This window comes from Hyperoodon ampullatus, assembly GCF_949752795.1.
Source record: "Hyperoodon ampullatus genome assembly, chromosome: X".
In the NCBI taxonomy this organism is placed as follows: Eukaryota; Metazoa; Chordata; class Mammalia; order Artiodactyla; family Ziphiidae; genus Hyperoodon; species Hyperoodon ampullatus.
The window spans coordinates 34,904,655-34,976,743 of NC_136913.1; the positions used below are offsets into that span (position 1 = coordinate 34,904,655).

General features: G+C 41.3%; 1 protein-coding gene across 1 annotated transcript; it reads left to right on the forward strand.

Moving 5' to 3' along the window:
• Window positions 1-9,596: 9,596 nt before the first annotated feature.
• Window positions 9,597-41,631, forward strand: CYBB (cytochrome b-245 beta chain; the record flags this gene model as incomplete). The annotated part of the gene is made up of 13 exons (XM_079726950.1): window positions 9,597-9,641; window positions 11,586-11,681; window positions 13,085-13,195; window positions 22,255-22,339; window positions 23,013-23,158; window positions 25,176-25,366; window positions 28,918-29,047; window positions 31,188-31,280; window positions 33,659-33,912; window positions 34,721-34,883; window positions 36,779-36,925; window positions 39,197-39,321; window positions 41,505-41,631. 13 exons carry the CDS (start codon window positions 9,597-9,599, stop codon window positions 41,629-41,631), a joined length of 1,713 nt encoding a protein of 570 aa, XP_079583076.1.
• Window positions 41,632-72,089: the final 30,458 nt, after the last annotated feature.

A 72,089-nucleotide genomic window follows, 5' to 3' on the forward strand; every position in this document is an offset into this window, starting at 1 on the left:
CTCTTTTGAGCATGCATCCTGCTCTGGACATGTGTGTGGCCTTCTAGTTTCCCCAGTCTACAAGGCAGCTTGTCAAAAGCCTTATTGCCCAAAGAATCTCATACCTAGCTTTTCCTGCCAGGCTGTCAGTGTTTCTCTCATTTGCCCCAATTGTTATGTTTTGCCCCAAGTGGTACTGGCTTTCCTTTCAATGCTTTTGAGGGAGGATCTTTGCATGGCCCCTTCTCCACCCTGAGAGAGCTCTGACTTAGGGGAAACAAAATCAAGCACCCTGTGCCTGTCCTTCAGGGAACCCCCAGACCGATCGAAACAGACAAACGCAGTTCCTTGGGATTAAGGTCTGCTCTAGTCTCTCTGTAGCCAGGTGCCCACAATGGGAATTCAGGCTGCCCTCTTCAAAGTCAACTGCCACCCTGCAGAGAGGGATGGGACCAAGGTAAGTTAAAGTGCCACAAAGTTCTCCTACCGTGTTCTCATGGCCTTTCTCTTAGTTAAGCATTCACTTGTTGCTGTAAACATTTCATTTTCGTCCAGCGTTCTGATGAGGCTTCTGACAGTCTTTCCCCCGGTTTTTCAATGATTCTGGGCATGGACAACCTCCTGGATTTCCTTACTCTGCCTGTATTTATCTGCTGAGGCCGCCGCAACAATATACCACAGACTGGGTGACTTCAGTAACTGAAATTTTTTTTTCACAATTCTGGAGGCTAGAAGTCTAAGATCAAGGTGTCATCAGGGTTGGTTTCTGGTGAAGCCTCTCTTCCTGCTTTCTCACTGTATCCTCACATGGTCTCTTCTCTGTGCACACAGAGAAAAAGAGACAGCCCTCTGGTGTCTCTTCCTCTTCTTATAAGGACACCAGTCCGATCAGATTAGGGTCCCACCCTTGTGACCTCATGTAACCTTAATTACCTCCTAAAGGCCCTGTGTCCAAATACAGTCACATTGAGGGTTAGGGATTCAACAGATGAATTTTATTTTATTTTATTTTATTATTATTTTTTTATACACTACCAAACGTAAAATAGATAGCTAGTGGGAAGCAGCCCCATAGCACAGGGAGATCAGCTCGGTGCTTTGTGACCGCCTAGAAGGGTGGGTTAGGGAGGGTGGGAGGGAGACGCAAGAGGGAGGAGATGTGGGGATATAGGTATATGTATAGCTGATTCACTTTGTTATAAAGCAGAAACTAACACACCTTTGTAAAGCAATTATACTCCAATAAATCTGTTAAAAAAAAACACAGATGAATTTTAGAGTGACACAATTCAGTCTATAACGTCACCACTTTCACTGACATCATCCCCGACTTTATTTTTATTATTATTTTTTCAATAAAAGAAAAAGCTTTCCCGTAATGCTTTATCTTCCGTCCTCCTGGAAGATTTTTTTAAAAGGCTACTTGCAAGGAAGTTTGGGAACTTTGGGAGGCCTAGTATTTGTTTTTTTCATCCTCTATATTGGGAGGCAGTAGATGAGAAGGGAGTTAAGAAAATCTTTAGAGTAATGAAAAACAGTGCCTGCTATGCTGGTATTTAACAGGCTAAACCATCCCGGGGAAATGTGAAGTGGATAGAGCTAGAGAGTACCTCACTTTGACTCTGGGCTTGAATTGCTCATGGTGCCTCTTTGATTTCAGCTATTTCATTAATGACAGCAATTTTATACAGTTAACTAAGACCCAAGCATTGTTCATCATTACACCATATTGCTAGATATTTTATGAGAGTTTTAGCATCTATAGTCACATATTGTTATATTTCCACGGACACTATCAGTTTTTATGGGCATGTTTTATTTTTAAGCCCAGTCAGTACTTTTAAAACTGAATCACACTGACAGGACTGATATTCATCCAATTATATGTGTATAGATATAGACGTTTAAATTTCCAAGGCAACTGAATAAATTTTAAGTGTCATCCATAGTCATCAAATCTTTTTTTAAAATCATAGTTTCATTTCCACCAAAATGTTTGCCTTTGTTCAAAATCATTAATCCATTGAGTCCAGGGAAGTTTAATAAGGGAAATGGATGTGGTTTCTGAATTATAGAACAGTCTGGGCTGCATCTGACTATCTTCACTTCTTTGAACTGACAGCAATATTCACATTTTTAGCCTGTAGTTTCAAGTTCAGTGTGTGCAGGTGTCTTCTCACATCAGTGGGAAAATAAAACCTTATGATTCATTTGAACTCTTGTTGGTTGAGTTTCTTAGACTTTTTAAATTCCTGAGATCTCAGTCTCAAGAAAGTAGTTCAGTAAATCTCACAAGTGACCACAAATTAATAATCTCACTGCATTAAAATAAAATAAATATTCATTATCTATCTTATTATTGTCCCTAAACTAGCAAAGTTTGAAAGTACACCCAGAAGAAAATTCTCGTTCTTGATCCACCTCATCTGCAATGGACGACTTTGCCTAACAAAATCATTATTCTCCTAATGCTTGTTGCAGTAGAAGGTAGGCACACCAACTCTTCCTTTGGACTAGAGTAAACCATTGAAATATATTTTTTAACCATTTACTGTATGCAACCCATATGTGGCAATTGAACTCTGCTTTCCTATATATGATGAAGTTCCCCAGAGTTCTGCAGTCTGCTTCCCTTTAATATCCAAATCACTACAATTCAAACGCCAGAGAACACCTAGAAGTCCAATGTCTCTTCCCAGATATTTCCAGGGATTCTCAGACTGCTGGTATCCTCCTGATGTCTCCTGCTGTTCCTCTGGGTCACCTCTGATCAGCTCATCATTTTTCTCTCCTTGCTGCCTCAGGCCCTTCTAGTCTATTTCACCCTCCGGCCAGTTTCCGCCTTATCCCTCAAGATGACCATTAATTCAAGGCTGATGCTGTGTTGTGCTGGTCAGTCAGCTTTAGTGAAGACATAGGAACTACAATATAGGAAAGGGAAAACCAACAGTCATTAGTGTGTGGCCCTGTTCTCTCAGATCATCACCATGAACAGGAAAGTCCCTGATTGCCCATGTCCTCTCTTGGGCCAGACATTCTGTCCTATACTGGGGCCTGTTCCTCATCTCCGTGAGAACCACATCTATCCGCCATGATGCTCTCTTTCACAGTCTCCAGTGCAAGCCTCACATCAGGTAACACTGTAAGTTTCTCCACCCAAGGACATCATTCTTTCGTTTTATTGTGCTGAGTAGCTTAGCTTTTCTCTGACTCCACCTCTAACCCCTAGACCAGGCAGTGCCTTTGAATCGCCAAAAAGCCCATCAAAGTGCCTTCCCCAACAAAAGAGCAGCATCCCCCCAAAACTAATGCTCCCCAGCTGCCAGAGCAATCTGTACACTGAAGACAGCTTCTAATATGTCAGATTTTTTAACTGCTTTATTTTAAAATAATTTCAAGCATGCAGAAGAGTTATCAGGATAGGACTAAGAAATCCAGTGTGCTCTTGACCCAGATTTATCAACTATTACCATTTGTCAGATTCCCATGATCATTCTCTCTCCATATTATTTTTTTTGAACCATTTGAAAATAAATTGCCTACACTTACTCTTAAATATTTCTGTGTGTATTTCCTAAGAGCAAGGTCATCACCAGCAAGGTAACAAACTGACATCATGTGCCTCCTGATGTGATGCCCTGAGAAGGACACACACCACTTCTAGCATATTCCTGTCCAAAAGGCATAACTGAGTCTAGTCATGAATACAATACACACCTCAAATGAGGGACATTCTATAAAATAACCAGTCTATATTCTTCAAGCATGCCACAATCAGGAAAAAAAAAAAAAAGATAAGGGCTGAGGAACTGGTCCAGATTAAAGGAGACCAGAGATACATGAGAACTGGATTCCATGCATGATCTTAGACTGGATTCTAGAGCACAAAAACAACAAAAAAAAAAAATCACAAAAAGAGCATTATTAAGATAGTTGGTAAACTCTGACTATGAACTGTAGATTAGACAATAATATTGTATTTGTGTTATAGCTCCTAATTTTGATAATTGTACTGTGGCTATGTATGTGACTACACATGTTTACATGAAACATCTTCAATTTCTCCTTAGCAAGCAGTCAGACACTATTGGTTTTCTTAGGCTAGATATCATTTGCTGAAACAATCAAGGGAGCTAGACCTCAGGGTCGTGTGAAAGGAATATGCCTTTTCTCTTGGAGAGAATCCTATTACAAAGCCGGCATTCCTACAAGAACCGACACTTGACTCTTTCACGTGGCCAACACTTAAGTGACTGGTTAATATCTTCACCAGGATGAGCCCTTGCTAACTGCCCAAAGTGGGGCTATGAGAGCTCAGATACATCCTGGGGCAAGGAAAAGTGATAGTGGAGACACAGAGACAGAGCTTTCATGCTTCAGGTCAAGGTGAAATATGCAGAAAGTGGTTGTAGGGACCTAACACTTGTGGCTCAACAAACTTCAGGCTTCTTGGGCCGAGGTGGTTCTGCACACCAATGGTTACTGCAGGAAGCTGTCAGCAACACATAGGCTGTCAGAAGGAGGCTGAAAATCAAGGGCTATTCTGATCAGTCCTGTGGGGAAGAGCTACAACATGTGTTGCCAACTGACAGCAGGATAGCAGAGTTCAATCCAGGGGTCTTGGGACAGCAGCTGATGCTCATAAAATGATTTTATTATTGACATTGAAGCCCTAGCTTTACAAAATGATTCTGGTGGCTCGAATAAGCAGTGATACATCAGACTGCCCAGATTCAAATCTCAGCTCTGGTGTCAGGCAGCCATGTGATTCTGGGCAAGCTACTTTCTCTCCTCGCAGCTCTTCTCTCTGGTCTGTAAAGTGTATGAGTTTTCTATGGCTGCTGTAACAAATTACCACAAATGACTGGCTTAAAACAGCACAAACTTACTTTTTTACAGTTCTGGAGGTCAGAGGTCTGGAATCACTTTCACCAGGCTAAAATCAAGGTGTCAGGAGATCTACATTCCTTCTGGAGACTCCAGAAGAGAATCCACTTCCTTGCCTCTTACAGATTCTAGAGCTGCATTTCTCGCACTCCTTGGCTCATGGCTTTTCCTCCTTCATCTTCAAAGTCAGCAGCGTAGCATCTTCTTTCCTGTCTGAATTCTGCTTCATCCCTCACATCCTCTCTCAATGCTTCTGAACCTCCTGCCTCCTTCTAATAAGGACCCCTGTGATTACACTGGCCCACCCGGAATCATTCATGATAATCTCCCCATCTCAAAATCTTTAACTTAATCATGTCTGCAAAGTCCTTCTAACCATGTAAAGTAACATATTCATAGGTTCTGGGAATCAGTACCTAGACATCTCTGGGTGGGGGGGGACCAATATTCATCCTACTTCAAATGGATATGATAATTTTGCAAACCTTATAGTGTGGTCATGAAAAGTAAATGAGATAAAGCACATAAGGCACTGGGCATGTGTAAAATGCTTTACAAATGTTGGCTGTTGTTAAGACCAAGATAAGTCTGTAAAAATAGATTTTTTTCAAGAGAAAAAGAGAAAATAATTTACACAGGAAGCATACTGGAAAGTTTTAAATTCAAATCAATGACTAGTAGGAGAAAATATGTAAGCTTTCCTCATTTTCTTCCTTATTCTCATGAATAAATGTATGCAAATCACATTTAACCTAAAGAGCTAAATTTTAAATCCTCACCACCAGACATTTTCACTTTCTAATAAATACAGTACCAGGTAAAACCATGTTCTTAATGCCTTTAATCACCTACATCAGAAAATTGCCCCTTCCTCCCTGACCGTCTTTTCTTTTACTTTGTTATTTTCTCCTTCAAACAGGAAATAGAACGTCTGGCTCCCATTCCAGCCGCCTTATTCAACTTCCGCTAACCTCTGAGACCATGGCTATGGAATTAAAGTGGGTTTCATTACACCATGCTTTAGTAGGAACCCTTCTAGATATAAGTGGTAGAAAGCCAACTCAAAGTTTTTTTACAGCAGGAAATGGTAGTGGTGCCCACAGGATTGTGGAGGCCTTCTTGTGACCACATGATAGTTCAACTTCTCCTTCTGCCCGCTCCTGCTTTCTTATCTTTCCTTCCTTTCCACGGGTGTGTACCTCCAAGGACACTCACAGATCAAACTCCTGAACACTAATCTCCACCTCAGAGTGTACTTCCAGAGAACCCAATCTGTAAGAATAACTGAGATGTCCAAGTGTCTCAGGTAGATCAGACCCAAGAATGCAAACCTTGTCATCGTATTTATCTCCAAACCTCTCAATCCTTCCTCAGCTACTCATCTGATTTTGTGTTGGCGTAATTCTTATGCAGCTTCTTAGCGCAAGGTAATAGAGATGGTCTATAGCAACAGCAGGCATGCATCATTCACAAAGAAAGAAAAGCTTCACCCACTCTCCTCCATAGTCCCTAACAACTCCCTCCTCATGCAAATAACTCTCATTGGCCTCGTTTGGGTCAAATGCCCACCCCTGGGACAATCACTGTATCTAGGGAGATGAAGTCCTCTCATTTGTCATCCTTAAGCAAGGAAACTGGGGCCACATAACTCATGGATGCACAGAGAGTGGAATCATGGCAGTTCTGAAAAGAATAGCATGCACAGTAGAGATAAAAGGAGCACACATCCATTTTTCATCATCACCAGGAACAAAATTCATCAGGAATCTTGGTGTGGCAACACACCTCCCTTTCTTCAGCATTCCATACATCCTTCTTGGAAGAAATTAAGAATCTACTTCTTTACTTTGACAAATCAAGAAGGAATTATAGTCAGGATGCAAAATCAGGGGATTTCCTAGAGACTTGGGACTGCTTCTCTCTTTTTTCCCTCTGCAAGAGGCGTCTAGGATTTCAATCACGAGCCTGATGGTGTTGGTCATTACTGCCTGCTAGAAGGGGTGAATACTTCCTTACATTCACCACAGTCTAACTTGACGTTAACAGTTTAGGAGGCAGTGGAAGCCGAAGTGACTGGGAGAAGATAGACTGTTAGCTAACGCACAGAGGTTCAATTTTCTTCATTCTTGGTGTCCAGTCCATACCAGTCAACCGGTACCTGTTGCTCCTTTATCAAACCCTCCGCTTGTTTTTTCAAGAGCAGAGGACATTGAAATTCACTGGAACAGTGTTCTCAAAAGGGAAGTTACTTTGCATAAAAGAAAGATTTTACTCTTCATTGCAACTGAGCTCTCTTCCTCTAGCTGTGAAACTGATTGAAGTTTTTAAGACTCGTAAGACAGCTCTACTCACAGCCCTGTGATTACTTTTATAAAGGAGAAAAAAAAAGCCATAGGAGGGAATGGTTGATCACCCACAAAAATATTCTTTCTTTTTTGAATTTTCTTCTCAAACTGTGGAGGGAGGGGAAAGAAGTTGGGAAATATTCGAGGAACATTATTTCCTAGTATATGAGTATCCAGGGCCCCTTCCCCATTGCTTCCCCCCCGCAGAGCACGGACCTCAGGAGGTAGATGAAAAAATGTGGGAGAGACTTGAAGATTAAGATAGAGTAAGGGAAGATCAACCAGTAGGCTGGGAAAGAGAAAAGACAGGAGGGGTAGGGAGGGGAAGACTTTGGTAAGTTTCAAAGAGCCTGATGGAGCCGCAGTCATCACTGTGAAAGAATGTGAGAGTAACAGAAAGAGGGAGAGCAGATTTTAAGGTGTTTTATTCCTCATTAGGCATATATGCCTCACTTCTTTAATTCCACCAGAAAATGAGTACAGGTCTGAATTCCTTTCTGTATCAGGCAAAGTCCAGTCAGGAAATCAGAAACCACCCTATTTCAGCAGAGGGATTTCACCCCAGGGATTTGTTACATGGATGATGGGAAAGTGGAGAATCCCAATGTGGGCGCAGAGGCAACATAAAGATTAACAACTACAGGAAGTGGTGACCGCCCTCCGGGTTGGACGAAACCTGGCAGGAGGTGGTGTAAGTCAAGCCCAGAAGCCAGGGCCATGTGGCAGGAGCTGGAACTACAGTGGTGACGGCCAGCAGCTCAGGCCACAGGGGGGAAGGCTGGCCGGTGGGAGCCGGAGCTTCCGGTGGAAAGGCAGCCACTTCCAAGATGCCACGTGAAGCAGAAAGCGGGGGGTGTCCCTCATCCTCCATCCTCTGTCCCTCATCTGAAACAGAACAGAGCAAGTAAAGGCTGAAGAATAAATCCCAGAGCAGAGAGGCAAATAACTGGCATATAACTTGATTGTCTAACCGTGTGTCTTTGAATTCATCTCTGTGTGTGACTGAACCAGGGAGCCGACTGTCCTTTATGTGGGTTGCCTATGATTCAAGAGCCATGCAGAAAGTCACAGTTGAGTACCTTTCCTTAAATATTAAAAAGTGAAAAACAATATTACTTTACTCAGTCATAATTCTGCAGGTTGTCTCAAGTGCTTCATAGACAATAACCCAAAGAGTTCAGGCCTCTCCTTCTCTTTTCTCTTCTCTTGTTCCCTTTCACTCCTCCAGTTTCTTCTTTTACCTCTCTATTCACTCTAGCTGTTGTACAACCACCCTGATGCAATTAGGGGTTACCATCCTACCCTTCTGTCTCCTTCATGTCCTAAAGACTGGATGGGAGTCAGAGAAAAAAAAATGCTAAATCTGCCTATGGCATCTACCACATCTGACATACCTTTGTTCTGACCCTGTTTACCTACCTTGCCTAGAAAAATGTCATGTCCACCTGGGAATACTACAGTCATTCAAACATTTTGGTCTATGTGTTATGTTTTCTTTTCCCATGGTTGTATTAGGAGTGATTTGGGATGTGGTTGCCACTGTCAGGCTTTTTTTTCTGGTATCGTGGTTAAAAGTATAGCCAAATTGCTTGGGTTTTAAATCCCAACTGCATGGTTTCCTAACTGCATGACCTTGGCCAAGCAACTTAACTGCTCTGGGTCTCAGTTTCCTCATCTGTAAATTTAATCATAATAATAGAAACTACTTTATAGTGTTGAATTGTTAGTATCAAATTAATTTATTTATATACTGAATTTATATATGTGTGTGTATGGGTGTCTTTGTGTGTAGACACACACATAGATATGTATCAACTCATATATACATATGTGTGTGTATATATGTACATACACAGGTATTTACATGCACACATACATATCTTAGAAAATTGGCACAAAGTAAGCATTCTATAAATATCAGCTATCACAACTGTTATAATTTTTCTCAACAAGACTGTAAATGATGCTCCAGTCTATCAAAAGATATCACATCTATTTAATGTTTTTTACCTAGCCCAAAGTCATGGCTAGTTGGGTGACTTTTTAAAAATTTCCACTTGATAACCAATCAGTCCAAAAATTAATTCACAGTGTAAAACACCATGAATTGTACTGTTATTTGCCTCTCAGTTGTAGAAATTAGTTTCATTTCCCACTATGTTTAGTTGTGATTGGATCATTGTAGACATTTTTTCTGTCATTTTTTTGTGGTTAAAGATTTAAATTTGTTATGGAGACAAGCTTTACAGTTGACCAATGATTAGCTAATTTCTGATAATAGAAAAGGAAACAGGTTGCCCCAAGGCTGCTGTTTTCATTTCCTCATGGGAGGAAGAAGCATAGCAGAGAAGAAAGGCACACTCGAGGCACTGAACTTCTGCCACCATGGGGAACTTGTTTGTGAATGAGGGCCTCTCCATCTTCGTCATTGTAAGTACCAATGAGAATGAAATTACAAATTCTCTGACTTGTTTGGGTTCTCTTGGAAATGAAAATAGAGCAAAGCTTTTTTGTTTGTTTTGTATGAGAAATTGTGTTGAAACTGATTTATTATGTGAACATGCATCCATCTGTAAGCAGAGTGAGTCCTTCTTCCAAACTTATTAATGGAAAGAATGTATCTGGGGGCTCACTTCACCTAGTTTATTTATGGAGTTTTTAGGAGTAATAAATTAGCCAGCATTTCACAGTGGGAGTAGGAGACATTTCATGCTAATGATCCTTGTTTACTCAGAGGCAAATTTCTCTATTTTTTATGTATTTATACCACCTAAAAATGGGCAATTGAAATTCTATACAGTTTTCCAAATAACATGCAAGACTGGCTCATGTATGGGAAATTGGCCTTTATTTCAGTAATTACACCAAAAATAATTGAAGTTCTCAATTTTTTTTAAAAAAAGTATCTTCTTTCCTCTGAGATAAACTTTAGTTATTTGTGAGGTTTTTAAAAATTTAAGGGAAGGGAATTGAAAAAAACTATCTAGACACGTATGTATAGCATATATATGATATATATTATATTTAGCTGTATATAAATCAACATAATCTGTCTTGAGAAACAATTTTTGTAAGTAAAGATATGGCTAATTTTCGAACAGACATGATGATTTCTTTAGTTTTTAACATAACATAGATCAAGTATTTTTTTAAGATGGTGGTCTCAGCAAAGCAATCACAGACAATTGGGAAGATAGAAATGTGATTTATAAGTAGCTCTTCCAAATAGCCAATTAAAGTATTACCCAGATGTTAAAAAGAACACTTATGTATGAATTTTTTGAAATAATTCATCATGAAGTAAACATGACTCTTTGAGCTGTAGAGGTAGAGAGAAATGAGTGACACAGATAAAATAAAAATCACAAATATTTTGTCATTAAAAAAAAATTAAGCCACATCAACACTCTAATGCAATACAGAATTGTTCTGAGGACTCCAAGCTGTTAAGTTGATTTCTTATCCCCATTTGAAGAACAGTTTACTCCTTTAAAAAATAAGTTCAAATATATACACTTTTAGCTCTTACCTCAGTTTTTCCTGGGAAGTGACCTCTATCTAAATTATACACTCATATACTTGAAAGTGAACCCACAGCTTGGAAGGCAAAAGTAAAAATGACAAGGTTAGGAAATGGAGAAGTGGTTTTAGTACCTTCTTCTTTATAAAGAGAGACTATTCTCAAGCATCGAAGGACATCAAATAGCCTCAAAGCACAGTTAAGAACAGATTGCTACTGTGGAGCTGAAGGTGGAGGACTGGGTAGAGTCATCATTTGATGCAGTCAGTGCTTAGGATGAAATGAGCTGTCACAATCTAGAAGGATCTCCCTTTAAAAAAAAAAAAATCCCATGCCTCTCATTCCCTCATTGATGCTGAATATTCCCTCTTTCAAAAGTGAAGCAAAACTTATCAAGTAGAATTAAAGCCTTGTCATTTTAGCTGATGAGACCTCCACTAGCTGGGGCGGGATGCTGTGTGGCAGAGAGAGATAATCACACCTGTGAGAATCAAATGCAAAGTCCTGCTGGTGCGGGGGACAGCATAGGAACAGATTCCTTTCCCTTCTCTTTGTAAGAAGAGTCACCTGCTGTCATCTATCAATCTAAAAGGAGGAGAAAGAAAGGAGGGGAGATAGACAGATAATAACTCGGCATACGGCCCAAGTAGCATAACAATCACGGGGACAACACAGGGAGGAAAGTTTAGTTACAGAGAAGCGTAGTGATACTCTTGCAGGAAGGAGCTGGCTTTGTAACCACCTTAATCAAAGGCTGTACTTGGGGAAGTCCTGACCCTGGTCTGACTCTAAACTGCTGTGAAATCTACCTGTTGAAACATGAAAACTTCACGCAACCACTTCTGTTTGTGCAGCTGGTATGGCTGGGGATGAACGTCTTCCTCTTTGTCTGGTACTACCGGGTTTATGACATTCCAGATAAGTTCTTCTACACTCGAAAACTTCTTGGGGTAAGTATAAGTTCCATCTCCCGCAGTATTGACTGGCTCCCATGTCTAATCAGAGATTCTTGTTCCTATTCCTTTTAACATTTTAAAGAAATATTCTGACCAACCCAAAGAGCACCATCGGCCTCACTGTCTCCACTGCAACCCCCTGAGCAAGAGTCTTTAGGCCTCCCAGTGTGGGACAGACAGAAGTGTGGCAGAGGGTCCCAGCAGCATCCTTCCCCTCCCAAGAACTACTGTGCTACTGTTTAGCTTGAAGGAGAAATCTAATACTGACTCCGGAATGGATGGCCAGGTTGGAAAGATCGATCCAGGGGTGACACAGGTGGCACAAGTGGAACTTCCTATATTCTCTACATCATCCGATTCCTACTAACTTTTGTGCGTGAAAAGCCCTGCTCCTAATGACATGTTATGAAATAATCTTCAGGAAATAAACCTCTCCCTACATATGGAGCCTTTGAGGAACTTGCCCAAAGATCACGTTCTTTGACTCGACTGGCAGAGCAAAGGCCCCTGACTTTTCTTGGGTCCAATAACATTCTCAGTTTCCTTGAACTGCCAGGGCTCTTCTTCATCATAAATGAAAATAAGAAAATAAGTACAATTACGGCTGCCCCCAGAGGATATCATTTGTTACATCATACTGAAACCATTACTTAATAATACTAATTATAATATGTATTATACATCATATGCATAAATAATTATAACATATAATTACACTACATTATTATAATTGTTGTTAACTTATTCAGGTTAATACTGAAAAGGATGCTTTCCCTTTGCATTTTTGTCCTCCAAAATATGCAACTTCTTTAGGCATGACAAAGAACAATTATAATGCCAAAGCATTACACCATACGAACTTAGTTACTGTTGAGGTTAGTCTATGTGCTAAGAAAATCTTTACAAAGACCTAATTTCTATACTGAACTCTAGTTAATGATATGCATGCTTAAATATTTAGGAGGAAGTGAACCGATATCTGCAACTTACTTGGAAATGCATCAAAAATAAGATGCGTTGATGGATGGATAGAGGGATGGGTAGATGGATGGAGAGGTGAAGAGACATGTGCTAAAGCAACCATTGTAAAATGTAAAAGGTAGAATCTTGGAGATGAATCAACAGGTATTCATTGTGAAATTATTTCAAATTCTCTTTATGTTGGAAAATATTCATAATATTTATTTTAATCTGGCCCTTGCTCCCCACCCCAACATTTTATTCATTTATGATCAAGAAGAGCCCTGGCTCTCAAGGACCTTCCTTCCCAGATAACTTGATATCTCTTGAGTGTGGGCCTCATGCTGGGAAGCCTGGGGGAGTGGGTGTAGGCAAGCGGGACGGGCGGTGTCCTGGGCGCACAGGAGTCACCCTGCTTCTTATCCTGCCTTTTCCAGTCAGCGCTGGCACTGGCCAGGGCCCCTGCAGCCTGCCTGAATTTCAACTGCATGCTGATTCTGCTGCCCGTCTGTCGAAATCTGCTGTCTTTCCTCAGGGGTTCCAGTGCGGTAAGAACCAACATTTACAAAGTTTGAGTTCCTCAGAATTTCGAAGGCCATCAAGCTCAATGCCCCCCCCCCTTTTTAACATCTTTATTGGAGTATAATTGCTTTACAATGATGTGTTAGTTTCTGCTTTATAACAAAGTGAATCAGCTATATGTATACATATATCCCCATATCCCCTCCCTCTTGCGTCTCCCTCCCACCCTCCCTATCCCACCCCTCTATGTGGTCACAGAGCACCAAGCTGATCTCACTGTGCTATGCGGCTACTTCCCACTAGTTATCTATTTTACGTTTGGTAGTGTATATATGTCCATGCCACTCTCTCACTTTGTCACAGCTTACCCTTTCCCCTCCCCGTGTCCTCAAGTCCGTTCTCTACGTCTGCGTCTTTATTCCTGGCCTGCCCATAGGTTCTTCAGAACCATTTTTTTTTTTAGATTCCATATATATGCGTTAGCATATGGTATTTGTTTTTCTCTTTCTGACTTACTTCACTCTGTATGACAGACTCTAGGTCCAACCACCTCACTACAAATAACTCAATTTCGTTCCTTTTTATGGCCGAGTAATATTCCATTGTATATATGTGCCACATCTTTATCCATTCATCTGTCGATGGACACTTAGGTTGCTTCCATGTCCTGGCTATTGTAAATAGAGCTGCAATGAACATTGCGGTACATGACCCTTTTTGAATTATGGTTTTCTCAGGGTATATGTCCGGTGGTGGGATTGCTGGGTCGTATGGTAGTTCTATTTTTAGTTTTTTGAGGAACCTCCATACTGTTCTCCGTAGTGGCTGTATCAATAGGAAAAGCAAACCAAGGGTTTGTGAGGATTCCAACCTCTGTACAATATTCACAAGCCAAGCAATGCTTGATTCTCTAGTTTATTTTTATATTATTTGTTGGTGGAGCTCCCTGGGATAGCCATTTAACCTGGAACAGACATTAAAAACAAACAAACAAACAAAAAGAAAACAACAACCAATCAACATATACCTCAACAATAGCAATAAAGTACATGTACATGTACACACACAGACAGATATACATCATATGACATATATGTATATGTATATAAACAGATTTACGAGACTGACGTGAAATTTGGGAATTAATCTCACAGTGCCATGTTTTTCAAAATTTTTAAGTCAGAGAAAATCTCTTTTGTGGATAATATCCAAAGAAGATGGGATCAATGAGCTATGAGTCACTATGTAATGAATGTGACAGGTGTTATGTCCATGGAATTGAGGAGTTCAGAGCTTTCTAAATGCCCGGGCTCTTTCACCCTCACTTCAACAATCCAGAGAGCCCCTAATATACTATGCTAGAAGAAAAAAAGATTATGTAGGAAGAGCTTTTGTAATCTATAAAATGGTATACGAATTTCTTATTGATATTGTTATACAAAAATGAGAAAAGAGGAACTTGGAATCTGCACATGTACTCAAATTAATACGATACAAAGCAAAATATGATGGGTCCCACAAAATGTTACAAATAAGGAGCTACAGGGAATCCATCAAAGGAGGGGGAAATTATATCAGGTGGTGCAGGGGATGGAAAAAGTCTTCTTAGAGAAGGTGGCATCAGATATGGGCATATAAGGATAAAATAAGCCTGTATGAGATATAAAGGAGAGAGAAAGACATTCTACATGGAGAAAACGGTATGGGCAAAAGCACAGGAAATGGTGAGGAAGTCATATCCTTGAAATCCTGTGTGATCATGACTTGTGGCTTCTCTTTGGATGTGTTTGCCACTCCTGACCACACCATAGAGGGCAGCTCTTCCAAAGTTAGGGACTGATACCCTGATGGGACCCATTCCACTGCTCATTAGTGACTAGTAGCCTCTCTTTTTCCTTTTAATAAGATGTTCTTTTTATATTAACTAGGTTTTTTAAAAAATTACCTATTAAGTAGAGGTCATTTATAGTGGAGAGAAGCAAGCAATCTACTTTGATGGGAGTGTACGGATTTTAAAGGGCAGGTGTCTGAGGTCAGGCTGGAGCTTTGCTGGTAAACTAGGACCTTAAATGTATAGCTGAGATGTTAATACTTAATTGGTAATCGAAGACTAAGTGGGTGAAGGAAAGTGATCTAAACTGCCAATAACAAAACTTGCCTTGAGCTCTGCCTCATTTTCCCTAGTCTTACTAAATTCACATTGATCCTAAGGAGATTCTTTTTCTTTGAGAACTATACAATACTTGATTTACTAATATAGGGTTAGCAGGCTACAACTAACAGTAGACATTGATTACAAGGATTTCCAAAATCATCTTTTTAACCTAAGAAACCACAGAAGTAGAACTCCATTTGATTGAAAAGCTTTCTTTTTTTTTAATTGAAGTATAGTTCATTTACAATGTTGTGTTAATTTATGCTGTACACCAAAGTGACTCAGTTATTCATATATATACATTCTTTTTTATATTCTTTTCCATTACAATTTATCACAGGACATTGAATATAGTTCCCTGTGCTATACAGTAGGACCTTGTTGTTCATCCATTCTGTATGTAATAGTTTGCATCTACTAACCCCAAACTCCCCCACACCCCTCCCCCTTGGCAACCACAGGTCTGTTCTCTGTTCTCTCTGTGGGTCTGTTTGTGCTTCGTAGATAGATTCAGCTGTGTCATATTTCAGATTCCACATATAAGTTATATCATATGGTATTTGTCTTTATTTCTGACTTCACTTAGTAGGATCATCTCTAGATCCATCCATGTTGCTGCAAATGGCATTATTTCATTCTTTTTATGGCTGAGTAGTATTCCATCGTATATATGTACCACATCTTCTTTATCCATTCATCTGTTGATGGACATTTAGGTTGTTTCCATGTCTTGGCTCTTGTGAATAGTGCTGCTATGAACATTGGTGTGCATGTATCTTTTTGAATTATAGTTTTGTCCAGATATATGCCCAGGAGTGGGACTGCTGGATCATATGGTGATTGAAAAGTTTTATTGATGAGCCACCTGTAAAGTACAACATCTGGTATATTGCAGGTGCCCAATGAACATTTGCTAAATGAAGTTCGGGAACTGTAGCTTTTTTATTCTCCCCCCACCTCCTGTTCAAATACTTTCTATTTAGAGGAAGTAAACCCTGAGAAACAGGCAGTGTTTTCGCCAGGACAGCCTGTTAAGAAATCCTTGTTACCCCACAGGCCCAAATTGCGATGCCATTGCGCGGCCATGCCCCATGAGTGGCGCATGTTGTAATGGCCACTTTTAGGCTTCTTGTGGCCTAAAAGGAGGGAAGATCCTCATGAGGGTCTATAAAGACAGGGGTGAAATGAGGCTGCTCTTCAAATTGCAGAGAAACTCAACTCTCTAACCAGAGAGACCTGTATGTCAAAGAAAATATTTTTAAAAATTAGCAGCAAGTAAGATTCTTTTACAGATAGGGTGTGTCCCTCCTCTAGATTTCCCAATCTGAAATGTTAACTGGGCCAAGAACCTTCTATTCTGATTGGGATTAAAATGAGTACACATGCTGTGACTAATGTTGGAAATTATAACGCCTGCCACTTATTGAGTCTTCCTAGACCTCACCTCGTGAAATCCGCATGTCAGGCCAGTGAGGTGGGGATGAAATTCATTGAGAGTGTTGGGATTCCAACCCAGGTGCTTGTGCCTCCAGAGCCTGTTCACTTTCCTACATGCCACCTAAACTCAAAACTCTCTTGTGGTGGTCCTATGGTCTTAGAAAGTCCATCATGTATATATGAATATTTGGGCAGGCTGAATAACCTAGGCTAGAAGTGACAGAGGTGTTGTAAGTTCAAGGATTTATTAGTAGGCCTTTATGCAAACTTAACAGTCACAAAACTTCAGTTTCTAGTGGTCTTAATCCTTTAGACTTGGCTTTATAATCCTTCTGCTTAGCTGGAGAAGGAAAACCGCAGGGTTGGCCCACCCCATGAAAAATAGGGGTAAAGACTCTGAGCCCGCTCTGTTGAGGGAAATGGGGAATGGTGGGACTCAGCATACAGAAGTCCCCAAAGAAGCCTTCATAACCTCAACTTGGATGGAAGTTCTAGTCTGAAGATCAGAAAGAAACAGGAAGGCAAGAGAGTGAGCTCTTTTCTATAACCTTATATAGCCTGGGAGTCAGAGGCCCTCGATGTAGCTCTGTATCTGACCATGTGGTCCAGGGCAAGGCTCTTGGACTTCCTGTCTCATAGTTGTTGTTTTTCTTTTTGTTGTTTTTAGCTAAAAAGCTGGTGAGATAATGCAAGTGTAAGAATGAATATGAATGATATTCTAAAAGTGTGTTAATGGACTAAGCCTGTCAACTAATGAGTTGTCAGTTAACAAATATTTGTTGAGGGCTTCCCTGGTGGCGCAGTGGTTGAGAGTCCGCCTGCCGATGCAGGGGACACGGGTTCGTGCCCCGGTTTGGGAAGATCCCACACGCCGCGGAGCGCTAGGCCCGTGAGCCATGGCCGCTGAGCCTGCGCTTCCGGAGCCTGTGCTCCGCAACAGGAGAGGCCACAACAGTGAGAGGCCCAAGTACCGCAAAAAAAAAAAAAAATTTGTTGAGTGTCAACTATATGCTAAGCACAGCAGACATAGAGTGAGTAGCGAGTAAGACATGGATGAGCCATGAGCTCAGGGAGCTTAGAGTTTTATGGAAGAGATAGAAGATAGACATGTAATTTCAAAATTATAGACAGTGCTGTACAAATCCAGTGGTGTTCTTCATATTTATCGCATATTCTACTGCCACCAGGTTTCAACATTACTATCAGTTTCTTTGCCTGAGTTCTGTAGATTCAAGGCTGGCTTTTGCAATTTATCTCAAACTGCGTATAAATATCTACTTCAGATTCATTCATGGCACTTGTGGCGAGACCAGGTGTACATAAAATAGAACTTTAAAGTTTCCATGACACTCATGTTACAGAAGCTAATGTTTTGCCCCATTAAATATGCACTTCTTTGTTCCATTTCTCAATGTTTTGAATTTTTTTGCTCTCACAGTTTGAATCGAGCATAGCAAGCTGCCGAGATAACTCAGTAATCTCCCCTGCACTTGAATGTTAGCTTATTGAGATTGGGCAAGGCTCTAGTTGAGAGTAACAGAGGAACTTCCCTTTAGAAGTCAATAGCAAAAAGGAGAGCAGCTGTTTGGTGAGGAAGCTGTTGTGCATGATGGCAGCTTGGGTCATTAGTAGGTGGCTGGCGGTAATTCCCAAGTGACTCAAAAGCATAAAAATGGTTTCTGCATGGTAGGGAGGGAGAAAAAAGCCCTGGGCAGTCACAGGCAGCAAAGCCCTCCCTTTCTACCCCACCAACCAGCCATCTTGCCCCCTTGTCAGGAAATGAGGAAATTATATCTGGAAGCCCCGTATAATCATGGCTTACGGCTTCTCTTTGGATGTGTTTGCCATTCCTGACCACACTATAGAGCGTGGCTTGGAAAAATGAGGGATTGGTGCCCTGGTAGGACCTTAGTTAGTTCTACTAACTCATTAGTGACTAAGAGTCTCCGTTTTTTCTTCTAATAAGATGTATGTATTTCATACTAAATAGCATTTTTTTAAACCACCTATTAAGATCAGACTATTACTGAATGGACCTTGTGTTTCCCAAGCACATCTCTCCATTTTTCTGGCACTCAGTTAACTTTTCTCTAACAGTTTGTTGCTCAAGCTGATAAGAGGCATTGAAATCTATTGTTTCATATTTTTGATGATCCATGTTGATGATGATAAAGGGTAGAACTATGGAGACAGTGTAGAGACCAGGACAAAACCACATTCCTTTTCTTCAAATTCAGCATGCAGGAGCAAGTATCTTTTCCCCCAAAAGTTTCAAAACAGTTTGTCTGGAAGTAGAAAAGAAAATCGTTTGGCATGTATAGATATGTGGGTAAATACATCTCTATAGGTTTAGAATAATTGTCTTGGGTTCTAGGACAGTGAAAATGTCATTTAACCAAATAGTTATGAAAGGATTGTTAAAAATGCATGGTATATTGCTCTGCACACAAGATGCTTACCCTCTAGCTGGGGAGCCGTGCCATACTAGCTGAAAAGTTAAATAATGATACCAAAAAAAAATCGAGTGTTTATTAAATACCTCTCAATGAATCTATGAAACAGACCTACGAGGGAATAATTATGATAAATATATAGGTGAGAAAGCTGGAAACTGAGCATATTGTTCAATGTCACACAGCTAGGTGGTAGGGTTGGGGTCCAACACAGATATATCTGATGGCAAATTGCTTTCTGACCCTACTAATTCCCATTCTCTCATTCTTGGGACTCCAATTGCGTCTGTCACGCCAGTGAGGACTGTATTAAATGGTCTATTTCTGTGTAACAAATTTCCACAAACTTAGAGGCTTAAAACAACTCCTGTTTACTAGTTCACAGCTGTGCAGAAGTCCAGCATCCTGTTGCTCAGGGTGTCACAAAGCTGACATCAAGGCGTCAACTGGGCTGAATACTCATATGCAAACTCTGGGTAAAATCTTCCAAGCTCATTCTTGTTGGCAAAATTCAGTCTCTGGCAGCTGCAGGACTAAGGTCCCTGTCTCTTGCTGACAGTTACTCTGGGGCTGCTCTCAGATCCGAGGTGTATTCCTTGCCATGTGGCCCCTTCCATCTTCAAGCCAGCAGCAGCGTATCAAATACTTCTTGCACCTAAGATTTCTTTTAGACCCAGATTTAAAGGGCTCGTGTGATTGGGTCAGGCCCACCCAGATAATCTCTCTCTTAAGGTCAATTTGGGATTTTCATTAACTCTGCAAAATCCCTTTTTCCATATAATGTAACAAAATCACAGGATTGTCATCCTATCATAGTCATAGGTCAGGTCTCACCCACACTCAAGGGGAGGAGATTAGATAAGGTCATTGGGCATCATCTTACAATTCTGCCTACCACAAGGACTCTGCGAAGCTGTGGAGGAACCTAGCAATCAGGAAACAGGAAAAAGATATGTCCTTAAAATTGTAAAAACTACAAAGGAGTAAAACAATGTACGGCGCTTGAAATAAACACAAAAGACAATGAGGCTATAAAAGAAAACAGGACAGTCAATTCTTCACCAACAGAAGTGTAAAAGAAGTGACTTCAACCAGGAAACCCTTATTTTGAGAGCCTGAGTCACCGGTGAACAATTTGTTGTAGCTGCTGCTGGTAGGGTTCCACCCGTATTCCCTCTGCACTGTCAGTTCCAGTATGTGGGGCAGCTGTCTTCTACCAGCTCAGGTCATTCTCTTCCTGAGGATTTTCTTTCAGCCCTCTCCTGGGGCAAGCCGGAAATACCAGTGAGTTGATGCCCTGGGAAGAGCCTTCAGCCAACCATGGATAGGAGTTGGTAGAGACTACCCAAGTTTCCTAACCCCTCAGGTAACAAACCTCTGGGGGTGTATCCTACACAGTCTCCCAGAGTTCCCTGATCGGAGAGCCCGCTGATAAGATATGGTAGTGGTAGTTGATGTGCTAATACACCCTTTATTGGTTTCCTTCCCTTCCCAAACTTACTCCCTCTAACCTCATTTTCCAAATAGAGTACTTTCACTTAACTTCTTGTCTTGGTTTTTAGACATGGAGAATAATAGTGACTGTATCTTTACATTTGGTTTGATGGAAAAGGGAATGAACCTCGAAGACAAATAGTCCTGGATCCCAGCCAATGTGAGAGTTAGCTTTAGTTTTGTTATCTGTAAAATAAGGACAGCAATACTTATCTGGTTACCTGAAATGAGGCAATGATTATGGGTAAACTGCCTGGCTCACAGAAGGCACTCAATAAAGCCAAATGTTTTTTCCTTTCTCTGAAGTCCTCAGTGTCTTCCTTACTGGTATTTCTGCAGTTCCAGGAACCTGCTTTCATGATCCAAACAGCCTGTCCTCCCTAGATGTAGCTAACTCAGAGATAGTGGAGCAAGCACAATTTTCTATGCAATTCTATTTTTTCTATAAAACCAGAACATTTTATTAAAAATAAGTAAGCCACCCTGGTGGCGCAGTGGTTGGGAGTCCGCCTGCCGATGCAGGGGACACGGGTTCGTGCCCCGGTCCGGGAGGATCCCACATGCCGCGGAGCGGCTGGGCCCGTGAGCCATGGCCACTGGGCCTGCGCGTCCAGAGCCTGTGCTCCGCAACGGGAGAGGCCACGGCAGTAAGAGGCCCGCGTACCACAAAAAAAAAAAAAAAAAAATTTTAAAAACAATCAAAAAAAACACTTAAAGCAGCTCCTTGCACAAGTTCTTTGTAAGTACTATTATTATTTTTGCTATGATTATTTTGTTAATGATCTCCCTTGTTATGTTGTCTCTATCAACATATGCAGGTGGACACCTTTTTTCTCCTCTCATAGTGTCTATGTCCTGGAAGGGTGCTATTCTAAAACTATTCACTTGTTCTAGAACTGTTCACTTGTCTGTGTCCCCATGGACCTTCAGGTCTTTGAGGGCAGCCTTGTCCTTTTAAAATTTCTATATCCCCTTGTTATTGAATAAATTAATCTGAACTAGAAACTATATAGTTAGATGTTTTCTGTCCAAATTCATATTTTATACAATTAAGCAATGGATTCCATGAGAGGCTTTTTATGTTAATAGTACGAGAACCTAAAACATTGGTTAAGCCAGCCATGCCACTTATTGGCTGTTTGACCTTGGGAAGATGACTACATCTATCTGAGCCTCAGTGTTCTCATCTGTCAAATGGGTGGAATGGGGCTTCCCTGGTGGCGCAGTGGTTGAGAGTCTGCCTGCAAATGCAGGGGACGCGGGTTCGTGCCCCGGTCTGGGAGGATCCCACGTGCCGCGGAGCGGCTGGGCCCGTGAGCCATGGCCGTTGAGCCTGCGTGTCCGGAGCCTGTGCTCCGCAGCAGGAGGGACCACAGCCGTGAGAAGCCCGCGTCACACACACACACACACACAAAAAATGGGTAGAATGATGTAGTTTTTAGGATGGTCATAAGAATTAAATGAGATGATATGTGTCTAATGGCTGGCACAGAGAAAACTTTCTTGTTAACAATTACGATTTCATTCTTTTCCCTTTAATCCAAAGTGCTGCTCAACAAGAATTCGAAGACAACTGGACAGGAACCTCACCTTTCATAAAATGGTGGCATGGATGATTGCACTTCACACTGGTATGTTCATTAAGATATTTGAGATTGCAAAGAAAACTTGGAACCAGAGTGTTTCCTCTAAGATATTTTTAAAATCAGGGATCAGCCTTTGCAGGTAGATTAGGTGGTGATTGGACATGTATATTTTGAATGAGTTCTGTGAAAAAATATTCGCCACTCTTTCTGCCATCCCAACACCAGGATTTATTCCTTCAGGTCTTAAAACTTTTTTCCCTTAGGCTCTTCTGATAAAATCCCAGTGTATTCACCCTTTTACACACTTTTTAACATCAAAATTGTTTGTTAGTCCACATATGAGAGCTTTTATTCATTCATCTTTTAAATACTTGGTTGAACATGTAGATTCATGGATTTCTTGCAATAACCCTACAAGGGCCATAGCCCATAAGTTGAGAATTTCTTAAGATAGCCTTTATTAGCTAAACACTTTCTTTTTATTATTGTTTGTATATATGCATATATATACATATGTATATATGATAGTATTCATGTGTTTATGTGTATTTTGTGTTATTATTATAATTATTAAGGTGGTAGTGTTGGTGTAAGAAGGGATCCTTATCAAATCCCCACTAACTTATCATAGAGTCAGGGGCTGCAGCCAGAAACCCAGCTACAAATAAAATTGTACACATACTTCACCCTCTTTGTTTCTCTTCTCTGCCCTCTTCAGCAATTCACACCATTGCACATCTATTTAATGTGGAGTGGTGTGTCAATGCCCGAGTCAACAATTCTGACTCTTATTCAATAGCACTGTCTGACATTGGAGATAAGCCTGGTGAAACTTACCTCAATTTTGCTCGACAAAGAATTAAGGTAAGCCTCTTATTTCCTTATTCAGATGTTCTTTAGACATTAAAACTGAGGATTAGATTTCAGTGAGTGAAGAATTCTACTTGGTCAGAACAATGACAATGACAAAAATTGACTAACTATCAGAGGGACAATTCTGTAGGTTCTAAGAATGTGGCCACAGAGAAAATGTCTCCCACACTCCTGATCCCATATGTAGAGGGTCACCAGTTTCTTAAAGTCACCTGTAAGAATGTGTATACGTGGAGCCTGGAGTAACACAGGCTTATCCATGGCAATGCCCAACAGTCAAAGAAAGCCAGGAACATAGTCTAGTCAAACAAAGTTGGGTTTATTACTTACTGCAGCAAAGAGACCTCACACTATGAGGAAGTCTGGGGCATCTCAGGAGGGTGTTGAGAAAGGCTTGCTGTGGGACTTGTGTTAGATGATTCAGGAGGGGTTTCAGGAAGCAAGCATTTGCTCTGGATCAGGTATGGTCAGGAATTGGGGACAGTTCCAGCATTGGATACCTTAATAATTTTTTTCTAGGAGGCAGAAGAATGGGGTTAAATCTGTAATAGGTCAAGAAGCAGCAGTCACCCATGTCTTTGTCTTGGCTCAGATAAGATTTCAGAGTGGTCTCGTTTTTGTGTCAGTCCATCACAGTGACAGAATGACCTTGTCTGATGTTGGTGTTCTATGAAATTGTTTATGTGAAATAGGGAACCCTCTGGCTGAAGTGTTAATACCAGGTCAGGCACCAGCTGACATCTGTCAGCAATGCTTTTCCTCTTTCTTGTCTATAACATCTGAGAGGTGGCCTATGTCTGCTAATTGCTCCAGGGGCAGCCATTTGGGGAATCCTCGGCCAAGGACTTTTTCCCTTCCAGCAGTTGCTGAGGCTTTCTACACTCAGAGGGAGAAACTCTAAGTCATCTTCATGTGCCCAATGGTTTGGGAGGATAGCCGAATCACATCACTCACTATACACCGAATTCCAAACATGTTTCCTTGTCTGTTTAGAATAGATTACAAGAAAAGTTCCATGATTTTGTAGAAATAATTATCCTCAGGCTGATATAAAAAAATTTGCCTGGTCTATTTAGGGACAGAATTAAACCGCATCAAATAAAAGAGAAATTCTTTTTCTATAATGTCTTGGATAATTTTTCTTTTACTTGTTCATTGTACAATGATACGTAAGGGTGGCAGTGTGAACATATCAAGTGAGCTGACACTGCAGTGCTGTGCCCAGATCTCTTCAGATCACTTTTACTATGTCTGTGCTCCCCTACCCTTCTGTGTGCTTTCACTTTCAATTTCCTGTATTTGCTTTTGTTCCTCAAAGGACTGCCCTGGGGCTACTGGAGTCCCTTTGCCCAAAGTCCCTTTGCCCATATCTGAAAGGGCCTGGATAGCTATCTCGCTGAGCAGCTCTTAACCAATAACTGATGGGTGCAGGCCATGAAAACCCAGCTTCCTTGCCTTGAGTCAGGATAAACTCTAAGGTGTAATTTACCCTCCACAGTTCCCCTGCAGCATCAGGCTGAAGATTTGGCCCGAGATCACCCTCTTACCTGACTTGTTCCTCTTTCCTATCCTATTAACCATTCCTTTACCAGCTTCTTCTGGAGCACATTCTTTATAAATCCTCATCTCAGGATCTGCTTTGGAGGAACCCAGCCTAAGATGTTAGGCATGCACAGAATACATTTACAAACTAAGCACTATGACACTTTTCAAATCAAAGGGAAACAGAGCTTCAGAGCCTTTTAGGACATATAGTTGATACTTTATTTGATACTCCCTTAGAACTATTTCTGTGTATCAATTGATATTTCCTATGATACCTCAACCATGTAAGACTTTTTAAATTTGGAAATATCTATTCCAATTCTATACCACTCTGTTGGGGGGATGGTTAGGATAATCTAAAGGGGGGATGAAAATGCCTATTGCCTTATTCACTGGACACTTTATAAATAGGTAGCCCTACATTTGAGAGCCTACAAATAATATGTGTGTGTGTGTTTTACAGAATCCTGAAGGAGGCCTGTACGTGGCTGTGACTAAGTTGGCAGGCATCACTGGAGTTGTCATCACACTCTGCCTCATATTAATTATCACCTCCTCCACCAAAACCATCAGGAGGTCTTACTTTGAAGTGTTTTGGTACACACACCATCTCTTTGTGATCTTCTTCATTGGTCTCGCTATCCATGGAGCTGAGTGAGTATTTAAACTCCAAGGCCAAGTATTTTATGTCCATCAGTTTCCAGGTGTGATGCTCTGTTAGAGGCACAGTGACCTCCCTGTCTTTGTGTGGTCAGCCTGTCTGCTGAGGGAATATGAGGGGAAAACAGAAGTCACTTTGATAGAAACCACTCAGCGCCACTTTAGTTTCTGGTACCTGACTCATAACTATTCATAGTGCGGTTATTTATAGCAAGCTTGGAAAATACACCAAAGTTTTGAATATCTTTGCAAGCATATAGAAAGCACGCTGAGAGTGCTGGCAGGGTCTTGGATGTCTGCAATGATGTTTCCTGTGGCTTAATCCCTAGAAAATTAGACAAACTCCCAAACCAGAGAGGTTAATGATTAATCAGGTGAAAGGGTTTGCTGTCGTTCGATGAGTTTTTTTGTTTGTTTAATTTTATTTATTTTTGGCTGCGTTGGGTGTTCGTTGCTGCACATGGGCTTTCTCTAGTGGTGAGCGGGAGCTACTCTTCCTTGCAGTGCGCGGGCTTCTCATTGCAGTCGATGGCTTCTCTCGTTGCAGAGCACGAGCTGTAGGGCTCAGGGCTTCAGTAGTTGTGGCTTGCGGGCTCTGGAGCGCAAGCTCAGTAGTTGTGGTACACGGGCTTAGTTGCTGCACAGCATGTGGGATCTTCCCGGACCAGGGCTCGAACCCGTGTCCCCTGCATTGGCAGGCAGATTCTTATCCACTGAGCCACCAGGGAAGTCCCCGTTCAATGAGTTTTGATTCAAGCCAATCATTCACTGATTGCCTACTGTGTATGAGGACCTATCTCAGGCACTGTGGGGAATACTAGAAGGAGAAATACATGGTTATTGCCTTCAAGCATCCTAACATAATAAAGGGAAAAGCTAGCTTCTATTGAGCATTTGTTACAGACATGAAATGTTTCTTTTAATCTCCAAAAGGTAGAGATGCCCTTACTATCCCCATTTCCAGGGGAAATTGTAGACAAGGAAACAGACTAAAAAAGGTAAAGTGTGTAGCCAAGCTGCTACCAGTTTATCCGTGGCATAGCTGGGGTTGGAGACCAGATGGGCTGAGGCAGGCCATGATGAATGCTCTCATAGAGACACACGGTGCCTGGATGTGTGGTTGGGAGAGTTTGCCTTATTGGGACCCTTCTTTCATACCAGGCTTCCTTTTTTTACTCTTTCACACTAGCTGATTCTCCCACCTGCACGCAAAAGCAGGCCTGGGAAGTTCCCCGGTGGGTATGGGGCTCCAGATAACTAAGGGTGGAGGAAGTAGGTGTCAAGGCTCAATGACTCTGGTCTGAGTCAAGTCAGCCTAGAAGTGGCTGAGACCTGAAAAGGGGAAGAGTGGAGAGAAGCAGCCTGTGGCAACCCCTCATGTGCTTTCTTTTTTTTAAATTTATTTTATTGAAGTATAGTTGATGTACAATGTTATGTTAGTTTCAGGTGTACAGCAAAGTGACTCAGTTATACATATCCATTCTTTTTCATATTCTTTTCCATTATAGGTTAGTACAGGATACTGAATATTGTTCCCTGTCCTGATGAAGTGCATTCTTCATCAACTTGCTGACCCTGACGCCTGGTCATCTCTTTCTAAGCACTGAAAAATCTGTGTAGACAAACACTCTCTTAACTCTCCTAAAAGCATTTGAGTATCTTTAAATGGGACTTGGTCATCATCCAGCTGTTTCAGAAAATCCTAGAGAAAAAAAAAAAACTGAATTTCTTCCCCTCTCTAGCTTAGTAATTCCACCACTTTACGTTTGTATAGTTTCATAGATATGTATTTTCCTCTGGAGCAGGCAGAGGAGATATATGTACCCCGTTCTCCATCTGAGGAGAATCTGCTACTTATGCTGGTTGGCTGATTGCTCGGTCTCCTGGCTAGGTAGCAGCTGAACTGGGATTAAAAGCCAGGTTTTCTGACTTCTGGTCCTGGCATTGAGAAGAGAAGGAGAAAATCAGATTTTTTTTTCTATCACTTACTCCCCAAGTGAACTTGAGCATTAAGAACTTTAATAGTTATCATTTGTTGGACGCTGACTTTGTGTCTGGCGTTTTATATGCATCATGCCAATTGATTACTAAAACGGACTTCTAATGAGGTACTTATACGTATCTTATAGCTGAAGAAACTGAGGCTCAAAAGAAGTTAAATAACTTGCCCAAGGCCACCAAATTAGCAAGGGGTGGACGTGGGATGTGAAAACAAGGCTGTCTGGCTTGGGTCCAGAATTGCTTTCACCAAATCATTCTGCTTCTAATTACCTGGTCTCTCTAAGCCTCAGTGTCCTCATACGTAAAATGAGAGTTCTAATACTTACATTTCAGGCCTGTTATGAGAATTACCTGAAATAATTTGTGTACAGTGCCTTTCCCAGGCTTGGCACATTATAGATGCTCAATACATGGTAATTCTCTTCCCCAAGACCTAAGGATAGAAAGCAATGGTTAATGACCTTGAATTAAAACATCCTCTGAATATACCAACTGGCATAATAAATTTTAGGTCCCCCAAACAAACTTTTACAAAGGGCCTTCTGTGTCTCTTCTTATTATATATTCTGAAGACCTTGTCATTTATGTTCCTTGAGGTCAGGGACATGACTTACTCAACTTTGTGCCTCCCTCCCTCTGTTCCCACTCAACCTGCATTGTCTTATGTTTTAGTAGTTGCTCAATTAATATTTATTGAATTGAAGTGAATGGGCTCCAAGCACTTCCAGGGACACACCATCAGCGTTGATGTCTGTGAGAATGGCATAATCTCTACAAAATTAAGTCGTCTTAAGTGGATTTCAACATTTTGGTTGAATTTAGACAATTTTGAAACAACAAATACAGGATTTGTACTAAGCCTCAGGGCTACTGTATGTGGTTGTATGGGTTTTCAACTACATAAGGGTGCCTGGCCAAGGGGAAAGAAATTAGCCCATGCTCTGCTGGCCAAGCTCCTGCCTCTAGGACTGTCCTCAAAGAGGGGGCATCTTGTTCTAATTTGCACAATAGTACTGTATGGGCCAGCGGTTGCTCTGTTGGATTTGCAGTTTTTCTCTTTTTATTTGTTTGTTTATAAATGAGAATAATACTTGAAACAGAAGCACAAATATTGCCTTTCAGAAAACATGTATTGATGATCCAAAACTTACCCTCTATAATGTTACATATAAATATCCTTTGTGTCACTGTACATATTTTTTTTCTTTTTCTTTTTTTTTTTTTTGGCCACGTTGCACGGCATGTGGGATGTGGGATCTCAGCTCCCCAACCAGGGATCGAACCCGCAACCCCTGCAGTGGAAGCGTGGAATCTTAACCACTGGCTCGCCAGGGAAGTCCCCATATTTTTTTTTTTTCTATTGCTAAAGATCATGCATTTTCTTTCCCTTCCTCTAACCTATTTGGAGGGGGCAAGAAGTATTACTTTTAAGTGAAAAGTATAGGACCCATATGAGAATACTAATAAAAATATGTCAGAATCTCAGAAAACTAAGAATTTAATCTCTTGTTCCTAAATGGTCTGGACTTACATTTCCTCCTCAGGCGAATTGTACGTGGGCAGACCGCAGAAAGTTTGTCGAAACACAAGCCAAGAGAATGTTATCAAAACATCTCACAATGGGGAAAAATACAGGACTGCCCAATCCCACAGTTCTCTGGGAACCCTCCTATGGTATGTACAATTCATTGTAGCTATTATAGTTTCCTTACCAAGAATCTTCAAACTGTGCCTAAAAAAGAGATACAAATGTCATAGAGTTGTCCGTTATGAATGTCATGGAACTGCTAGGATGTTATAAGTATCCAGTGTTTTTCTGCTATGCTTATTGTCTAGAATTAGTTCTTGAAGAGTAAGCTTTACAGTAGTCTGTTATGAACATCCTGATGTAAAACTTGGAAACGTATTGTTTTTTAAAGTGCTTTTGGGTTCAAGAAGTGCTACCTCTTCTCTTCTGGTTGTGATGGCCACAATAATACCAGTTAATGATTTTCAGAGGGCTTCCATCCTGAGCTGAGTTGGAAAGCTCAGATTATGATTTATAAGTAGGCGGGAGCCTCTTCGGATTCCAGGAAGTAAGACTTTCTATACAGCTTTCAGAGCTGGGAAGGAAATTTGTGAGGTGGCACATAGGGCTGCCACTGGGTACCAGGAGGTCCCGTCTATGAGGCATAAAGGAGGCTGCAGAGCCAGGTTCATGCCATTGGCACTTCATGGTAGAGCAGGCGTGTGGCAAGGATGACCAAGGGAAAAGATGCTGAAATATTTACCTTGTGTTGGGAGCTCTGAAGAACTCCGTTTTGTTTATTCTCAGTATCTCCATTCCATAGAGTGAGCGGTGGACCCTGTGATCTTCATACCTTTTCCCCCATTGGCAAGCAATATACTTTATTGGTTATTATGCTAGCCATTGGTATAAACCTAAGCAAAAATCAACTTTTGTACAGGGCTTCTGAACAGGATGATTATTTTGTCCTTAAACACAGTATAATATAAAGGCAAATTTCCCATCCCATTTTCTCCTTCCTTTTTTCTGACTCTCATAATATAGGAGTACTCTTCCTCTAGAAACAGCGTGCTGTCTGGGGACTCAACATCTTTCAGCATCCTTGCTCATTAATGAAAGCAAGCAGACACATCAGTAAACTACCCCCACTACATGCAGACATCAATAGAAAGGATTAAAAGGGAACTCTATCGCAGGTCCTCTTATGAGCTGGGGAAGGCACATTTCCTTGAAGACAGCTGAGGTCAGAGTGCTGCTACCTTCACAGGCATCTACCTCAGAGGAGCTCCTGGGCTTCTGGGGAGATTAGAAGTGATGTCCAAGACCTGGCTCCATTCAATGGGGCCCCAGGTGGCAGCCAGGACACAGATGGATGATGCTAGACCGTTTGAAAAAACGGTCCCATGAAAATGAAGGCCAGTAGCAGAGCATTTATGACTTCCGGGCAGATATTCTTCAACTTAGGCTGGAGATAGGGACATTTGGGTGCTCTCAACTTCCAACAATAACTTTCTTAAAAATTTTCATAGAAAGATCATAGGCGAGACTATGGGAAGCACTCTGGGATTTTTTTTCCCTCTTGGAATCCCTTCTGGAATGTTGTATTTTAGATGATACCGACTTCTAAAATTCTTTGCTACTTCAGATATTCATCTAGGAACCTAACTGACTGAATCCCAGGATGGATCTGTTTGGCCTAAATGTTTTTGTATAGCCAGTAATGCCACGGGGTAATTCCAGTGTTCTGAAACACTGCAGATTCTGACAAGAGAGCACCCTAGAGAAAGTGCATTGCATAGCTCCTAGAACTTGCCAGGATATTAGAGGAAGAGCTAAATTCTAGCGTGGAATTTCTCATCTTGCAAAGAATGAAGCTTTGGCTACGTGACCAAGAGAAAGTAATTGCAACATTGCATTAAAAATATGATGTTGTTGAAATGCTATCCTTTAGAGAAATGTTAATTCCGAAACCAACCTTACTCTGCTGTAGGGTTATTGCAACTCCTATTGCGACAATAGGAGGAAATCCCATTCCTGTGGACAGTTCCTCTTGGGAAAGTTTCATACTGTAGATATAGTTCCCCAATGTGGCCAAGGAGAATGTTCATTTTTACTGGCTCAAAAATTTATTTTAACTTTAGATATTTTCATGCATTCCTTTATAGAAAAAAATTACTAATCTATTATGGAATATTTAAACAAACCAAAAAAGGTGAACTTGACTTCTAAAATGTTTTGTCCCCATGAATCTTTTATCAACTACCGCCCCTTAACACATCCTTTTTTCATTGTTTGCTCTGATTACAGACTTGGAAATGGATAGTGGGTCCCATGTTCCTATATCTCTGTGAGAGGTTGGTACGGTTTTGGCGATCTCAACAGAAGGTGGTCATCACCAAGGTATTGGCTGGGTTAGGAATTACTAATACTATCTAACTATATCATGGACAAGTCTATCCAAGTTCTCTATATCATTGTCAGATCTCACTTTTACTCAGTTTCTTTTGATTAAACTTAGGGCAGAGAGATGACCTACAGTTTGTTTCAATGTACCTAGCTTGATAATGAAATGATTGGGCCTTTTAATTGGGGAAACTAGAAGTTAACATTTTCTGTTGAAAAGTGAACCCAAATGTTTTGTGTAAATGAATCCCTGTGTGTGTGTGTGTGTGTAGAGGGGAGGGGCATAGAGAGATGATGTGATTAGTTAAGAGTAAAGAAGCAAAAGAGGTGAGTTCAAAAGGTCATGCACTGAGCCTTAAAATATTCAGATGCCAAAAGAACCAGGGAACCAAGGGCAGGTCTCTGTGCTTTGTATTGCAGTCACAGAGTATCAGAGTTAATGTACTCAAAGTCTCAAGCGAGCTAATAACTAAACTGCATTTAGAATTGAGTCCGCTAACCTCAAGTATATAGTGGTTTTTCCCCACACGTCTATGCTGCTTCTTATCATTAAATAAATAAATATCCAACTAAATAAATAGAAACGGAATCGCCTTATTATAGTTTCAGGAAACATCAGACAGGACTGTTTTTATCAAATAAAATTCAGTTCAGTTCAGAAAGTATTTACCAAAAGCTTACCATGGGTTGCTTTCGCAAAACACACAAAATCTTCCACTCCACCACCCTAGCTCTTCTTCCTTGGCCTCTATGGAAGGTCATAGTAAAGTTAGTCCAGCTGGCATTGGAAACCTTGAAATATAGGAAGCCACAACAGTTCTCCTTTTATGATATTTGTATTGTACTCTGAGAAAAAGCCCACAGATCAGCAAAAAGAGCCACCACAAAATTTCCCTTACTAGACTAGAACGAACTAACCAGACAAGTATTTCCTCTAAGCCTATTTCTAAGGCAAACTTGTTTGCCTGTGAAGAAAATAGGTATTCATTTTCTTCTCATGTAAACACACATAAGAAACAAGGTACTATCCAAAAGTATTCTGGTGACAACGCTGTCCACTAGTGCGTTTTATTCCCTTCTATCCCAGTGTTCCCTGTGGTAGCAAAATTGCAACATGGTGGAACTCATTCTCACCACACAAAATTGCAACATGAGCAACATAATTTTCAAACTCATTTTCGTCCATTTTTATTTTCTGTTTCAAAATGAAGCTCTACACCTCCTTATTTCAGTGATGAAGGGAAGTTGTTACAGCCTTGTCATATAAGTTATATCTGAATCACAAGTTGTGGAAATGCTTGGCAGTTTTTCTTAAAAGGATTTCCTATTGTCCTACTCCTCCTCACCGGTGAAAAGAAAAGCTCGTCTATAACAGTCAACATTAGGAAGCTGCTGTTTTGTTTCTATTAATTTTTCTTTCCTTTGATGTCCCTTGGTTTGTTTTCAGTTGCACATATAAAGTCCCTCTAGGATCTCAGGAATCATCAAAGAAACATATTACTTTGCATATTATAATGAAATCATTTTGTTAAGCTATTTACCAACTTACCAGTTGATGGACATTTGCACTGCTTCCAATTTTTTTGCTCTTGTAAACAAAGCTGTTATGAACATTCAGGTACATGGAGAAGGAGGATGGCAACAGGTGGGTGGGGCCTGGCTTTGGGAGAGATGGATGGTGTATTCCCCAGGGAGGGAGAAATGTAAAAACAATGCATGGAATCAGGCAGGTTCAAGGTGGGACTTGGGACAAAGACCCGCACCTTAGGCTTGGTTTGGCCGATGTTGCTATATTACTAGCCAATGGGGTCTCCTTCTGCTTCTGTCCGGCTGCTAAGGCTCTTGATCATCCCTTGGGGAGATAGGAAGGCTGAGTAGGAAACCATCTCTTCTTCCTGTTTCTAACAACTGCCTTGTCTTCTTAGAAAAAAAAAATCACATTAAGCTGGTGTCTTAGGTTGGATTCCCTGGCAAAGACTCTGAGACAGAGAACTGCATGCAGAAGTCTTATCGGGGCATGTTCTCAGGAGATGAACCTGTAAAAGAAAAGAAAGGCAGGATTGGGGGAAGGAAATTGCTGGCCCGAAGTGGTTGCAACTGCAGCCTCAGCTGATCCTACAGGAAGTGCGATGGCCCCTGGGAGTTGTCCCAAAGTGAGGACAAGGACAAGGTCTTTGGATGCCTGCCTCAGCTCATTGTTGGCCGTGGGCTACAGCTGAGGGCAGTTGCCAGTGAGAGGCAGGTTTGCTGGAAGAACTGCTGTATTGGCCCTGAAGAAGGGACCTGGGTGGGGCATCTTAGCTCAGCCTTGCGGATACTGAAAAGGCAAGTACTGGGGGAAAGGTTCATTTCCAGAGACACATTTTGTTCCATAGGTGGTCACTCACCCTTTCAAAACCATCGAGCTACAGATGAAGAAAAAGGGATTCAAGATGGAGGTGGGCCAATACATTTTCGTCAAGTGCCCTGTGGTGTCCAGGCTGGAGTGGCACCCTTTCACCCTGACCTCTGCCCCCGAGGAAGACTTCTTTAGCATCCATATCCGCATCGTGGGGGACTGGACAGAGGGACTGTTCAAAGCTTGTGGCTGTGATAAGCAGGAATTTCAAGATGCCTGGAAACTACCAAAGTGAGTACAAAGCGCCTATTACAAAGGTGCATGAGTTCAGGAAAAATGTCACTCTACTAGCTCCGAAGTCTGACAAAACATACAGATTCTACAAATATAGGGAGCTATCTCGGTGTTCCCCATTTTATACCTGTGCTGTGTTTATGCATATAGGTATACATCTTATATGAAATATAAAATGTTGGAATCAAATATTAATCATGGATATTCCCCAGTGCCTATAAATTTGTAAGGGTCAAGGCCAAGGTATATTAACTTGCAATCAAAGCTATACTTAAAATTTCATTGGTGTGCGTTATTTGAGGGTAAATGCCAGATGTTACTTAGTAGATGCTGAAGAAAAGTATGTCAAATAACTCAATGAATAGACCAACATAAAGTAGGGATATTAAATTTATAAGATATTATGACATGGAAAATTCTCACTTTAATGTGCCGTGTAAGCAGGAATTTCAAGTGTGGGCTCACCTGGCAAGAGACACAGACATTTGTCTGTGTGTGTGTGTGTGTGCATGCGTGTGTGCACGCGCGCATGTGTAGTGGGTGAACGGGGGTGGGGACATGAAAAAAATACCCCTGAGAGTTACCAAATGTTTTCAGTTAGCTAAAAATTCCCCTTCTTACTTCCAACCCCGATGTTCACACTGAGTTGGTTACTTGAAAGCTATCTCACAGAACAAAGTGTCACATCACCACATTGTCCCAGTTTGAAGTGACATGTTGTACACCTGCAGTGATAATGTGTGCCCCATCCTCCTCTGAAGAGCAAGGTATCCGTGTAACTATCTCCCCTCATGCTTCCCTCCAGGATAGCTGTTGACGGGCCCTTCGGCACTGCCAGTGAAGATGTGTTCAGTTACGAGGTGGTGATGCTAGTGGGAGCAGGGATTGGGGTCACGCCCTTTGCATCCATTCTCAAGTCGATCTGGTACAAGTATTGCAATAAAGCCCCCAATCTGAGGCTCAAAAAGGTAGGTTCTTTTCTTTTTCAGAGGGCTTGGAGCATTCATCACAGTCTGCCAAGTGAAGCCTCAAAGAACCTTCAGGGCAGAGGCTGGCAGAGACTGGCAGAGACTGGGGGAAGTGAAGACAAGTTCTAGGTAGTTTCAGAGAGGCAGGCTTTGCAACAAAAGGGCTATTTGATAAGTCAAAGGTGCTTCTGGGAATTCCCTGGCGGTCCAGTGGTTAGGACTCGGCACTTTCAGTGCCAAGGGTGCCGGTTTGATCCCTGGTTGGGGAACTAAGATCCCGCAAGCCATGCGTGGCACAGCCAAAAAAATAAACAAACAAACAAATAAATAAATGTGGTTCTCTATAAGCAAGCCTATTATTGAAAGTACAAATATACTGTCTTTGTATAGCATTACTGGAAATTCAGAAGAGAGTTGGGAACAGAAAGTATTCACAACCCCAATCCAATAGTTACACTTTTTGTAAATTCTCTTCCAACATGTTTACATATTTTTAGAAAGCTGTATATATTGAGTATGTACAATTTCATGTCCTGCTCTTTTTAAAACATATAGTATTTTTCAGTGTTGTCACAAGCTTGCTGATAATCATTTTTGATGATTCTTTCATGTTCCATTGAGAGGATAGAATAATTTTTCTATCATCTTATGTTAGATATTGACACGGATTCCATTTCCAGCCCCCAGCACATTTATTTGCAGGGGGAGGGCAGGAGACATGTCCTTTCGTGACACTTTTACTTTTTTACTTTCTCATGGCTGTCTCCTCAGAATAAAGTCCTGGGGGATTTTTTGGTTACATGTAAGTTTGGTATCATTGCCCAATAAAGAACATCTTTAATAAAGCTTGAGTCATTCTCATAGCTGTAGAGATAACCTCTAATAGGCACGTTGAGCTTACCTTGACTTTTCATTCTCCCCTTCCCCTCTTTTCGATGTGGAGGAGGTGTGGGTAGAACTACTTTTTCCCCTACGAACTCAGGGAATTCTGGCAGTAGCGGGTAGGGAAGTAGCGCGGTGGCAGCCATGGCTCGTCTAGATCCTATTGGTCTTTCTGAGGGGAGGGTCAAAGGAAGCCGGTGAGGGCTTCCCTTGTGGCGCAGTGGTTGAGAGTCCGCCTGCCGATGCAGGGGACGCAGGTTCGTGCCCCGGCCCGGGAGGATCCCGCATGCCGCGGAGCAGCTGGGCCCGTGGGCCATGGCGGCTGGGCCTGCGCATCCGGAGCCTGTGCTCCGCAACGGGAGAGGCCACAGCAGTGAGGGGCCCGCGTACCGCAAAAAAAAAAAAAAAAAAAAAAAAAAAGGAAGCCGGTGATCCTAGGAGGGCAAGAGAAGACCCAGGGGGAAAGTGGTGGGCTAATGTTTTCTTCTTAAGCTACGGATTTCTGAGAACAAGCTATTTATTTACTGCCCTGCCGTGTGAAGGCCAGAGCAGGTTCATGTGAGCTAGTTTGTCAAACATCTAGAGCTTTCTGAAAACCCATGTTTCCAGGCATTCTGAGCAGCAGGGAAAAGTGGAGGTGGGGAGGGTAGAAATCCATATTTCAATGCTGATAGGTCCCTATTTAAATATAATCTGCTTGACTCACAGATATAGAGAAAGAACTGGTGGTTACCCGTGGGGAGAGGGAAGTGGGGAGGGGCAAGACAGGGGTAGGGGATTAAGAGGTACAAACGACCATATGTAAAATAAATAAGCTACGAGGACATAATGTACAACATGGGGAATATAGCCAATATTTTATAATAACTATAAATGGAGTATAACCTTTAAAATTGTGAATCACTCTATTATACACCTGTAACTTATATGATATTATACATCAACTATCCTTCAAAAAAAGATAAAAATAAAAAAAGAAACATAATCTGCTTCACGGTCTGTCCCCCTCTCAGATCTACTTCTACTGGCTGTGCCGGGACACACATGCCTTTGAGTGGTTTGCAGACCTGCTGCAGCTGCTGGAGACCCAGATGCAGGAGAAGGACAACGCCGACTTCCTCAGCTACAACATCTACCTCACTGGCTGGGATGAGTCTCAGGTGAGGAAAAGATCCCCAATCTCAGGTCCCTCCCACAGTGCCCAGGGCTTACCGACTTCCCCTTGGTTATTGGAATGTCTTGTGTACTGTTTTTAAGAACAGTCGATGGGTTCAGGTGATCCAGCACATTCACTCTGACTCAGTATCCCCATTTGTTCAGACGGTTGATATTAGATTCAAAGTTGGTATCTATGGGACGGGTCAAAGCTAGGGAGCATACAAGGGAATCAAAGCCATGACTTTGACCTTGTTACAGCAATGCCTCCACCAGGGGTATCGAACCACGTGGACAAGATGAACTACGGGGTTATGGGAAGAAAATAGAGAAAAGATCAGCTCTCTCTCGTTCTCTCTCTCTCTCTCTCTCTCTGTGTCTGTATTTATATATACACATGCATATACATATATATGTATACACATGCATATATATGTGTATATATTCCTTTAATTTATGTTTATGCATGTTTTATACTATACATAATACATTTAATAAGGAGTCATAATAGCTGGCAATAGTTATTAAGCATATGCTTGTGCCAAGTATTGTTTTTAGTGTATACATAGATTGTCTAATTAAATCCTCACAACAACCTTATGAAGTAGCTATTATTCTTTTCCAGATTTTACAGATGGGGAAGCCAAGGCCCAGAACAGGTTAGGTCATTTGTCCAAGGGCATCCAAGTAATAAATGTTCCAGAACCTGCACTCTTAGTACTCCCAGTAGTTCATGATTATCATTTGTAAATAAATCAATATATATCTAATGAAGGTGATATATATATATATATATATATATATATATGGGGTGTGTGTGTATGTGTATATGTATATATGTGTGTGTAGTATGTGTATATGTATATATGTATATGTATATATGCTTTCTCCCTCCTGAGACATTTAGCAATGGAAATGTGAATTTTCGATTGAGAAGACAATTACCGTTAATTACAATTATTGATAAGATAATCACAATTCACAAGACAGCCCCCCACAACAAAGAATTATCTGGCCCCAAATGTCCAAAGTGATGAGACTGAGAAGCTCAGAAACAAGTTAATGATTCCTAGGGGGTAACATCTTTCTAAATAAGCAAACATGAATGACTTGGCCTGGAAGCAGCATGACTGTCCCCCTGAGTGAGGGGGTAAGGCAAGGGTCTCTGCCCACTCCTGGCCACTGCCTCAGATGGCCACCCCCACACAATGGATCCTCACCCAAGACAGTTTTCACAGGCACCTGGTCCCTGTGAAAACCGACTTCTTCTCATTTAGGTTTTGGCATATCGCTTATCATAGGTTCTCCAAGTCTTAGGAAAGGCTTGTTGCAGACGTAGGTCCAGGGACACATGACCATGAAAATTAGTGCTCCAGAAAAAGTGCTTTTAAGATGCCACTTCTGCAATTTAAAAACGAAACAACAACAACAACAAAATTTGATAAAAATGAAACCCAGGGGAAAAAATGTATAATATATAAATTGCTTTGCAGTTTTGTTTTTTTCAAAAGCCAGACACAGTTTTTTAAGTGGGAAATCTCTTTGCATTGAAAAATAGTTATTTTGCTTTGCAAAACTTTGTCCCTACAGGATTAGCAAACCAGGGTAACTACCCTTCTTAACCTCTTCCATCCCCATCATCCATTCCCTGTCCAGTGAATTTAAAATCTGATTTGATTGTTAAATAAATGTAATTAGCAATTTTTAGTTTGAAAAAATACCTGTTGTTCAAACTGAGGCCCCCTAGAATGGTCACAGGAAACAACACATGACTCTGCACACACACATACAGAGAGCAGCTTTAGGCTTGGTTTGATGTCTCATTACATTACCAAAATATGAGTACATTTTAGTCTATGGTTGTCTTAATTCTTAGTGATTCCCCCAAAGGAGCGGGAGTATATTAGGGTGAGAAGAGACTGTCAGACGTACTGCAGAGAGAAAAACAGTGAGATAGAGAATTTAAATCCTACCCACACTTCAAAATCTGGCTCAAATGCGGCCACCCTGAAACCTTCCCATATCCTCCCACCCGTGCTCCCTTCTTTGTCCTCATGGAGATGTTTGTGCCTCCTCTGTGGTCTCCCTTTCTAGACTGTAAATTGCTTGAGAACTGGTTTGTTCAGTGTTGACCTTCTAGCTTCCAGCATGGTGCCTTGCCCCAAATACATACAGTTAGAACGGTAATTAGAGCTTGGTTTGTGAGATATGTAAGTATATCTGTGTGTATTTATACAGAGTGCCTCTTTTGTCTGAATTCATGTCCTTTCCTGCAGGCCAATCACTTTGCTGTGCACCATGACGAGGAGAAAGATGTGATCACGGGCCTGAAACAAAAGACCTTGTATGGACGGCCCAACTGGGATAATGAGTTCAAGACCATTGGGAGTCAACACGCCAAGTAAGGAGTTCCCCCGCCAAGGTGTTCTTTTTTTTTTTTTTAACATCTTTATTGGAGTATAATTGCTTTACAATGGTGTGTTAGTTTCTGCTTTATAACAAAGTGAATCAGTTATACATATACATATGTTCCCATATCTCTTCCCTCTTGCCAAGGTGTTCTTGAGGCTCACGGTCTACATAAAGCAACAGCTTCCAAACATGGCTAGATTTATGTATTCCGGAAACTAAAATACCTAGATTACCATATTCACACCCATAAAGTGTTGTAGATATCTCTGACTTTAAGAGGAAGTCTTTAAATCACACCAAACAAAGATTCCCAGGCCCCACCTCAGACTTTCTGAACCCTGTTCCCCCCAAATAGGCCCATAACTCAGTTCTTTTCTTTCACCTCCTAAATTTCAGTCGTGTATCTACTTCTGTTAATTCTCTATGATTTATATTTATTACTAAGGAAACACTGTCCCCACTTTCATTTATAGTTTTTGGGTCCAAGATCATAAGTTGACAGATATTCCAGGTCCTTCCTGCCCTCACTAAAGCTTTGGTCATCATGAAACTAAATGTTCTATAACATAAAAGACAGCTCCCCACAACAAAGAATTCCCTGACCTAAAATGTGAGTAGTGCTGAGGTTGAGAAACTGTTTTAGGTCAGTTTTCATTGTGCTACTATTCCTTGGTATTTCTAAGTTTTTCCTGCCTACTGTACTGGCTGTTCTTGAAACTCTTTATCAGTCATTTACACTTTAGAGTGAATGAGGCTTGGTTGGTTTCTTGAATAGGTTGATTGGTAAAGGAAAGTAGCTTAAGAAAGAGACAGGGTGCAAAGGAAGCACTACAGTTCTTGCTTGTCTCGCAAGCTTATCCTCTTCCGTTCTCTAGATTTTCAGATTCTCCCTTTTCTTCTTTAAAGTCGCAAACATTTCTCAGAACATCTCCAGGCAACCTTTATTTGCCTTAGTTTACTAGGACTTCTAACGGTGAAGCTGAAGAGGAGAAGTGCTACTTACCTGTCTCTTGGCTTCAGGCTCCATTTCCACTCTTCCATGCCCTCCTGTGTATCGTGGCGGGCTAGAAGTCTGAAAACTGCATTTCTAAAATCTAGAACACATGACAAACTCAAGAAATCACCATAAATACACTCTTTTCGCCATTGCTTCTTACACTTTAATGAACATACAAATCACTTGGGGAAGCTTTTTTTTTTTTTTTTTTTTTTTTTTTTTTTTTTTTTTTTGTGGTACGCGGGCCTCTCACTGTTGTGGCCTCTCCCGTTGCGGAGCACAGGCTCCGGACGCACAGGCTCAGCAGCCATGGCTCACGGGCCCAGCCGCTCCGCGGCATATGGGATCCTCCCAGACCGGGGCACGAACCCGTATCCCCTGCATCGGCAGGCAGACTCTCAACCACTGCGCCACCAGGGAGGCCCTTGGGGGAAGCTTTTTGAAACGCTGATTTAGTACATGTGGGGTAGGGCCAAAGAATCTATATTCTTGGTTTTGAATAGATTTTTGAGTTTTACTGAAATCTTACGGGAACAAGAAATTGGAAATACAATCACATCAAAGTACAAATTGTCACGGCTTTGACATTTAAGCCAAACCAATTTTGTAGGGCAGATTTCAAAAAGGTGTGAAGTTATAACAATTTAAAAACACAGTTGACCTACTTTAAGAATCTGCATTCTTAAAAAGCTGACACCGAGGCTACTGGTCTGGAACCAGAGCTAGAGGAGCAAGGCTTTAGAGTCTAAAATGTTGAGGGATGAAGCCACACGAAACTGTTGGCAGAGGTGGTGTTCCTGAAGCGGGTTTGTCCTTGATTTTAAGATGCTGGGGTGTTTGGGGACACAGAGCCCTGAAGGGCAGTGGCCCACAGGCTCACAAATTCACCCTCATTTTCTCTGTAGTAGAAGTTTCCGCAAACCCTGCTTGCATGTCATTTTTTCAGAGAAGTCAGCTGCCTTTTGAAGTAGCCAGCTGCCCGCCCCTCCCAGCCCCGCAAACAGGGCCGAGCCACACTCTCTCATGGTGACCTGAACTCTGTCATTTGCGAAAGGACAAAGGAACAGAGGGGACTCTGCTCTGAGGCCTGAAATCAATAAGAAATGCCCCCATGTGCTTTGTAATTGAGCCCATCCCAAAGCCTGAAACTGTCTTTTTTCTTTCTTTCCCAAAAGTACCAGAATAGGAGTTTTCCTCTGTGGACCGGAAGCCTTGGCTGAAACCCTCAATAAACAGTGCATCTCCAACTCCGACTCTGGCCCCAGGGGAGTGCATTTCATTTTCAATAAGGAAAATTTCTAACTGGTCTCTTCCATGAGGAAATAAATGTGGGTTGTACCGCCAAATGCCCCAATAATGCTAGTTGATAATATAAGTTCCCTCCTTTAAAGAAAAAGAGAGAAAGAGAAACTATAATGTGATGATTTGCCCTGAAAGGAATGTCAAAGATTGTTTAACAGTCATAAATTTGCATTTGTATGGGGCTTTATGGTTTTCAGAGCAATTATCTACGCATTTTTTCATTTTGTTTCCTCACAGTAATTCCAGAGAAAGGTAGGGCAAGGATTCTCAGACTCAGGTCTCAGGATTTAAAAATGGGGGCTCAAAATGGTGAAGTAGCTTCCCTAAGATTAAAGCTGAGACTGGCTCTGGACCATCTGACTCTAGGTTTGGTGATCTTTCAGCAATACCAGGCTGCCTGGAAATAGGTTTGTATACTCCCCAAAAGAAGAAGCAAACCAGGGAGTAACTATTCATATTCCCTTTTGTGTCATCTTTGTTATCATTATTGTCCTATCAAAGGAAATTTTCCAAATAAGAGATAATATATGCTGAGAGTGATTCATCACTTAATGGTGACAGCACACTCCAGTTTACCAATGCAGCAGCCTAACTGGGTCAGAGATTCCTCCTACAAAAGAATATTAGACTGACTGGAATTAATGTATGCCCCAGCAGAGAGTGGATACTCAATGAAAGTTTGCTGAATGAATGAATGAATGAAAGGACATTTAAAACCATACAATGCCAGGGTAGAACTAATTGAAAGCTTTAAACGGAATTATCTGAGGAAATCACTTCTGAGACTTGTTGACCAAAGGAACCTGATTCTCTTGAAGGTAAAGAACAGGCTAAGGTTAGTAACCAATAGGTTGTCCTGTCCAAACATTTTTATTTGAAACATGCAGGAAAGGGAGATAGAGGCAGAGAATTGAACTCCTGTCCTAACTCTGGCCGGCTCCTTATGCTATGAAAAAAATGCAAACTGATTTATTGCCGGAAACGGTCTCCTCCAGCCAGCACTTGTGAATCTGAAATTAAGAATTGTGACAAATATGTATCTGATACGCCCATCTGCTTTAAATAGCATCCACACTTTGTTTTACTTAAATACACGTGCAAAAGAGATCTTACTGGTGTAACTAACGATTTATTGTTCTATCATCATGATCATGATGAAATTTACATCCCAGAAACTAAAATCCCTAGCTTACTGTGTAGGTATTGGATTCATACCCAGTAGAATGTTCTGGATATCTGTGAGTTTGAGAGTCTCTAAATCATTGTTAATGTGGCCAGAAAGGTTTTTTTTTCCCCCTCAGGACTGCTCCTACTTCTGGGAACTAAAAACAGCTTTATTTGTTATATCTTCTGGGGCCACAGATATTTAGAAGTATTCAACTTTGATAATGAGAAAGAAAGAGAAGGGAGCAGGGGGGAGGGGCAGAAGATGGGGTTAGGAGGAAAGGGGAGGGAAGGGGGAAGAGAACAGAAGGAGAGTGAGAGAAAGCGAAAAAAGGCAAAAGGGGAGGGTAGGTGAAGGGGGTCACTTTCTACCCCAGATTAAAGTCTTATACGTATTGAATGTAATTGCAGGAGCTACACACATATTCATTTTATTTTGATGACATGTGGTATTGAATCTGAAATTCTGGCCATGAATTTGATGCTGAGTGGGCATATTCAGGGGACTGGGCTGAACTAGTAAGAACTCAGTGGTTCCTTTGGGTTCCCAGGATGCCCCGGCCACTGAGGGTCGGTCCTGACAAGTCAGGCTTGCTTTGAGAATGTCACCTCCCCACAATGTCCCAAGACTGTTTCTGCAAAGAGAAACTTAGGTCCAGCCTGTTCACACTGCACCCCAGGTATCAGTTCATTCATTCAACAAACTTTTATTGTGCTATTACTATGACTCAGGCTCTGTGTTGATAGCTTCAGTTCTTTACACCAAAGTGTGAGCCAGAGGGGGAACCAGAGTTATAAGGAGTCTGAGAATCTGGGCCCTCGCTCACCTGTGTGGCATAAGTAAAACCAACTCCATTTGTTGCTCTGAAAATGTTTCTCCAGGGTTTTCTTTTTTTTTTTTTTCTTTTTTTTTTTGCGGTACGCGGGCCTCTCACTGTTGTGGCCTCTCCCGCTGTGGAGCACAGGCTCCGGACGCGCAGGCTCAGCGGCCATGGCTCACGGGCCCAGCCGCTCCGCGGCATGTGGGATCTTCCCAGACCGGGGCACGAACCTGTGTCCCCTGCATTGGCAGGCGGACTCTCAACCACTGCGCCACCAGGGAAGCCCCAGGGTTTTCTATTTTTGACACCAACAGAGTTACCAAAATAGAGAGATCTTCCCTGTGTTATCCTGGTTATGAGATGAAAAATGAGTGTAAAAGCTCTTGTCATTATGAGAGCTTCCTTCTCCATTCTTCTCCCCAGCCATCGGCTGCCTGCACAGCTTTTTTAGCATTTAGTACTTAGTAACAGATAGTGAGAAAACGATTAAGCATTGTTTTTAATCTCAAGGCTATGAAGGCTTTTCTTATTTCTTTTGCTTTTGCAACACTGCATTTATGAAATTTAAATACTTGTAGATGTTGTGTGTGAATAGTTTACGGGGGGTGGGGGGACCCTGGGAGATAATTCTTGGGAAGAACTATCAAAACTGTGCTCAATTATTAAAATGAATGAGCTCTCTCTGTGTCTGCGTTATTGATCTTCATATTCAAGGGTGGATTCAGATGGCAAAGATTTTCTCTGCCCCAGTGGGATTGAGATTCTCTGTGTTTTTGTAGATACGTCAAACACTGCACAATTTCTGGATTGAGAAGGGAAAACTGAGTACTGAGTTCTGTACTAATGTCCTGGTGACCCTCACAGCACTGGTATAAGGGAATGGACAAGGGAGTTTCACCTGACATTGCAGACAGAATTTCAAAGGCAAAGAAGTCCTAGTGTAAGACCTCTTTTTTTCATTTCCACTCACCTTTTCGGTTCTAACTTTGCAATTAGCTGCCATCAAATCAGGTTGTGAGTATATATATATGTGCTCATGGTTCTGCACTGGTCATTGTTCTAAGTGAGTCAACCAGTTATGATCCCCCCCCCATGTAGGAAAGGGATAGAGGTGTGGGCATATGCTGCCATGGGGGGAAAGGTCATTAACTGAAATAAATGTCAATAATAGAAATAGCTAATGTTTAATAAACACCTACTATGCCAAACATTTTACATCCACTTCAGCTAATCCCTCAGGACACTGCAAGGTAGTCATTTTATCCCAATTTCGTTGATAAAAAAACAAAAGAACTGAAGCTGAGAGAGGATAACTGATAGGCTCAAACTATCCCACAACTACTGGGTGACTGTGTCAAAATTAAGTCCATATCTTTCTAGCTAAAAAGCCCATGTTCTTTATACCACACTAACAGATTAGACAAGGTATAAGTAACCAAGGAGATTTTTAAAGCTATTGTGCTAGGTACAGATTCTGCACCAAGAATAGCTGGGTAACAGTGGTGGTATAAACCTCTGGTTTATGCCATCTAAGTATCTTGGTATCTTAGTTTAGAAACATTCGTTAACTGGATTCACGCTAATTTTTACTTTTATTTATTCTGATGTTTTTTCAGCTTTATTGAGGTATAGCTGACAAATAAAATTATAAGATATTTAAAGCATACAACATGATGATTCACCAAATAATGTTTTTCCAAAGAACAGCAACTTTCACCTATATAACCACAATGCAATGAACCAATCCAAGAAATTTAACACTGATACAAAACTAGCATTTACTATATAGTCTACGTATAGGTGACATTGTATCCTTCATGCATTGTATTAGGAGGTAGGTATTGTCAGTTTGTCCTGTTATTAGTGGTATTAAGTTTCATCACCAGATTCTTCTGTTATAAACGTAAAGGTATTAATTTACTTTTGTAATTAGTAATTAACATTTGGGGACTATGTACTGACTGAATAAATATCATTTTCTCCAATTGTCTTTCTCCCAGTCGTTCTAGCATACATTGATGAAATTACACTGAACCGATTTTTATAATGATGGTTACAAAATATCTGGATTCTTAAACCTCAGTAATCTGCCAATTTCTTTTTTCCCCCAGATTTATTGAGATACAATTGATACGTAACATTGTGTAAGCTTAAGATGTACAATGTGTTGATCCGATACATCTGTATATTGCAAAGTGATTACCATGATAGAATTAGCTAACACTTCCATCCTGTCATATAATTACCATCGCTTTTTTGTGGTGAGAACATTTAAGACATACTCTTTGCATTATCCCACAGGTTTTGACATGTTGCACTTCCATTTTCATTTGTTTTGAGATATTTCTTGATTTATCTTTGATTTCTTCTTTGACCCATTGGTGTTCAGGAACATGTTGTTTAATTTCCACATATTTGTGAATTTTCCAGTTTCTTCCTGTTATTGATTTCTAGCTTCATACCATTGTGGTCAGAAAAGATACTTATGATTTCAATCTTCTTAAATTTACTAACACTTGTTTCTGACCTATCATTTAATCTATCCTAGAGAATGTTCTGTGTGTGCTTGAGAAGAATGTGTATTCTGTTGCTGTTAGATGGAAAGTTCTGTATATCTCTGTTGGTTCCATTGGTCTAAACTATGTTTCAGGTCCAACATTTCCTTGTTAATTTTCTGTCTGGATAACCTATCCATTGTTGAGAGTGGGGTATTGAAGTCCCCTACTATTATTGGATTGTTGTCTATTTCTCCCTCAGATCCGTTAGTATTTGCTTAATGCATTTAGGTGCTCCAATATTGGGTGCATATATATTTATGTTTATTATATCTTCTTGACTAATTGGCCACCTTATTATATAATGACCATCTTTGTCTCTTGTTACCATTTTTGCCTTAAAGTCTATGTTGTCTGGTATAAGTATAGCTACTCCTGCTCTCTTTTGTTTCCACTTACGTGGAATATCTTTTGCCATCCCTTCACTTTGAGCCTATGTGTGTCCTTAAAGCTGAAGTGAGCCTCTTGTAGGCAGCATATAGTTGGGTCTTGTTTTCTACCCATCCAGCTACTCTCTGCCTTTTGATTGGAGAATTCAATCTGTCAGCATTTAGAGTAATGATCGATTGGTAAGGACTTACTAGTGAGATCTTTTAAATTTTTTTCTGGCCATTTTGTAGTTCCATTTTTCTTTTATTCCTTTCTTGCTGTCTTCCTTTGTAAATTGAAGAATTCCTTAGTGGTATGCTTTACCTTTACCTTCCTTAGTGTTACCCTTCCTCTTTACCTTTTGTGTATGTACTGTATATTTTTGCTTTGTGGTTCCCATGAGGCTTACATAAAACATATATATAACAGTCTATCATACACTGATAATTTCATTTTGATTACATACAAAAACTCAATCCTTCTACTACCCCCTTTTATATTTTTATGTCACCATTTACATCCTTTTATATTGTGTAACTATTGACGTTAACAAATTGTTGAAGCTATAGCCATTTTAATACTTTTGTCCTTCAACCTTTATATAGAGTTAAATAGTCAACACATCACCATATTACAGTATTAGGGTATTCTGAATCTAACCCTATGCTTACTTTTACCAGTGTGTTGTATATTTTCACATGTTTTCATGTTACTAATTAGCATCTTTTTGTTTCAGCTTGAAGAACTCTTTTCAGCATTTCTCGTAAGGCAGATTTAGTGGTGAGGAATTCCCTCAGCTTTTGTTTATTAGGGAAAGTTTTTATTTTGCCTTCAATTCTAAAAGGCAGCTTTGCTGGGTAAAGTATTCTTGACTGGCAGCTTCTTTCTTTCAGCATCTTGAATATATCATCCCATTCTCTCCTGGCCTTCAAGGTCTCTGCTGAGATATCCACTGATAGCCTTATAGAAGTTCCCTTGTACAAGAGATTTTTTTTTTCTTTTGCTGCTTTTAAAATTCTCTCTTTGGTTTTAGACAGTTTTGTTGTTGTTGTTGTTGTTTTGTTTTACATCTCTTGGAGAAGATTGTTTTGGGTTGAAATTTTTAGGTGACCTATTAGTTTCATGAACTTGGATATCTAAATCTCTTCCCATGTTTGGGAAGCTCTCAGTCATTATTCTTTAAATAAGCTTTCTTCTCCTTTTCACCTCTCTTCTCCTTCTGGAACTCCAATGATGTATACATTATTTTTTATGGTGCCCCATAATTCCCCTAGGCTTTCTTCATCCTTTGCCATTCTTTTTTCTTCTTGCTCATTGATTGGATAATTTCAATTGGTCTATCTTCTCACTCATTGATTCTCTCTTCTGTTTGCTAAAGTCTACTGTTGAAGCTCTCTATTGAATTCTTCAGTTCAGTTATTGTATTCTTCAGCTCCAAAATTTCTGTTTGGTTGTTTTTAATTTTTTCTATCTTTTTTTGAACTTCTTATTTTGTTCTTGTATTGTTTCCTGATATCATTAAATTGTTTATCTGTGTTCTCTTGTAGCTCTCTGAGCATCTGTAGAATAATTATTTTGAATTCTTTATTGGGCAATTCCTGGATCTCCATTTCTCTGGGGCCAGTTACTGAAATTTTACTGTATTCCTTTGGTGGAGACATGTTTCCCTGATTCTTCATGATCCCTGTAGCCTTCAATAGATGTCAGCATATTTGAAGAAGCAGTCATTTCTTCCAGACTTGATGGACTGAGTTCTGTAAGGGAAGCCTTTTACCTGCAGAAGGGGACATACTGGATCATGTTGTGACCCTGGGTCTGCTGGTGCAGGGTGCCAAGTGTGGTCTGGAGAAGTGCAGTGTCTCTTCAGCTGTGTGGTCCTTGGTGAGTACTGCATGGGGCAGGGGCGGGGGGCAGTCTGCAGTGGCTGCAAGGGCTGTTAGGATCCTAAACGGTACCTCCGGTTCCAGTAGCTAGTATAGGCAGTGGGGGTGGCCAGAGCTGGTGGTATACATACACTTGGTTGTGGAGGCCAGCTGCAGGTGCCCATGTAGTGACTGAGGCTAGTTGCAGACACACTCGTAGTGATGGGAACCAGGGCAGGTAGCTACTATGTGCCCTCTAGTAGCTGCAGGGGACCTGGCTGTTCACATGCTTTCCTGTGGCTGCATACTCTCCCCTGGTGGGTGTGCACCCTGCAGTGGAGGCTGGTGATGGGTTCAGGCTGGGGGCGTGCAGGTGCAAAGCTGGAGGTGGGCACAGGTGGGCAGGGTGGTGCTGGCCAGTGACAGGACACGGCCTGATCTGGGCCCACAAGCAGCTGTGGTTGTGGGTGCACTCACCTATGGCTGCTCACTCACCCGTGGCTACATACCCTCCCCCTGGGCTTGCAGGCTGCAGTGGAGGCCAATGACTGGCATCAGGCCGGTGGTGTGCAGGTGCACAGCTGCAGGGGCTAGCCTTCAGAGCAGGTATGGCCGTGGGATCACCTAGGGGTGGGCCATAGGCTGGGATTTTGCACTTAGGCAGCTGCAGAAGCTCCACCCGGTTCTGAGCATGGCTCCAGGGCTCTGGTAGGGGTGGGGAGGGACTCAGGCGGCTGGCCTCTTACACTCGCCCAGCCACAGAGAGCTCACTGGCTGCAGGTGTGATCCCGCTTCTGGTGGGTGGGGCGGCAGTAGGTGGGGAGCGGGAAGAGACTCAGGTAGCTAGCGTCATTGAACAGAATACCTGTGGGGCAAAAGCTGGAGAGATCAGCAGTGCATCCGCAGCAGCTGTGCTGGCCACTGGCTTCATCAGTGGGGAAACCTGAGTTTCTGCGCAGAGCGGGTCTCTGTGAATCACTCTCTCCCACTACGTGTCTGCTAATAATAGCCTCTGCTTTCCTTCCTAGCTCGTAGCCGGCTGTATTGACATTTCAGCTTTGCTGGTGGGTGGGGTGAAACTGAAGCGGAACCTTCGTGAGGGGTCCCAGGAAGCTGAGGACGCTGTCACTCATCCCACTCTTAAGGAAGGGGTGAGTTCTGGGGAGGGGAACTCTTTCTAGCTGGGAGCTTCCTTCTTGGCCCTGAATAATGCCAGCCGCAGGGGTTGGGGTGGAGGGGTGATGGGGTCAGAAAGCATTTGTTTTTCTTTTCTTTGTGTGTGATTGTTCTTCGTTTTTCGGTTCCACGGTGTTGCTGAAAGTTCCTAAGTGGACTCTAGAGGTCTCCCAGAGCCGTTTTTGTTCAGGGAGAGTGTCCAGTCATTAATCTCTGTAGGGAGATCGGGAAGCTGGGTTCTCCTACATCACTATCCCGTAACCTAATTTTCACTTACGAATGGACCTATTAAGAAATGGAATGATTTTGCTTGGACAAAAGAAGCCTTCAGAGTAGCCCAATAACATTTATGTAATCTACATTTTTATATTTATTTTGTGCATAAAGGATTTCTATCTGACAGAAAAGGCCAGTTATCGTCAATATTGTGTGTGTGTGTGTGTTATGAAGTAAAATTGCATGAGGAAGAAGCTAAGTTATAAAAGGACAGTTTCTCAACTCTAAATGTTGTTGGGTATATACTTTTCTGTGGACAAGAGGAAGTACTAAGAAACATTGGACATGAATAGTGGCCACTATGAATTTATTTTCTCGATCTTACTCTGAGAACTGTACCTGTCTGACTTCTGGAAACAGCCCAAAGTATTATATTCTGAAACTTCATTCTTCAGAGAAGACTACTCCAAATACAGTAAATCTGACTTATATAAAAAAATTAGGCTCAAAAGATCTTCATAAGTTTTAGAATTACATTAGAATATTAAGTAATCACCAAGTTTACCATTATGTTAGATCACTTGATTACTAAACATTGCTTCCTCTTTCCAGTCATGCAATTCCCAATTAAGTAACAAGAAAATCACCAGCCCTCCCACTCACATAGAAGCTAAACATCGCTCTTTCAGATCAGATGGGGGACTGTGGGGAATTCAGGGCAGAAGGAAGGAATCACCTTTGTCTTTCCTGAGATTTTAGAGCAAATTTCAGATATCCTTGCACTGGTTGATAAGAAAAAAGAATCATGTGATCTAAGCATTTCCTGGGGTTAGTTAACGCGCCTGTAGTGGCTGAAAATCACCAGAGCACACAATTCACATGGTAGTTTTTCCATATGTAGCTAATGAAGCTCAGCACACCTATCTGATGATCCTGTTTTCCAGTTGGGAGCTCTGCAGCACCTATCCATGGCTAAAATATTAAACTCAGGCAACTCTGTTGTCAACTTCCTGGTGCATTTATTACTCAGTGTTTCATTCTTCTAGGGCCAATGTGCCTGTGACTTTACTGAGATCAAAGGCCACATCCAACTCACAATGAAAGTAGACAGTAAAACTCCTTTTAAGAATATGACTTTTTGCACTTTTTTCCTTTGTAGAAAACATTCAGCAAATTTTACTTTCCACTTGGTAGGTAGAAAAATGCATTTTGAGAAATCTTCCTCTTTAAGATATTGTATATCGAGAGTGGAGGTAGAAATAGGGAAAAAATGAAACATCACTAGATGATACAGCATTAATTAGACGGAGTGAAACAAAATAGGGAATATTAAAATAAAATGGAGTGATTCTTTTTCCTTGCTTTAAAAAAGTAAATGACATTTCAGTTGATTGCAGTGTGGCCCCGATCTTCCACTTCTCTCTGTATCCATGTCCTCTGATATGTGGCTTCACAGTTTCTTCCGTCAAGAGGAGGAGTGTATTTGCTCACCCCTTGAATCTGGGCTATTCCTGTGACTTGCACTGACCAATAGAATGCAGTGAAATTGATGTGTGTGTTCCAGAGTCTAGACCTCAAGAAACCTGGCATGCTTCTCTTCTCTGTTTTTCTCCTCTACCTTTTCCATGGTAGTATGCCCAGGCTAGCTTGCTCGAAGGTGAAATGTGTAGAATGGAGCAGATTCGGCCTAGTAGTGCCGAATCTGGAGGGGTCCAGGATGAGAGTTGAATTCATGCTCACATTGCATGGGAAAGTTTTCTGGGGGTTACCATAAAGAACATGTTGGCTTTACTATGAGTAAAAACACTATATCCTTTGAATTGTCATGACTTATGTGGAGTTTTACTTGCTTTGAAAATCCCTGGGATCATGGATCCCAAATTGTTGCCACGTAGAAAATACAGGTAATTTATTTTAGACAAATGACTAGCATGTTGTTCTGTCTATGTAGAAATAAGCTATCGGGCAATCTTACTGTCTGAAACAGAACTAAAAACTGGGGATGAGGGCAGGAGGAAGTGTCTGAGCTGCCAAAATAGAACTAAAATCCACAAACAGTACATTAAACTCTGAAACCAAATCTGCCAAAAACAATCTGAAATTCAGTCAGAGCTTTTTCACACTCGCCATAACAAGCTTCGTGATCTTGGTCCCAGGGTTAAAAGAAGAGAGAAGAATTATTAGAGGTATACACATAATGGTACCAAGTGACATCTGAGAACCTAAAGAAAGGACAAAGAAAGAAATGCTACAAGCAGACTCAAAAACTCAGAAACGTAACAATCTGGGGTCATTTAGTGTAAGGGCAAAGAGGTCCATATACCTCAACAGAACTTAAAGGCATCATGGTACTGTATTTCTTTTTTTTTTTTCTTTTGGTACTGTATGTCTTCATTCGTTCATTCATTCATTCATATTCGACGAATGCTATATACACTGAGCTTTTTCTCTGATCAGTGTACTGGCCAGAACCTAAAGGGCTGGGGATACTCATTAGAACCTACAATTTGACACAATAACATGTGTAATGGCAATGATGTTTTTAATACTCCATTCACAAAAGAGTTAAATCATGTTGAGTCAGCTAAATATTCATGCACAGTGGTTAAGATTTTTGCCTATGTTTAAAGGGTAAATTTTCAGTTATCTGGAAAGTGCAGATATTGAGAATGACTCATTTCAGGGTGTTCCTAGACGGCTTAAGTTTTGCATTATTAGTATGTCTAATAATAAGTTAGTATGTCTAATTTCCAGTACAGGAATGTCCACATTTCTTGGAGAAAGGGAAGGAGAACTTATATAGGTTTTCCTTAAAGAAATAAACTTTGTTTACAATTAATTTAAAGATAAAAATCAAGAATTAGTTTGCTTTAAAAGTGGGGAGGGGAAAACAAAGTTACATGATATTTAAGGCATTGAAAAAGAAAAGTAGTTTTATTCTTATAAAAACAATTCCTTAAATCTTCTGCTGAAAGTGAAAAATACAGAATATACTAAAAAAATTTTCTTTTACCTTTCACTTTCTTACTGGTATTTAAAAACAAAATTAGTTATTTTCAGAAATGAGGAAGTTTTGACCTGCTGGATAAAGTTCTGCTGCAGGTGGTATTGATTGCTTTCAGATGACAGAGAACTTATAAGCTCTTCTCTAAGTGAAGATTATACTGGGAAAATGAATCCAAAGCATACCCAGCATTTAGAAAAAACATAGCCTTGTTAAATAGTCATGAAACCCACAAGTCACATGGAAAAGACAGATTCAACTACACAATAAAAATTCAGACACTTACAGTTCAAGATGGTGAACTGACCCTAAGCAATTCTCCTTCTCTTTCTCCCAAGACTCATAAAGCACATTTAAAAATAATAATAGGGCTTCCCTGGTGGCACAGTGGTTGCGAGTCCGCCTGCCGATGCAGGGGACACGGGTTCGTGTCCCGGTCCGGGAAGATCCCACATGCCGCGGAGCGGCTGGGCCCGTGAGCCATGGCCGCTGAGCCTGCGCGTCCGGAGTCTGTGCTCCGCAACGGGAGAGGCCACAACAGTGAGAGGCCCGCGTACCGAACAACAACAACAACAACAACAACAAATAATAATAATAATAACAGTATAACCCGTGCAAAAAGAATAGAAGAGGACCATCAAGGGATAAAAGATTTCAACATATTCCTAGAAGCTGGATAATTGGTAGAGGAGTGATGATTCATGAACTGGGATGGAGGAAACCAAAACCAGAATTATGTGATGAGGAGGCTAAAGCTTAGGAAGATGCCTACCTATCCTGAAGAATGCCGGAGGGTTTAGGGACGTGGAGATACCAGAGATAAAGAAGGAGAATAGTGACAACTGTGACTGACAAGAGTAGAATCCCTCATCCAACCAGTGAAAGTTCCAGAAAGAGTACAGAGATAGCAGGTGGGAGAAAAGCATCAAAGAGACAAAATAATTTATCTGAGCTAAATGACACTAGTCATCATGCTGATAGATTCCACTGAATAACCAGTACATTGAAAACACATCCCCACATCTAGACACAATTTTACAAAATTTCAGAATATCAGGTTAGAGCAAGATGGCAATAGCCTACAGAGAAGAAAAATTAAAGCAAAATCACACAAATCAAAACACAGTTAACCCATAATGCAGAAAGACTCAAACTGTTTCTACCAACACTGGCAACTAGAAGACCATGAACTAAGGACCTCAAAGTTTTGCTGGAAGTTATATTCAACCTTGAATTCTATGCTATCTCAGACTAGGGCCTCTCAAAAGCAGAGTTTAAAGCAAAGATGAAAGTGGTGATACTTTGCTTGCTAGGTATAAGCCCAGGGTGGTGAGGGTGAGGAACAGGGGAAGTGAGGCAAGGAAGTATGAAGCACCAGATGTTAAGCATCACTGCACTGACCACCGATTCACAATGAGCCCCAAACTCATTAGGTGTGTATGCTCAGTGCTTGAGTCTTCTCTCAAAGGCCTTCGAAAGGCACTGCACCTCCAAGTGGTCCAAGAAAGAAAGGGGTGGGAATTTATCTTGCCAGTGTATTCCTCTTGTCTGTTTTCCACTGGTCAATATCCATTCCATGGGACTGTAACCTCCTATGATATTGCAATATAAGATATATATATATTCCAGGCTACTGGCCAGATCTCCTAAAACCTTTGTAATTTCCTAAGCAATATAGGTGCTAGGAACATCTTTTGTTCTAATATTTGGTCTTTGACCCCAGTTGCTGATACAGAACTCCTAAATCTCTTGGAATTTCCTGAGTGATGGGAGCATCTTTGGTTCGAATGTGGCGACTGTTGGTGGACAGAATTCTAGAGAGTTTTAGTATAGGGGCTGGTCACCTGAAAGACCAAGCCATAATTAGAAGCAGGGAAATTTCAGCTCCACTCCCCCATCCTCCAGAAAGGGGAGAGGGGCTGGTGATTGAGTTAATAACTGATCCTGCCTGTGTGATGAAGCCTCCATAAGAGTCTCTGAACTGCAGAGTTCAGAGAGCCTCCAGGTTGCTGAACACACAGAGGTGCTGAGAGGGTAGCATATCCCAAGAGGGTGTGGAATCTCTGTGGCTCCTCCCCCATACCTCAGGCTATGCATCTCTTCCAAGTGGCTATTCCTTAATTGTATCCTTTCATAATGAACTGGTAATCTAGAAAGTAAAATGTTTTCCTGAGTTCTGTGAGCTGATCTAACTAATTATCAAAGCTGAGGAGGGGATTGTGGGAACCCCAATTTATAGCCCATGGGTCAGAAGTACACGTGACAACCTGGGACTTGTGATTGGCATCTGAAATGGGAGCCATCTTGTGGGACTGAGCCTTTAACTTGTGTAATCTGTTGATAACTCCAGGTAGATGGTGTCAGAACTGAATTGAATTGTAGGACACCTGGCTGGTGTTGGAATATTGGCCACACTTTTGGGTTGCATCGTCCAGCCTCAGTGACGTGTCAGGAACTAGAAAGACATCATGCTCTGCGTCGGGACATTTCATTGAAGTCTGTATGGGGAGGAAAGGAGCCAGCCCACACAGATGGGGCTCTGACCCAGAAGGAAAGAAAGGAGGCATTTGAGAGAATCGGAGAGAAAGAAGCACAGAGTTTATATCCCATGACCCAGCTAAACACTCCATGGTGAGGCAGAATAAAGACATTTTCTACTTCCATTTTCTTTTTTTTGAATTATTTATTTATTTTGGCCATGCCTCATGGCTTGCGGGATCTTGGTTCTCCCACCAGAGATTGACCCATACCCTCAGCAGTGAAAGCGCCGAGTCCTAACCACTGGACCACCAGCAGTTAGCCAGGGAATTCCCTCGAATTATTTATTGACATATAATATATGTAAAGCAAAGTGTATAATGAGCACTAATCTTGACTGTACAACTCGAGAATTTTTTACATATGTAGGCACCGTGTAACACCATGAAGGTCGCGATATAGAACATCTCCAGAACCCGATTTCCCTCATGCCCCTTGACAGTCAATCCCCTACCCCTTAGAGGTAACCACTGTTCTGACTTCTAATATCATATACTTGTTGTTTTTTGCAAGCTCTGAATTTCATACACATGGAATCCTGTAGTATATGCAGTTTTGTGTCTTTTGCTTAAAAATCTTCCTGCGATTCATCCATGTTGTGTTTGTTCTTTTTTATGGTGGTGTAATCTTCCATTGTGTGATGCCACTGAAATTCATTTATCCATTCTTCCATTAATAAACATGTGGTTTGTTTCCAAGTTTGGGTTATCATGAGTAAAGCTGCTCTAAACATTCTTATATATCTTCTGATAGACATATGCATATATGTAGGAGTCAGATTCCTAGATCATAGAATAGTGTATTTTTTTAAGGTTTTTTTTTTTTTTTTTTTTTTTTTTTATTTCTGGCCATGCTGTGCAGCATGCAGGATCTTATTTCCCCAATGAAGGATCAAACCCATGCCCCCTGCAGTGGCAGTGCAGAGTCTTAACTACTGGACCGCCAGGGAAGTCCGAGTAGTGTATGTTTAGGTTTAATAGATACTTTCAAACTTTTCCAAAGTGGTTGTCCCAATTTATAACTTACTAGCACACTATGAAGGTATAATAATTAAGAAAGTGTGGTATAAGGGCAAGGATATAAAATAGGCTATATTTTTTTCAAGTTTATATGTATATTCAACTTAATATATATTAATAAATCAAGTTAATATATTAACTTGATGTAAACCAAATGTACGATTGCAATTAAGTCAAGGGAAAGGATGGTCTTTTCTGTAAATGGTGCTGGAACAATTCTACATCCATATGGAATCATATAAACCTTGACCTCTACCAAAATTAGAGATTAGCATAGACCTAAGTGACCTAAATGGAAAAGGTAATGAACAAAACTTCTAGAATAAGACATAGGAGACTATATTTATGATCTTGGGGGTAGGGAAAGATTTCATAAACAGTATACAATGAGCACTAACCATAAAAGAAAAAAGTTAAAAATCCGACTTTATAAAATTAGGAACTTAGGTTCATCAAAAAATATCATTAAGGAAGTAAAAAGACAAGTCACAGATGGGGAGAAGATAATTACAATACATATATCCATAAAGGACTCATATTCCAAATATATAAAGAACTTGTACAGATCTGTAACAGAGACAAAAAAATTCAAAATGAACAAAACACTTGGACAGTCACTTCTCAACAAAATATATCTAAATAGCCAATAAACATGAAAAATTCTCAATATTATCAGGCATCAGGAAAACTCAAATTAAGATCACAAGGCAATCCTACCTCGTATCGACCAATACAGCTAAAATTAAAACTTTTGGTGTTAGTGGGGACATGGAGCAATTGGAACTCTAAGACATTTTCAGATTTTTAGGTACACTAAAATTAACCTCCCGTAACTCTTTCCTGAGAAGTCACTTGAGGCTGTATTTTTGAAAAACGAGGAAGTAATCTAAAACAAATGAGGAAATAGGATCTAGAAAGCAATGGTTCTAACCCAGGAGAGCAGAGCAAAAATGTCCCAGGATTATGGCTGTGGTGTATTTCAGACAGAAGCAGGAGAAGAGTGCTCCAAAACAATCTCCAGGAAATAAAGGAAGTTGATGGAATAAGTAAAGTGTTAGAGAGTTGGGTTTCTTGAGCATATGGGAAAAGCATTTGATGGGAGTTAAAAAAAAAAAAAGGAATCCATTCAGACGTCACTCTAGGAATATTCTCTCTTTAGTGGTATAGACATGACATTCGATCCATAGAGAGGGAAAAATAATACTAGCACAACTCAGCTTGAAGATAATAATAATAATAAAAAATAATGATCTATATTATGTATAATGCTATACTGTCATAATAATGCAAATGTTTATTGGTTTTCTGATTTCAGAATTATTACAAGCATACGTCATTTTATTGTACTTCCCTTTATTGTGTTTTGCAGATATTGTGTTTTTTTACAAACTGAAGGTTTGTGGCAACCCTGTGTGGAGCAGGTCTGTCGGCACCATTTTTCCAACAGCATTTTTAATTAAGGTATGTACATTGTTTTCTTAGACATAATGCTACTGCACACTTAATAGACTACAGTATAGTATAAACATAACTTTTATATGCACTGGGAAACCAAAAAATGTGTGTGACTCGCTTCATTGAGATATTCACTTTATTGTGGTTGTCTGGTACTGTACTATCTCTGAGGTATGCCTGTAGACAAATCACAGGAGAATTAGGTATATGTAAAAAGTTCTGAAAAGATGCACACCAAAATAATGATATGATAATCTGAGGAAGTAAGAGAGATTTGGGGTTAGGTGAAAGGGAATTCTCACTTTTACTCCACGTTGTGTTGTGTTATGTTATGTTGTGTTACTTTTTGGATATTTTGATCAGATTTCACATGATCAGATTCATGCATAGATATTGCTTACAAAACTTTAGCCTATTCTAAATTTTGGTGGGAAATGCAATCCCGGTCAGCCCATCTTATGTCTTTCCTCTTTTGAAAAACTTTCAAGGCTTCCTACTACTTCAGAATAGAGCCCCGACTTTTTAATGTGACTTAAAAGGGACTGTGTTTACTTCTTTGGCTTCACTTCTTTACTTCTTGATTTTGTACCTAATAATATTGATATTATACCTAATATCAAGGGAACTAGAAAGTGCCATCCTGCCACATGCCTACAAGTAATACTTGACACTTGTGGAGAGCACCAGTAGTTCATGGTCCTTTTGTATACAAAATACGCTCAGCCCTTGCCGAAGGTTGACAACCCCAAAGGTCTCCCTTCCTGTCACAGCATTAAGCTCAAAGTCCAGGAATGTTGGTTGATACCCAGGAGTTACTGTAATTTCTACCTGCAAGCCAGTCAATTCTCAGTTAACAGCCAAGAGCATGTTGCCAACATTAAGTTGTCCATCTTTCCCTCCTAGATCTACAGGCTTAATAGATAACATGATTTTCTTCCTAAGTGACTACAGGCAACATTTTTAACAAATGCTTTGCCTCTTGCATAACAAAGATCTGCACTTTTTCAGCCTTCAGTATCTGCTTTTTTGCCACTCACCAACATATCGCTATGTCAAAGTCATTTGGGTCTTTGTTGCTGCCTGCGGGCTTTCTCTAGTTGCGGCGAGCGGGAGCTACTCTTCATTGTGGTGCGCGGGCTTCTCATTGCGGTGGCTTCTCTTGTTGCAGAGCATGAGCTCTAAGCACATGGGCTTCAGTAGTTGTGGCACATGGGCCCATTAGTTGTGGCTCGCGGGCTCTAGAGCGCAGGCTCAGTAGTTGGGGTGCACAGGCTTAGTGGCTCCACGGCATGTGGGATCTTCCCCGACCAGGGCTCAAACCTGTGTGGCTTGCACTGGCAGGTGGATTCTTAGCCACTGTGCCACCAGGGAAGACCTATTTTAGGTTTTGTCACAGTATGCCCTACTTCTGATCTCAATTTCTATGTCAGTAAGTCAGGATTAGGCTCTGCTGCAGTAACAAACAACTCCCAAATCTTACCAACTTAAAGCAATAAAAGCTTACTTCTTGCTATACTACATGACCATTGCATGTTGGCTGGGTGTGAGGGGAGACTGTTCAACATTTTCCTCCTGTATGGACCCAGGCTGGGTCAGGCTCCATCTTCTCGCTTCTGCTATGTGCTAAAGATGCTCTAGGCTTCACCTCATTGAATCCTCACTATTATTATTCCTGCTTTTCAGAGGAGGAAATTGAGGCATAGAGATATTAAGCAATTTTCCCAGTGTCATACCTCTAGGAAACAAAGCAGTTAGGATTTGAATCTGCGTGATGTGTCTCCCACCAAGCTTAACTACTACCCTGGATCTTCATAGAATAATGACGAAGGATCAAGGTAAATGAATGAAGATACTGGCGTTCCCTGGGATGCAGGGTAGGAGTTTACCTCAGAAGGTGATCTCGGAAAATCACTTCTATGGTATTCTTGCTAAAATTGCTAAAAATGCAAAGCCTAAATTCAGTCAAGATCAGACAAACCCAAATTGAGGGACATTCTAAAAAAATACCTGGGCAATAGTCTTCAAATATGTCAAGGTCATGGAAGACAAAGACGTTGAAAATCTGTTCCATATTAAGGGAGACAAAACAACTACATGCAACATGTGGACCTGGACTGGATTCTGGACCAGAAAAAGAACATTAGTCAGACAGTTGATGAACTTAAGGACTGTGGATCAGATAACAGTATTTTTCTAATGTTAACTTTCTTATTTTTATCATTTCTCTGTGGCATGAAAAATGATAACATTTGGGTAAACTAGGGGATGGGTATTCAGGAATTCTTTGTGCTATTTTTCTCACTTTTTTTTTTTGCAAGTCGAAAGTTATTTCAAAATTAAAAGTTGAAAAATGGAAAAAAAAAAAGATGATCTTGGAAGAGAATTCTACTTTCAAACCCAGAAGTTTAATTAGTGACAATATATAAGAGTGAAATTAGGTTATGATGTTAAGTAAACAGTTAACCATTGACTAAGAATAACGTGCACCTATTTTAGTAATTCCATTTACTTTGACAAAACGCTTAAGGCATAATCCTTGAATATAGTGCAGTATGGTTTCCAGATCTAGGGCCCCTGTGGGTCCTGGAGTACCTGCGATTATCTGGGGAGATTGGATGTGAGAGGTGAATGGCCGTGGAAGGGGTTGGTGTTGCTTGAAGCCCTAGGTGCTCTGTGGATGGTCAACTCGAAGCAGCATTCTAGGTGGAAAAGAACCACCCTGAATGGAGAAAACTGGGCTCCTCTTACAGACTTCCTCCAGGGCGTGCTGGACAGGAGCTCTGAGTGATGTGTCCCTTTGTCTCCTGCTGCGGGATGAGAGTTCAGCTGTCTACCATCTAGTGGGGCTCCAAGAAACAGGGAACTGAGAACGGAACACAGAGGACAGTCGTGTTTTGCGGTCGTGTATGAACATTGTCTCTAACACTTGGGAAAGGACGACTAGCGAGTGTTGGACATGACAGAAAAGTCCACTGATATCAGTGAGATTGTGGGGTGGGCAGCAACTGTCACCACAACTGCAACCACAAGGGATGCCATCCACCTCCTTCATGCATGACAGTTGATCACACCCTCCGTCCTTGCGAAACTCTCTTCCCTGGACTTTGCAGGACCCCACCCTCTTCTCATTTTTTTCTGACTACACTGCCTGTCCCCCAGGCCTTCCCACTCCAGTGTGTGGAGACTCCATTTGCTTACCCAGAACCTCAGCCTGCCCTTGACTCTTCTCTTACACACCACAGGCAGTTCATTATCAAGTCCTGTCGACCGTATCTTGAAAACATGTCCAGAGTCGGACCTCCTCTGCTTCTCATCACCTCCACCATAACTACCTTAGTCTGAGCCACTGTCATCTGTCAGCTGCACTACCGCAGTGGCCCTGCTAACGGGGCTCTTTGCTTCTGTTCCCACCGGCCTACTGTCCACTCTCAACACAGCAGCCATGGGGATCACATCCCTTCTCAGCTCAAAAACGTCAGCGCAACATCATCTCACGCAGAAATGGTCCCATATGATCAAGTCCCCTGGTACCTATTTGGTCTTATTTCCAATTAAGTCCCTCCTTTTCTCACTCAGCTCCAGCCACACTGGCCACTTTCTGTCCCTTAAACATACCGAGATTGGTTTCACCTCAAGATCTTTACGCTTATGGTTCCCTCTGCCTGGAAGGCGGCTTCTCTCGGGAATCTGTGTGATCCACTCCCTCACCTCCTTCCCTTCTCAGATGAAATGTCACCTTTATGAGAGAGGTCTGCTCTGACCACCCCGTCTGAAACAGCAGCCCTGCCACTGTCCCCTCCCTGAATCACCCCCTGGCCAGTGTTCTTACTTATTATGACTTCTCTATGGCACTTTTTACCCCCTGAACATACCTGTTTGTTGCCTGCCTCTCCAATAGAATGTAAGCTCCACGACAGGAGAGTTTTGTTCATTCGTTTCCCCAGAGCCTGGAATGGTGTCTGGCACATAATCAACCCTGAGTAAATATTTACTGCATGAATTACTGACTTCATGCTGTGCGTGGGAAGAGACTAGGGAAGGAAAGTAGGTCTTGGGAGTATGGCAAGAGGAGGCCCAGAAGGGCTACTGAGGAATACAAATGAGGCACCCAGCCCAGAGGCCGCAAATGAAACACAAGGATTTGGAATTCTGGTGATTTCTCTAAGGAAGAGTTGCTACAAACCAGTAACTACTCTGTTTCTCCTACTTATACTCAGAGGCCTGGGAAATGCAGGTTCCAGTGTGATAGGTTTAAACTGTGACATCTTTTAGCCATTTGAACAAATGGATATGTTTTATGGGAAAAGCTGGAGATCTCTGACTATCCATCGTGGGTAAGTAATCAAAGCCACCAGAGAGCCATGGTTTGGAATCTCAGGGAGAGCACACAGTTTGAAGCTTAGACTTCAGGACACAATCAGTGGTGTCCTTCTGTCCCCTGGTGGCAGCACAGCTAACCTGCACAGGAGGACAAATGCCTGGAAGAAGAGAAGGCAAAACAAAAATGTCAGGGTTCTCTCTCTCAAAGCCTGGAGCGACCGGAAGTGTGTGTGCACATGTGAGTTTGCCTGGGATAAAGATCTCGCAGTGTTTTTCCTTCCTGAAACCTGACCATGCTTCCTTACTCACCTGACTTCAGCATCCCAGGGGACTGGTTTTAATGGAAGACATTACCCCGACAGCTAAGTTTTGATGTAAAACACACCCCTTAATCCAGGCCGTAGACAACCTCCTCTCATAACCATCTGCCACATGTGCTTGTAGAAAGGATTTCTGTATGACTTCATGATGAGCCCTTCTCACTCCACTCCCTTCTATCAAGAGTCTATGAGTCCGCCCATCCCTAACTTTCCCACTTCAGGCTTTCACTTGCTGGAGGCATCTCCATCCCCCTTGGATGCTTCACTGTTTGCATCTTACTTCTGCCTAGCAACACACTTTTTACTCTTGCTTTTGTGTGACTGGAGATCTTATGTTTAAAATGTGTCCTGAACATAGTGGACTCCCAAAGGCTAATGGTTCCCTTAATTTTAACATGCATACAAATCACCAGAGGAGAATGTCAAAAATGGAGAATTCCGAGCTTCCCTGGTGGCGCAGTGGATGAGAGTCCGCCTGCCGATGCAGGGGACACAGGTTCGTGCCCCGGTCCGGGAGGATCCCACATGCCACGGAGCGGCTGGGCCAGTGATCCATGGCTGCTGAGCCTGCGCGTCCGGAGCCTGTGCTCCGCAACGGGAGAGGCCACAACAGTGAGAGGCCCGCGTACCGCAAAAAAAAAAAAAAATGGAGAATTCCAGTTCTCCCCTACCTCACCCTCTACCTCTGATACAGCACATCAAGCACACACGGAGCCTGGGCATTTTCCTTTTAGCTGGCACTTCCGGTCTTCCCACTGTAGGTGGTTGGTCTATGGACAACACTTGGGAAATACTGGCCAAAATGGTAATAGAACAGACAGGGTTCTAAGGCCCCTCCTCTGACACTGCCCTGAACCATTAAAGCCAAAGAGTCAAAAATCTGTAAATATCATACGTAGAATTGATATGGGTTTTCTCATAAGATATGTCCTGTGGGCCGACTTGGAGAAGAATATCATCCAATGTTGCAAAGGCTTCTGGCCTCAGCTGCTGATCATTCTCCTTCTGTCTTTCCGGCTTCTGGATCATGGCCAGCTTTAGCCAGGCTTGTTGCTTGAACCTGCTCCTTTGCTTGGTGCCAGTCTAAAGCACTGGATTTTCTATTTGTCCCATTTTAGTTCTGTAGAGCCCTATAACATATTATGAGGGAAGAAGTACCAGAGAAGCTTCTGGACAGATGCAAATGGTTGATGTAGTGTCAAATATCTGTTAGATGAGAAGACTCTTGGTTTGGATTATTTTTTAGTCCATGATACTAAAGTTTAAAAGGCCCTAACCTGGGTCTTCCCTGGTGGCACAGTGGTTAAGAATCTGCCTGCCAATGCAGGGTACATGGGTTCGAGCCCTGGTCCAGGAAGATCCCACATGCCACGGAGCATCTAAGCCCGTGCGCCACAACTACTGAGCCTGTGCTCTAGAGCACGTGAGCCACAACTACTGAGCCCACGTGCCACAACTACTGAAGCCTGTGTGCCTAGAGCCCGTGCTCTGCAACAAGAGAAGCCACCGCCATGAGAAGCCCGCGCACCACAACAACGAGTAGCCCCCGCTCGCCACAACTGGAGAAAGACCGCGCCCAGCAACGAAGACCCAACGCAGCCAAAAATAAATAAATAAAATGTATTACCTGTTAAAATATATTAAAAATACAATAAAATAAAAGCCCTTAACCTGCCCTCTTCATTGTACAGATGAATAAAGTACAGCTGAAGGGCTTCCCTGGTGGCGCAGTGGTTGAGAGTCCGCCTGCCGATGCGGGGGGACGGGTTCGTGCCCCGGTCCGGGAGGATCCTGTGTGCCGCGGAGCGGCTGGGCCTGTGAGCCATGGCTGCGGGGCCTGCGTGTCCGGAGCCTGTGCTCCACAACGGGAGAGGCCACAAAAGTGAGAGGCCCAAGTACTGCAAAAAAAAAAAAAAAAAAGTACAGCTGAAGAAGGGTGAAATGATTACTTCAAGATCGCATAGCCAACCGGAGGTAGAGCCAGAACTAAAATGGAGGCCTTCTTACTCCCAGTCAAATGCCATTGTTGGCAGCAAAGAGGCAAAGCTACGGGCATTAACGAAGCTGATCCCAGTGAATGGTGCTCTGTGTGATTTTAGATACTTCAACAAACCTTGTTCAGCTCAACCGATGAGAAACCAAACCCTATGGCATCCTTAGTTTTTCTCTCTGCTTGGCTCCCTAGACCTACCAGTCATGAGTTCCAGATAATTCAAACTCCATTATATTTCTTACATTTACACATTTCCCTCCTACTTCCACAGCAATTGCTGTGGTTCAGGACAGTCATGCAGAAGATACCCTACTGCAAGTTATATGCAGCACACACGCATGCACACGTGCACACACACACACAAATACACATAATCACATATAAAGACTTGGGCGGGTAAGATATCCTAGGAATGAGAAGAAGAGCAGGCCCAGTGTGTATGATTTTTGTCCTTTGTTGTGATTCCCGATGAATTCCATTAGAATGGATCATTTTAAGGGCTGGCACAGGGTCTCTTTAGCCATGTGTATACATGTATATTTGCACATGGGAGGGGAAATTCCCTCCCATGTACAAATATATTTGCTTGCTGTTTTCAAGAGTCTGAATTACTTTCTCTCTTCTTAAGACAAATTACAGAAGAAATACAATCTATTAAGACTTAAAAGGTACACATAACCCAATGATTCCAATAATTTCACTTCTAAAGTGTTCTAGAGAAACAGTCACACATGGACACAAGAAGCTTTGAGCAAAGGTATTCATATCAGCATTGTTTCTGAGAGTGGAACATTGGTGGAATGTCCACCAACAGGAAATGGAATAAACTGTGGCCCATCCATACCATGTGATACAATATAGCAGCCAAACTCAACAAGGTGGCTCTGTATATGTTGACATGAACAAAAATCCCAAAGGCATACTGTTGCCTAAAATGAGCAAGCTGCAGAATAATATATGTTATATACAGTTTTCCAATAATACATGCATATATGTATATAAATGTGGAAAAATCCTTAGACTCATATACATCAAAATGATAGCAGTTATTACCTCCTATTACCTTTGGGAGTGGATGGCAAGATGGGAGACCAAAAGGGGATAAGATAGGGAGCAAGGGGCTTGTTAGGCTTTTGTTATATGGAAAAGCTTTGCATAAAAAATGCATTCATGGGCCTCCCTGGTGGCGCAGTGGTTGAGAGTCCGCCTGCCGATGCAGGGGATACGGGTTCGTGCCCCGGTCTGGGAGGATCCCATATGCCGCGGAGCGGCTGGGCCCGTGAGCCATGGCTGCTGAGCCTGCGCATCCGGAGCCTGTGCTCCGCAACGGGAGAGGCCACAACAGTGAGAGGCCCGCGTACCACAAAAAAAAAAAAAAAAAAAAAAAAAAAAATGCATTCATGTATTATGTAATTTAAATTACATTTTTAAAAGTAATGTATAATTGTTTATCTGCTTCTAACCATATAATACATAAAGTGAAATGTGATACTTCTCCTTTTCTTCTCCGTAATTTATCTCTTCCCCTATTGGTGGACATTTTAGTTGTTTTCTTCTGTTTGTTTAATTTGCTTTTACAAATAGTATTGCAAGGAAAGTGTTTGTTTTTATCCATTCATATTATTATTTCTGTTGTATGGATGTTAAGAACTGTGATCAGGGGATATAACACTTAAAAAACTGATAGATGTTGCCAAAGTGCCCTCCAAAAAGAGCATACTGATTCACAGAACAGTAGTTCTGTGGTAACTCTCTAGTTCGTATTATCAAGGGTGCAAGAATAATAGCTGCTCCCAGACATACTGCGTTGGCCTTAAGGCCAGACAACAGCTGACTTAATTTTCTTCCCCTTGCCTGTTGACCATGTGTAGAACAATCACAGTGCCCGACCACATCAGGCAAACGGTGGAGGAGACTGGGATAGGGTGGGAGGGGAAGGTAGAGGCTGGTAGACCATGAAATTGAGACAGACTAATGACCCACGGGCCACATTAACCCACGGACATGTTTTCTTTGGCCTGTACAAGGTTAGGCTACACAGTGTTTTAAAAAAAATCGGAATCAGTGGCAAGTGTTAAGGGAGCAGTGCTTCATCCCCACTCATGTTGGGATTTCATCTGAAAGGGATTTCACATGATTCTCCATGTGGAGAATCATCAATTCACAGAGCATTCCTGATCTTTCTTTACTCTCTCACTCATTCCCGCCTTGGGAAGTGGAGTGGCTTCTTCTTACCTTCCTCTTTGTTGATTCATCAGAGAGTATGTTTCTGCTTATGACTGGATGGTAACTCTAATTCTGAGGGTCAGTATTAAAAACACCAGTTTCCCTCAGTCCCATTCTCCAACGGAAGCGTGATTTTTTTTTAATTAAAAAATTGTTTTTATTGAAGTATAGTTGATTTACAACGTTGTATTAGTTTCTGGTGTAGAGCAAAGTGATTCAGTTATACATATCCGTATATTTTATATATATATATTCTTTTTCATATTCTTTTCCATTATTGTTTATTACAGGATATTGACTAGAGTTCCCTGTGCTATACAGTAGGTCTTCGTTCCTTATCTATTTTCTATATAGTAGTGTATATCTGCTAATCCCAAACTCCTAATTTATCCCTCCCCTACCCTCTTTCTCCTTTGGTGACTATAAGTTTGTTTTCTATGTCTGTAAGTCTGTTTCTGTTTTGTAAATAAATTCATTTGTATCATATTTTAGATTTCACATATAAGTGATATCATATGGTATTTGTCTTTCTCAGAAAGGTGATACTTTAAAAAAATTTTTTCTATATAGTAGTGTATATCTGCTACTTCCAATCTCCCAATTCATCCCACCACCCTCCCCCTACTTTCCCCCCTTGGTGTCCATATGTTTGTTCTCTACATCTGTGTCTCTATTCCTGCCTTGCAAACCGGTTCCTCTGTACCATTTTTCTGGATTCCACATATATGCGTTAATATACGATATTTGTTTTTCTCAGAAAGCTGATACTTCAATTTTAACCTGTCTTTCTCCTTGCCTCTTAATTTGTTCAGAACTCAGGAAGGGAAGAGGTGTACTATTTATGAGACCCTCTAGGTCCAAACACCAATGCTGAAAAGTACTGAGGTTTTGAAATTGAGACTTCACACCATATTTCTGAATTTCTTGCAAAACTGGAAGATTAGGGAACCCTGAGACCTTGTTTCTAAATGTTCATAATGGCTGGAGCTAAGATGTAGCCTCCCTCTGAAGGGGCATGTGCTGTCTAACACGTCACAGTCCTCAATATTCCCTATTGCTTTTCTGATACTTAAACTGAGTCACTGACATTCAGTGTCATGTGATAATTGAGTTGTACTAAATAAAATGACCACCCAAAGATATCCACATCCTAATCCTCAGAACGTGTAAATATGTTACATGGCGAAAAGACTTTGCAGGTGTGATTAGGTTAAAGATCTTGGGATGGGAGATCATCCTGGGTGGGCCCAATGTAATCACAAGGGTCCTAATAAAGGGAAGGATAGAGGCAGGAGGCTCAGAGTCAAAGGAGGAGATGACAGAAGCAGAGGTCAAAGAGGAGAGAGATTTGAAATTGCTACATTTCTGGCTTTGAAGATGGAACCACTAACCAAGAAATGTAGGTAACCTCTAGAAGCTAGAAAAGGCAAGAAAATGAATGCTCACCTAGAGCCTCCAGGAGGAATGCAGCCCTGCTTAAACTTTGACATTAGTCCAGTAAGACTGTTGTGGACTTTTGACCTCTAACTCTTACTGTAAGAGACTAAATTCATGTTGTTTCACGCCACCAAGTTTAAGCAGCAATAGAAAACTAATACAAAAGTTAACAAGAAAGTAAAGTATTTCTTTTTTTTTTAATTGAAGTGTAGTTGATTTACAATGTTGTGTTCATTTCTGCTGTACAGCAAAGTGACTCAGTTATGCATTTATACACAGTCTCTATTCTTTTCCATTACGGTTTATCCCAGGATACTGAATATAGTTTCCTGTGCTATACAGTAGGATCTTGTTGTTTATCCACTCTGTATGTAATAGTTTGCATCTGTTAACCCCGAACTCCCACTCTATCCCTCCCCCACCACCCCTCCCCCTTGGCAACCACAAGTCTGTTCTCTATGTCTGTGAGTCCATTTCTGTTTCGTAGATAGGCTCATTTGTGCCATATTTTAGATTCCACATATGAGTGATATCATATGGTATTTGTCTTTCTCTTTCTGACTTGAAAGTAAAGTATTGCTTATATCCATATCTATCCCAAGCAGAAAAACAGAAACTAGATCAAGATGACTATCTATTTCAGTAATTACGTGAGAGGATTTCTTTGTGGGAGTGTCGTGGGCATTGTTGATTACTTACCAGAATCCAATAGTCACCTCACCTTTCATACCATATGACCCAGCAATTACATTCCTAGGCATATACCCGAGAGAGATGAAAACATATGTCCACATAGAAACTTGTTCACAAATGTTCATAGCAGCATTTTTCAGAATAGTGAAAAATGAGAAATAATCCAAATGTCCATTGACTGATAAACAGATAAATAACTATAAAAAGTACCCTGATTTTTACTGAAATAGTTAGTCCTCTTCCATATCTCTGATATACTTTAGGGAAAACTAACACTTCTTTGGTCTAAGTGTAATTCTCTCCTTGCTACAATGAATCATTCAGAAGCTCAAATTTAAGAGAGTCAAGGCATAGGATTTTCCAGATTAAGAGATCATCTCATTACAGAAGAGCTTGGCTGTTCTGGCAACTCACTTTTTCTCTTTTATTATGTCTCTATCCAGTGGTATATCATGAGCAATGGTGGGAGTGGTCTTCCCTGGGTGCAAGCAATAAGAGGGCACATTGTAGAGAATTTATAGACAATAAAACCGACCAAAAGTTGATCTGCTTTTTTATGTTCTTTTATATGAAATTGTCTTTAGTCCATCTTCATTTTTTTTTAATTTATTTATTTTTATTTTATTTATTTTTGGCTGCATTGGGTCTTCGTTGCTGCGTGCGGGCTTTCTCTAGTTACAGCGAGCGGGAGCTACTCTTGTTGCGGTGCACAGGCTTCTCATTGCAGTGGCTTCTCTTTGTTGCGGAGCATGGGCGCTAGGTGCGTGGGCTTCAGTAGTTGCAGCACGTGGGCTCAGTAGTTGTGGCCTGCGGCCTCAGTAGTTGTGGCTCGTGGGCTCTACAGTTGTGGCACACGGGCTTAGCTGCTCGGCGGCATGTGGGATCTTCCTGGATCAGGGCTCAAACCCATGTCCCCTGCATTGGCAGGCAGATTCTTAACCACTACGCCACTAGGGAAGCCCCCATCTTCATTTTTTTTTTTTTTTTTTTGCGGTATGTGGGCCTCTCATTGTTGTGGCCTCTCCCGTTGCGAAGCACAGGCTCCAGACGCGCAGGCTCAGCAGCCATGGCTCACGGGCCCAGCCACTCCGCGGCATGTGGGATCTTCCCAGACCGGGGCACGAACCCGTGTCCCCTGCATCGGCAGGCGGACTCTCAACCACTGCGCCACCAGGGAAGCCCTTCATTTTTTAATTGTAAGTTTTATTGATATCATTATAAATTCACATACAGTCATAAGAAATAGTAGAGATAAATCTCCTGTATCCTTTTCCCAATTTCCCCCAATGGAAACATTGTCCAAACCTCTACTGCAATATCACAACTAGGATACTGACATTGATAAATCCACCCACCTTATTCAGATTTTCCCAATTTTACTTGTACTCGTTTGTGTGTATTTAGTTCTACCCAATTTTATAATGTGTAAGTTTGTGTATCTACCACCAAAGCCAAGATACTGAACAGTTCCAATACCACAAGGATTCTTCATGTCGGCTTTTTATAACCACACCCCCCTCCCTCCTGCCCCCTTCCCTCCTTGCCCCTCCACTATCTCCAACCTCATTTTTTAAACTTTTGTTTTAAACATGTCATATAAATGGAATCATACAGTATTCTTTTAGGATTGGCTTTTTCACTCAGCGTAATTCTCTGGAGAGTCATACAACTTCTTGTGTGTGTGTGTTTTCTGAGTAGTAGTCCACGTATGTACCACAGTTTGTTAAACCATTCATCCACTGATGGTCAAAGTGGTTTCTAGTTTTTTGCTATTACTAGTAACACTGCTATGAATGTTTGTGTACAGGTTTTTGTTCTGTTTTTTATCACCCTATGCTGGTGATTCTAAGCCATCTACCAGACCATTCCCATCAACCAGCTCCCTGCCTAAACACCACTCTCTCTGCCACATTTGCTGCTGACACCATTCTCAACACTGCTGCTGGTGTCGCTGGTACTGGAAGTTTGGTCTGTCTTCTCTGGATTGGAGGGTGGTAGCGAGAGGAGAGGGCAGCTGTGATGACAGTTCTGCTAATAAGAAAACTTGGATGAGTCCTTGACGAGACTTCTGCTTTTCTTTTCATCTGCCCCTGTTTTCTCCTATTGAATAATGCTCTCCTTATTTTCTGATCCAAAATTCAGGGAGAACTATCAACACTTTGCTTGGCTTAATGTATCCCAGCCACCTTATGGATTAAAAACCAATCTATGGATAAACCATCATTGGGTCAGGTGCTCATGCCTAGCGCAATATGTAGCCATTCCTGGGTAAAGAACATCTACTTCCCCAAACTATGGGGCAGAGTCATTTCATCTATGGGCTGTGCAGTTTCGTGTGTGTGTGTGTGTGTGTGTGTGTGTGTGTGTGTGTGTGTGATTTCTAAGAGGAGGCATTGAATGGGCGACTGCCATGTCCAGTATGCATGGATGATTCTCTGGGTAGGATAGAGTCCATCTTAGCCACAAGAAAAGCAAAAATCAGTAAATAACAAAACGTTAACCTTTTTATAATAACATTCCTTAAACTAAGGTTGTAAAATGAACTCCAAGATAATAAGATATAAAATTATCTGTAAACTTGTGAAAAGTTAGGTGATATACATCAAAAAAGGAATACTTTAGTTTTGGAGAAGTTGATTTGTAGCCCTTCTTTCTTTTAATAAGGAGAGTACAGGTTTGGTTTACTGGTAAGGTCTCTGAGTCCAAGATAATGAAAACATAACATATAAAAGTGCTTTGTGTTCCATTGTTTATAACTGAGAACAACAAAAAGAAAAAAATTCTCAAATTATTAAGGTATAATTTTTTAAGTGGCTAGGAAACACCTCTTACTCTAATACAGGGGTTGTTAAACTATGACCAGCCTGCCACCTGTTTTTGTAAATAAAGTTTTATTGGAACACAGTCATGCCCATTCATTTACATACTGTCTTGGGCTGTTTTCAAACCACAACAGCATACTTGAGTAGTTGCAAAGGCCTATAATGTCTCAGATATTTACTTTTTGGCCCTTTACAGAACAAGTTTGCTTTAATTTAATTATTCAGAGACCACTACTCTAATCCTGATCATTTTGGGCGGTATTCTATATGAGCACTAACCGTGAAAGCCTATGTTAGCTCATGCAGCTTAATCCAAATTCCTAGCCTACAAAATTACAGGTTAAGAAAAGGTCGGTACATGATACAATCTATTAATTTTCACGGAGATTTTCTCCATAAGGCATTATAGGGATGAAAATAACAGAACTTTCATTAAGTAATAATACTGCCTCATGTAAAACTCTGCCC